We start from the raw sequence: 57159 nt of genomic DNA on the forward strand, positions 1-57159 counted from the left end.
TCCAGAAGAAAAAAACCCCAACAAAACAACAAAGCACGCCTGAAGTGGTGAGGCATTCCAGAAAAGCAAAAAATCAAGTGTCTGGGAATTGGGGAATGGGGTTAATTCAGCATTCCTTACAAGGGAGCCCTCCCAGGCAATCATCCTGCCCTGCCCTAAGCCTGGCAGGTGTGACGAGGACTCCAGACAACCCCTGGCTGCCCACACTGCTCAGAGGGATGATGGTGACAGGAACACCACACACAACACCACTGTAAGTTGTGGCCCTCATCTGTATTTTGTCCTTTTTTTTTTTTTCCAGTAACACTTGTCAACCTGGGTATTTTCTGCTGACGAACCTCAGGGGGGATTTGGAGGGAACTAAAAGCAAGTTTGTCCTGTCCACAGCTGGCACGGGTGGGGTGAACCTGTGGTGGAGTGTTTGTTAGTCAGTTGTAAACTGGCAGGAGTGTGCCTGTCCCACACAGCGAGAACCCAGGAGCCCGGGCTGCTCATTCCAGCTCCGATAACGTGCACGGCCGGCGGAACTCCTGCCCCCGCTCGTGGAGCCACTTATTGGAGACTGCAAAGACACAAAGGGCTGCGGTCACTGCACGTGCTCAGCTCCTCCTCTGTGAAGCTAAACAGGCTCTAGGCCAGCTTTTGGTTAAGCATGGGATTATCTTAATTCTCTAAAGGGTTTTAATCACACAAGGGTTTGAGCTGGAAGGGGCCTTAGAAGACTCATTCCAACCCCAAATGTGTGAGGTGGGGTAATAAAAAAAACAACCAAACAACAAACCAGCTAAACAAAAAGCCTTCCAGTTTGGAAAGGTTTGGAAAACCTTCCATGGTTGCAAAGTTACAGAAATTCCTAAAGTTGATATAGCACTGATTTCCTTTATACACGTAATGAAATGTGCTACTATATAGACTATATTTAACATATAGAGAGAGATGAGGTAGGTAAAGTAAATTAAATAGATTTCTTTACAAAAAACGTTATTTCTGAAATCCAAAGTAAAAATAAAGCCAAGCCACCTCCCCAGCAGAGCCCAGACTCGGGTCAGAGGCAGGTACTCGGGTCAGAGGCAGGTACTCACCCCATTTATTTCCCACTAGCACTGGGCAGGCCGCGTGCCGCGTGCTGTAATCGCCTTCTCCGCTCGGGAAGAGATTGTACCAGAACACAGCTGTGCCCTGCGGAGGGAGAACACTCAACCTGAGCTCTGTATTACACACACTGCCACACCAGAGACTGTACAGAACACAGCTGTGCCCTGGGGAGGGAGAACACTCAGCCTGTGCCCTGTACAACACCAGAGATTGTACCAGAACACAGCTGTGCCCTGCGGAGGGAGGAACACTCAGCCTGAGCTCTGTACAACACCAGAGATTGTACCAGAACACAGCTGTGCCCTGCGGAGGGAGAACACTCAGCCTGTGCCCTGTACAACACCAGAGACTGTACCAGAACACAGCTGTGCCCCGGGGAGGGAGAACACTCAGCCTGTGCCCTGTACAACACCAGAGATTGTACAGAGCACAGCTGTGCCCTGGGGAGGGAGAACACTCAGCCTGTGCCCTGTACAACACCAGAGATTGTACCAGAACACAGCTGTGCCCTGGGATGGAGGAACACTCAGCCTGTGCTCTGTACTGCACTCACTGCCACACGCACTTAGCAAAGGATAAGGCAAAGGTAGGTGCATTTGTGTTTCAGATTCTCCTTTTAAACTGAAGGCTCTTTTCCATAATCTATCATTTGTTTCCTTAGGAATAAGTCTCCTTTGATTTATTGTATGTCTATATACTTGGCTCTTACGGTTTTTTTAAATCCTAAGCCAATTTCATTGAACTCCTGGCCTGTTTAAGAAAGCCAAAATTATTTACTAAAGCTGAGCAGCAGGCCAACAAAGGCAAACTTTCCTTGAAGGAAAAAACTGACAGGACAATTTCCTACAGATGCCTCAAGCCTAAATCAACTCACAGATTTAAGTCTTTTCAAGATGTGTTTTGGAGTATTTAAATGTTTTGCCTTTGCATCCACACATGGAATATCAGGGGCCTTGGAATTACCAGCACAGCTCCAGTTGCTGCACTTAAGGAAAATCATAGCAGTGTTATGACAGCACAGAGGTGCTTACAATGATTTTAAAGGTTCATTTTAAAGCTCTGTTTGGGTAGGTGGGGAGGAGTGGTTTTATCTGCTGGATCAGTCCTGCTCACCTTTCTTGGCCAAACGCTGGCTCCCACTTCAGGGAAGACCGTGGCTCCCCCTGCTGACACATCACTCATCTGAACAGGTGGGGAAGGACAGGTGAGTCCAGGCTGACAAAATCTCACTTTTTAGTAAAAGTGAAGCTTAATTTTGATGTAAATCTCTTAAGGAGGCAAAACCCCCTCTGTTCCCAGTGCAGTCCCAGCCCTGTCCCTCCCACTCGAGTGTTAAGGCAGTGAACATGCTGTAAATACTGATGTAGGTACAAAAATAAAGAAGCATGCAAATAATTTAGGCTAATGCTCAAATTTGGGGGAAAAATCCTCCTTAAGACCCATGGAAGAACTGCAAAGTCTGGGTAAGAAAACCCACCCCATATTACTCCAAAGTTAGTGGTTGCTTAACTTGCAAGTCCCTTCAGTAAAAAAAGAATGAAAGAAAAGCAGAATTAAATGATTCCATGGCATAGAATATGCAGTGACAAATGGCAGAAATGTATCACTTACATAAAACAACCAAGTAGCAATTCTGTTGCCTGTTCCCAATTCCTTAAAAGCATCTGGCTCATCTTTCTGTGAACAAAAGCAGGCAGATTCCATCAGCATTTCTTTTTGGTTGCTCAGAGCAGCCGGTGACACACAGCTGCTGAGCCAGCAGCACACAACAGACTCATGCAGAAGAATTAATCCAACCCCTCGATTTGGAAGGAGGGGAGGAATGCAGTAGGAGTGGATCTGTTAATTTAAATACACCAGGCACTTTGAAATTCTGCAGGAGAGGGAGGGAAGGGCATTAAGCCCAGACGTCTAATGGGTAAGAACAACTGTGCTGTCTGAGGCTGAGTCTATAAATCCTCCCCAGTGCAAACTGAATTATTTAATTACACTCATCCCCCTTGTCCTTGGCAGCAGGCAGGGCAGCTCTGGGTCCCAGGGTCAGCTGGAACACCTCCCTGTGACATTCCACTTTGGATTCCAGCTGGGAAGCAGGGAGGAAGGCTCAGTGACAAACCAGGCAACTCAGAGGTGCTCAGCACTCGACTTCCAAGCATGAACCCCATTTTGATGAGTTTTGATACCAACTTCTGTCATACATCTCTTTTTAAACCCACCCCCTGTGACCAGAGTTTGTGTGCACTGAAATTCCAGCAATTGTTACTCCAGGAAACAACCCCAGTGTTTCCAAAGAAATCCTTCTAATCAGCTGCAATGCCTTGGAGCAGGTGCTCACAAAGCAGAGATCCTGATTCAGACTTGGTGGCTGGGGCTGCCAGGGTTAAGGTTAATCTGAAGGGGTTAAACCACACAGAATTATGCCCAGTAAATAACCAACTGAATTTCAGCAGTCTGCAATTTAAGCTGGACTAAAACAGGTGGGGAATTTAAATCCAATTTAAAAATTAAGGCCAGCAAGATAAGAGTTTTTCCAGTTGTCAGCAGTCTGCTGGCACTCAGCTCACAGGTAGTAACCTCCACAGGTTCAGCTGGTGGTTTAGAGGGCTTTCTCCACGGACATGGATTAGGAAAGTGGAAGAGCTACAAAATTTAATACACATTGAAGAACAGAGAGTGTGCCCCAGCCCAGAGGCCCAGGCTTCACCAGGTCTAGCTCTCCTCCAGCTCTTTACTTGCCCGTGCAAAGTCAAAGTGGGGCTCATACTGTCCTCCCACTCCATAATTTGCCACCTGAAAAAGAGAAACACAGCGCTTGTGAAGAAGAAAGAGGTGAAGACAAAACAGGACTTACCCTTCCAAAATCAAAATGAGGCTCATACTGGCCTCCTACGCCGTAGTTGGCTACCTACAGTGGAAGGAGAAGCACAGGATCTAGTAAATCAGTCTTTATCCAGGCAAGAGTTTGACTGTCAGCTACAGCCTTTGCAGAGATGAAATTTAAATAACAAGCCCCAGGAAATGTCAAGCCTCTGTCAGCAACAGGAGCACATCCAAGGCTGGCACTGCAGGATGCAGCATGCTCCAGGTAAGGAATGTGGTGCTTCCCGGGGCAGAAAAGCACTTTTCTTCTACAGAAAACTTTTCAAAACAGTGCCATAGTGCTTTTACACCAGCAACTTTAAACCACTTTTTGACCTGAATTTGACTGTGTCAGTAGAGGGTTCCCTGTCCTTCTTGCCAATTGGTTATAAAAAAATAACCTCGATTTTCCACCAGATCCTTGGCCATTTTGTCACCAGGACCCGTGACAGAGTGGCAAGGAGCACAATGGGTGTCAGAAGAACTTTGTGGGAGTCCTGCTTTCTAGGTATTCATGCTCTGCTCACAGTCAGGGAAGCAGCTGCTCATTTAAAGGCCTCAAGCAAATAAACAAAAGCACTTCTAAATTACAATTTCCTCAAGTTACACATCCAGCCAGCATTTCCCACATCCCAGGGACACCAGACACGCTGGTGGCCTTCCCTGAGTACCAGCCAGGCTAAACTTTTAACTGCCTCCAACAGCAGCAAAGTTTGACCCTGCGGCCACAAAACTCAGTTTGTTTGTCTAAATAAAAAGGAATTACACATCCAGAGTTTCAGTTATCACTGTTTCCTTTCAGCCCCAAAAAGCCATTTCCAATTGAACAGCTGCTCTGCAAAGACAACTTTTTCTTCCCCTCTGTAAATAACTGAGTTTCTGTGGCCACCGCACCGGAGCCAAGCACAAGCGTGACGTGGTGACCAGGGTGGCACTCACCTGCAGCTCCTCTGCTGTGGACACGTCCAGCCCCGTGAGGTCCTGGATCCTGGTGTTGATGCGCGACACCACCGGGCTCTCGTAGCCCGAGAGCCACGCGCTGCAGGGGGACAGTTAGTGACAGGGACAGCACCAGGCAGCACTGCAGCAACACCCGGGGGGACTGCCCAGGGGACACTCGCTCCCAGCACTTCTCAAGGATTTGGCAGCCTGACCAGGAGTGTTTTCAGGGTGTTACAAAACCCTGAATTTAATGACCAATTGCAGCAGTGGTTTAAGGGAGCTCTATAACCAAGGGCCTGAATTCCCACCCTGGGCTGAAGGAAGTGTTCCAAACAGGGCTTCAAGCTGTGTTCCAAACCAGGCACACACAGTTTTGCTCTTACCCCTCTCCCAACAGCTCATTCAGCCCCCAAGGTGAATAGCAGAGTAGTTCTCTGGAGCTACTGAACACACAAGAGTGTATCCCCCAAAATCTCAGCTGCACTGGTCAGCTTAGGAGAAGACATTACATCACAACTCTACTTCTGTAAGGCACTGGCCACAAAATACTGAAATTTGTGTTTAAAATGTGGGTGATGCATTTTGAAGCAAGATTTGGGACAGGAACAGGTGAGTTGCTGTATTTGTCTGTGTAGCTGGAGCTCAGCTCTCTAAGTGTCACACATTTCCAGGCCAGCAGTCTGGGAGCTGCCCTTCCTCATCACTTACCCCTGCAGCTGCTAAAAATCATTCTGAATACAATCAAATAACGCCTTGAACAACTGCTACCAGAACAGCCTATTACAAATCTGGTATTTAGCACATGCTTCAGGTACACAGTGATTTTAAAGGAGGGGAAAACCCAAACTAAACCTCCTCCCCTTTTTTTTTGTTAATGTGGGAGGTCAGCCTCAGCTCCAAAGGCATTTTTCTAAATGTTTGCCTCCTACTGTGCATCAGAGTTCTCCCACATCTGCTCACCTGATGCCTCTTTCTGTTGCTGCTTTACTCATCCCTTACCAGCCACTGTACCTTCATTTTACCCTGGCAACCCACTGCACTAATATGGGTGTTAATATTGATGATTTGGGGCTCATTTCCCCCCCCCATTTTTTTTTTTGGCAGGAAAACGGAGACAGCTATTTCTACCTTTTTTTTTCTAGCAGCTGACTCAGCTTTTGGGCTCAGCAGTGCTTCCTGCTGGACAGAAATCCCTGTGCCCAGAGCCCAGCTGGAAACTACAATCAGCAGCATCCACGTATTTTTACTCAATTCAACCTTCACATCTATACCAAATTTATTTGATTTGTGTTTTAAGAAAACCATAAATCCCCAAATACTTTGCCTGGGAGGAACAGTAGCATGACACATGACACAAGGCACTGACACAGGTTACAGAATCTCTACGAGCGGTTTTTTTTTAAATAACAAATGAACTATGAGATAAAAGAAACCAGATTTCTCAAGGCAGACATGCACAAACACATCCCCAGACCCATCCACTGCTGAACATTTGTTAGTACAAGGAGGTGTTACAACACAACCTGCTTTGGTTTCAGGTGGCAGAAGGATGCTAAGATGTGGAAATGAAGCATTTACCAACTGAAAATCCCCCAAGCAGCCATGCTACGCAGCCATGGTGACCAGGTAATGCTCACAAGCAGCCCTAACCTCACGTTTAAGGCACAAGAAGAGCCCCAACACAGCCAGCAGCTTCAGTGTAGGCTCTCTCTGCCTCTGGCCAGTCTGCTGATAAAGGAAAAAACCAAAGAAAACAACCCAAAGAAAGAAAAACCCAAGCATTCTTGCTCTGTTGGTTATTTAGAGAGGCAATGAATGCTTCACCAGGGAGAATACTGCAGCCTTTCAGGAAGGGGAGTACTGTATGTATTTAAAAACAGAAATTAATTGCCTCAACATACAAAGAAAGTCTATGAAAGGTGGAGGACCAGGGAATTGAAACCATATTCCAAGTGCCAGCCTGTCTGCTGGGTGCTGAGCAAAACCACAGGGAGGCCTGGAGTGCTGCAGAATTACAGGGGATTTAACCCTGGAGGTGTCATGAGAGCTGCATCCATGGCTCTGCCTGGCCACAGGATATTGCAACTGTCCCACCTTCCCTGCTCTGGTGCTGTCCCAGCTTGGTCCCTTGCTGATAAAAGTCTCTGCCTCATTCAAAACAACTTCTTAATGCAAAGTTGGCTTTTTTCCTGCACTTGCCTATCAAAAAGAGAGACTCCCCTGACCAGTGGTGCTGGAGATGCAGCAGGAACAGCCTTAAACATGCTCAGCAGTTTGTTTTCTTTTAATATTTACATACTTCCAGGTTCATTGCATCCTGTCCTATTTCTGACCTCAGAGTCCATGGTGGGCCCTAACAAAAAAGGGACAACTCCTGGGAGGCCACAGGCAGGGCCGTTCAAGGTACCACTGACTTAGTTACAGAGGGATTTGGTAGTTCCTTAATAACCACCACACAACACCCCAGTTCCCCGACCACCTAAGTTTGGTGTTTTGCTGACCCGCTTGGCTTTGTAAAAAGCCATCCCTCAAGCGTTATAAAAAATTTAATGCTTCCATTAGCGTGCTGAAGTCACACTGGGGGAGCTTTTAACAACTTTTATATGCATTACAAAGGGTCAGGAATCATCATATTGACTTATGGAATCAAGAAATGGCTGGGTTGGGAGAGACCCTAAAGCTCAACCCATTCCACCCCCTGCCATGGGCAGGGACACCTTCCACTACCCCAGGCTGCTCCAAGCCCTGTCCAGCCTGGCCCTGGACACTGCCAGGGGTGGGGCAGCCACAAAATGTCCCATATTCCTCCCTCTTATAATTGTGCATGAGGCACCTTAGAGATTTTTAATGGCACGATGCTTCTACACAGAAATAATTTAAAGACTAAACAGTACATTAAGGAAAAACCAGAGGACTGTCTGGAGCTACTGAACACACAAGAGTGTATCCCCCCAAAATCTCACCTCCTCAGCTGCACTGGTCAGTCTAGGAGAAGACATTACATCCCAACACTACTTCTGTAAGTCACTGGTCACTAAATACTGGCATTTGTGTTTAAAAGCCTTCTAAGCCACACTTGCTGTGCAGAAAAGTACCAGCAGAGACACAACAGGGAGTGAGTAAAAGCCCAGCCTGGTATTTATGAAGTGGAAACTTTTAGCATTACATGCTGCAAGCTCTGGCTGCCTGCTGGGAGGAGAGGGAAGGGGGAAAAGGCAGTTTTGATCTGTAAAAGCAGTGTGAGAGTGGGTGGGTTTATCCTGGTGCTGCACACACAGCTCGCTGGTGCTGGCAAGGTGCCCCCTTCACAGAGCTGCCACGTCCCACCCAGGGAACAGTAGCTCTCTCAGAGACAGGAATGCTGTAATTTAGGAGGGCATGTGCTGGGAAGGAATGTTTGGAGGGGGAAAGGAGTCATCTATTAAAGAAATAAAGTGAGCATATTTTGGTTTTCAGGAGCAATGATTCATCTGGAATCTGAACCAGCTCAAGCAGCTCCAAGGGAAAGATGTTTCTGGCAGTGCAGGAGAGCAGCAGGAACAGCACAGGCCCTCTAAATCAGGCTGCTGGGGGTGGCTGCTGCCTCCTACTCCAGGCTTAGGTGTCAGGTTCTCTTGGAAAGTCCATACCCATCCTGCAAATCTGCACACGGAGGAGAGCAAAGGCAAGGGGAAGCAGGAGAGGGGCAATCCCGCTTCACCCCTCCCTCAAGGCTATTCCTACCCTCAAAAAATGGCCTTCCCCAACTTCTTGGATGTGTCTCTACAATTTTAATTCCAGTTTCCAGTGAGGTACTGAATGAAAAACTTAGCTCAGTAAAATGTGATTTAATTCCGAGAGTTCCTTGGGTACATTGGAAGGAAGTCCTACAGTGACACAGTTTTGAGCACCAAACCTCATTACAAATGTAAGGGTCCCATTCCCTAGGCTCTATCCCTTTTTTTTTTTTAATTGGCCTTTAATGTTGGGTAGTGCCTTGTACTATTTTTTCTGACTGTGGCATCTGCACTACCTCAGGGAATAACACTTCCTACTAATGAAAAACCACAACTTGAAATAAAAAGTCCTTTCACTAAGCCTCATCTATTTAAATAGGGAACAATTATGCATCCCAATTTCCATCAGTAACATGGTCACCTTCTCCAATTCCCATCATTAGCACATCAAGTTTGACACGAGGGGATGTTCAAATGGATGAAGGAGTTTTCTCAGTAAATACTCCAGAGCTGTCTGGCACAGAGGACAAACCCCCCAAGGGAATAAATTAAGCCTTCCAAATAAGCAGTGACAAATAACTGAGATGGGTAAGACATGGACAGACTCGAACATCAAAAACAGGAAATAAAAATTAAATGCAACACATGTCCGACAGGAAGATGAATGTTCCTAGAAGAACTGCCTCTGTGGGGACAGTTCTAAGGAGCAAATGTGTAAGAGCTTCCCAGACAATTTCCAGAGGATCCCCACTGCCTGTGTGTGCCAATGAGCACACAGACCCACATGCTGCAGAGGTGTGAGGCATAAAAAAAGTTTTCAACTTGCCACTAGAGTGGCCTTAAGGACCTCAGCTCCAGGAGTTTCCCAGTTTTCCTGAGACCTATCATCATTCCTGAATCAATCACCTTCCTGTGATCCCATATTTGGAAGCACTTTCACCTTTCTGAAGAAATTCACAGCTAAATAAAAGCTGCAGGCCATTCCAAGTTCAGGGGTTTGTTCAAAGCAGCTGGAAGAACCCTGGGTTTCAATTCGAGCAGCGACTACATTCCATCATTCCAGCATGGAAATCCCTTAAAACCATCACCTGGTTTCAATGGGCAACGCTCCCAGGAATCACAGCAGCTCCTGGCCCTAAGCAAGTGTGGCCGCTGGAGGGGAGGAGCAGAGGTGAGGGAGGTGCCCCACGCCCACGTTTAGTATGTTAGTCACAGTGCACAAGCCATGCTCAGCCAGAGAGGGCACTTCCACCTCGGAATGCCTCCACTGACACCCAATCTGCTTCAGCAGACCCCGTGCTTTGTTAGATGACAGCTCAGCTTGCTTTGCCCACTGTCTTTGAAAGGAAGGCTGGAGAATAAGGACAGTTACACAAAGCCCTGGCCCACGCTGAGCGCTGAAGCAGCACAGCCCCAGGACACACTGCTCGGACAAGGACTCCCTTCCCCTTACCTCTTAGAGACTCTGTAATGTGCTGTGGTCAGTTTCCCAGTCTCAGGGTCATGAACAGTAGCACGGCTGAGCTACAAAAAGAGAAAGGACAAGGCTTACCCACCTCGCAGGCTGCTTTTGGCCAAGCCCCAGGTGTTTGAAAGGGTTCCGATTGGTCCGGATGCGATGCTCGCATATTAGCAATGGTTGGAAGGGCAACACAAGCTGCAGCTGCCATGTCCAAATCACAACAAATTGGTTGGAATAATTTGGTTAGATTGTCCTTTCACTTTTTTCCTCCCTTTGTTATTTCTCCTTTTTTTTTTTTTGGTTCAAAATCAAGACTTTCTACAAGTAATTTATGATGCTGAGTTTCCCAGACAATTCCTCCTCACCCAGAAGTTTTAACTCCTCCCAGAATTTTGGCTCAGTGCTGATGGCCCGTGCAGCCAATCTTTAATTACCACGGCTAAAACCAGGGGAGGGCAGGCAGGGGCAGGTGGTTTACTTTCAGATCCAGCCAATTTTGGAAAGCACTGGCTAAATTCACCACGTGTAGTACTTAATGGACAAGCTGAAAAGAACCAGGAGCCCAGTGGAAGCGAGCCTGTGTTCTGCCAGGTTTGTGTCAGGCAGGAGGTAAAGGAGCCCTGCTGGGAGTGTGGGATTATGCTGGACAAGGAGATGTGTGCCTGTCTGTGTGCACAGCAAGGACCTGAAGCATTTCTTACACCACTTTGAGGTCTGCTACATTTTCCAAAGAAAGGGAGGTCAATTCTTGGTTGTGGAAAGAGCAAGGGGATAGATGAAAAACAAACCCCCAGATTTTACTGAAGGTTTTGTGGCATCTTGTATTTCTCACACTGACTGCAGAGACTTGCTTGAAAAAACAGACTTGAGAAGGCGACCAAAAAGGAAAGAACAAATCAAAACACGCCCCCAGAACTTCCAGCTGAAGGAAAAGACTGAGAAACTCAGCAGTAACAGCCTGTCACAGAATCACAAGGTAGACTACAAGGTCTCAGCCCACCTCTCGTTTCCTCGGGATGAGCAGGACGTACACACTCATTACAGGCCCAAAACCTCTGGCATAGAGCTCTCTTACCTTTTGCTAATTCTGTAATGTGCCGTCTCCAAGGCTCCCGTTATGGGGTTTGAAATGGTGGCTCGCCTCAGCTGTGAAGCGAACCATCAGAAGTTGCATTACAAGCACAATCTGCATGCCAGCAATCCGACCATTCAGAAGCCTGGGGATGGGGACAACGCCTCCGAGCTGCCACCACCCTGCCCTGCCCTGCCGGGCCACGGGGAACCAGGGCAGGCTCCAGCTTCACTCAGAGACAGCTCTCTTGTTTGGGCTTTTTTAAAAGGTTTTCCACAAGTTTCCATGTCTGTAGCAAGAGCAGTTGTCTGAATAAAGCAGCTTGAATTTCTCTTGTAATGAGATGCCCTGGGAGCAGCACAGTGGTGTGGCACGTGGACAGGTGATGCTTTGTTACACTGCCCTGCCCCTGGATCAGGAGTTTGACGGGCAGATTGAATCCAGGCAGCACCATAAGCCAAAGGTGAATAAACCATTCCTTTTGGGTCCTTCCTGTACCAAAAGCAGCACTGAGCTCCTTTGAGCTCTCATAAACTTCTGCTTCACCCATGATCACTTTTACACAGAGTGGGAACTCCTGGCTCAAGGCTTTCCTTTCCCTCTGCTGTGCTCCATTTACTTGATGCCTTCCCATCCGTGTTAATATTCCAACTCAGACTCTCACGTGTGCCCTTTAACTTGGTTCATGTACTACCAGGCACTCTCCATCACTCACAACTGGAAAGGCTGAGATGCCGAGCCCAAATTTTGCAACAGGCACAATGTCATGCCAACTCCCAAACAATCAGAAGCGTTTCTCCACTGTTAAAATAAACTGAACAGGCCAAGGCCTCTCTCTCCATACCTACTGACAAGAAAAGATGCTGGGAGCTCCCAGTCTGCTGCCTCTCCTCTCCTCCCATGCAGACACATTAAAAAACAAGGCACAAACTACAATTCCAGTGAGACTCCAAAGCTGAATAATGAGGCTTCATCCTGCCAGCACGGCAGAAGGCTGGGCACAGAGCAGCCAGCACTGCCTCCTCCCAGAGGATGGCAGCATCCCGAGCAGCAGGAAGGAGGAGATGACCTTTAGGTCTCCAAGAACACAATCCTTTTGCTGCTGAGCCATGCAAGGGAATATGGGAACAGGAACTGCATACAGATGCTCCTGTGTTAAAGGTCTCCAAGTCTTTGCCGTGAGCTGAGTGTTTGACAGGAAAACAGCGACCTCAGCAAGTTCAGAGCCTACAGTCACACATTTACAGGTTTCTGCTCTGTAAAGTAGCGGTCTGGCCACATTCCACAGGGGTGGAATGCACCACACCAGAGCAAAGGAGCTCCAGCACCTCCAGACCAGCCATGGGGGCTCAGATTTTCAGCCCTGCAGCAAAGCTGCCTGGCAGGGCAGCAGGAGGAGATGCCTCAGGTACGTGGAGGGAAGAGCTTACACTTCCTGCTTACAGTTCAGGGTGTAACCTCAGAAACCTCAGAACAGAATCACTGAGGTTGCAGAAGACCTCCAAGAGGATCAAGTCCAACCTCTGATCAATCCCCACCTGGCCACCCAGCCCAGAGCACTGAGTGCCACATCCTTGGACACCTCCAGGGATGGTGACCCTGCCACATCCCTGGGCAGGCCCTGCAAATGCCTGACAAACTCTTCTTCAGTGAAGAAATTCTTCCCAATGTCCAACACCTCATGCTTCAGGGAGCTTTAAGATCCCCTCCAGGTATGCCAAGGACAGCCTCACTGCCCTGGTGCCCATGTACAACCACAACTGCTCTACCCTGCAGCAGGCAAGGCCAACAGCTTCTCCTGCACTGAATGCTCTTATTCCCCTGATATCCATCTGCTCAGCTCATTCTGGACAAAACAGCCATGTAGGCCAAAAGCAAAGGAAAAAAAACCAGGAAAAATATATTTCTATGAGTTTAAGTCTTATTTTAGTATTGATGGAAAAATAAATTAACTAACTACATCTTCAACGTGCATCTGTAGATGTGGAGTTGCACAACTGGATACAGAAGGCAGCTCCATCAGTTTGCTGTTTGCCGTGGACACTCCTGTTTTCTCAGACAGTGGAGCTGCCCTGGATTATTCCTCACTGAGAAACAAGAACCTTTGCATCCAGTGTCTGAAACAGGGTTGATGAGCCACCACTGTCAATAAGGCAAAACCCAGCAACTATGTCCTGCCCTCTCTTAAAGCTCTTTCATCTGCAGGCAGCTTCCAAGCCTGGGAGACAGAAGCCAGACTTATACCAAAATGGTGAATACAACCATTCCTTTCTTGTCTATACAATAAGGTGGCGTTCCAGAGGAATGGCTGCCTTCCCCTTCCAGACTTAAAAAGGAAAAGAAAGCAGAAAACCAAACACAAGTCAGGAATACTCCAGTACACCCTCGCTGCTTTATGTTTGTTTTCTGTTGGAGAACCTTCTCCTCCTCATCTGAACCAGCTGAAATTGTGTCTGCTGGAAGAGCCTGACCATCCTGCCCTGCTGTGACCTGGCTCCAGTCATCTCAGAGAGTTCTTTTCCCAGTCTCCTTCTAGGGATGCCACCAAGAGCTGCAAGGCGAGGCAAGCAAGGTGTGAGCGCACTGCACACAGCCCTGCGCTCCAGAGGAGGGCAGCCACGCACACCCAGGCCCAGGACACGTGGAATTTGGGATTCCAAAGGCAAGGAAGCGTGAGGCATTTACCCTGGGCTTGGCCAGCTCCTTCACGGTCTCGATCTCCTCGTCAGAGATGATGTCCAGGAAGCGAACGATCCGAGGCTTGTCCCACTCGTCCTCCTGCTTGACAGGGCCCAGGATGTACCTGGGGTTCCTGTTCCCGTCGTAGTAGCGGCAGAAGAGCCTCTTCTGTCTCCGGGGAGTCTGGAGGGGAGGCACAGCAAGGAGGGGTCAGAGAACTCCCACAAGACACTGATATCTCCAAGGTCAGAACACGTCCTGACACACACACAGCTCACTCTCCCCACCTCGAGATGGGACAGGTTAAAGAGGTGATTCCAGTTTGAAAAGCCAGTGCTGTGTGCACATTAATGTTGCTGTGCCATACTTCAACAAGCATAACTTTACACAACCCTACTAAGATAATTTTATGGCTAAAAAAACCCACCCCCATTTAAAAAAATCTGTCTGTAACTCGGGACTTCCAGCATCCTTATTCCATTCATTACACTGATGGAGCACATCCAAGACAGCCAGCACTGCCTGGGGCAGCGTTACTTTCTGTCTACTGAACAGGCTGCAATGGGAAGAAATCCAACACATGAGCCTCAGCTCTGCACACTCATCCAGATGCTCTAACAACTTCCTTGCTTGCACACCACAGACAAATTCCTGACATTGTTTGGTTTCAAACATTTGAGAACAGTCTACTCCACTTTACCATTTTGAGCCCCTCCCCACGGCACAGCATTTCGTACTTCCTTCTCTCAGGCAGGTAATCCTTTTTCTTAACCTCAGTTTCCTTCTCCTGCTGCTCTTCTGAATCCGTGCTGGATTTGTTTGCTTCTTTTTCTTTAGCCATGATGTATTCAAAGTATTTCATGTTCCCGTTTGCCCTTTGATGTTCAGGATCTACGGACACAGAAACAGACGGGGATCACTGGCAGGTTTTCAGCCCCTGAGGAATCATCCAGAAGTGGTGATTTACAGAAGGCAAAACGAAACAGATGCACGCGACTGCTTCTCCAACCCTCCCTGCACACGGGGGTCCCAGCACTGAGGGAAAGGGTTTGGCCATTCCAGCCCATCTCACCAGACAGGGAGGGACAGGGGAATGGGACAGGGAGAGAGCTGGGACAGCATGACTGCCTGCAAGCCTGGAAACTCCCTGGTGGGATCTGAGATTCCTGGTGACACAGCTTTTTAACTTACAGAATTAGCTTCACTTCTTTAATAGTGGCTCTCTGTAGCTCTTGCTATGTTAGGGTTAGACCTGAGCTTCCTGGAGCTTCAGGACACAGTCAGTTAGTGGAGTATTTACAGAAGAATAAGTGCTTTCAGTTTTCCTGAACAGACTCTTATCTCACTGTCCTGTATTCTGTATTTCTTGTTTTTACAAGTCTTTCATCTTCAGCAGGTTGAATTTGTATTTAAATCATCTGCAGAGATTTCAGTACCACCAATTTAGTTTCAATTTCATTAATTTTGGTTTTGCCTCTATCTAAGGGGAAGCAATCTCAGCCCCGGAAAGCAAAATGCAGGGAGAGAACCAAATTTCAAACAGGTAAAGGGATAGAAGCCAACAGTGTCAGGAGGCAGAAAACCCTTCAGTGCAAAGGAGCAAATCCCCACCTAAAATGTAAAAACGCACTTTACAAACACAGATACAAGTCAGACTCCAGGCCAGCCTGCACTGCCCAGGACAAAGGCAGGCAGAGCTGTGTCCCTGTGGCCCATACCCAGCTCCAGGAGGCGCCTGGTGAGCGCCATGGCCTTGCCCAGGTCCCCCTGCTGGTACACGGCGTAGCTCAGGTAGTCCAGGATGTAGACTTTGTCTGCAGAGGACACTTCTCCCTCATCCAGCTGCTTCAGGGCTTGCTCCATCCACAGCTCCGTGTGGTAGTAGTCAGCCTCTGTGTAGGCAATCTTCCCCAGCTCAAAGCAATCCTCAGCTGTTAGAAAGGATTTGTGCTTCACACCTGGGTATTTAGAACAAAACAGGTTTTTTTACACAGGTCCTCTGAGAAACATGCGAGTTATTTCTCATTCCTCACAGCAGGGTTTGATTTCTGCCCTCCCACAGCTCCCTTCTGCAGTAGCTGTTTGCTGAAGTCTCTAAAGCCTGTAAATCCTTGGCACACAAGCACTCAGATGCAGCTTTCCACTGCCAGAATACCAGCAAACAGCTAAATGTCTCTACCACGATAGAAAAATCAAATTAAACAAACCTTCCTTCCTCAAAACCCCAACCACTTCCAGCAAGAGCAAAAATAAGCCACATTTGAAGTTTCAGAACTCTGTTTTCAAGGACATCACATTATCACTTTCAAAATGTTACTGAACCACGACTTGTTAGTGACGACTTGGTGGGGGAGGAAAAGGAAAACATCAGGGAGTAAATTCCCAGCTGCTTGGGATTTTTTCAAGTCAGTCATTTTTAGAAACATTTTAAGTGACCTCTGAAAGATTAAAGCACTAGTAGGCAAATTACAGATTCCTATTTTTGCCTGTGGAAATACAGGCCCCATGAAAAACCAAATTTAATCTTCTGAAAGGGAAACAGGACCTGCCAATGTTACAGCTAAAATCACATCCCTGATTACATCTTAATCCATTTTGAGTTTCTAGCAGTGCTCAAAGAGAGCAGCTGTTCTGCTGTTCATTCCTGTTCCCTCCCTAAACACCTTGTGCCCATCCTGTGATGGGCAGCAGCTGCAGCTTCCTGAGCCTGGATCTGCAAACTCTCAAAGGACAGGTTGGCAGATTGCAGGCTACTGCAAAGATTTGGCAGCAGCTGAGATTCTGGACCGAAAGAAATTCTCTGGGAATGGAGAAAAGGAGCACAAACAAGTGACCACGTGGGAAGTTCCCCTCTGGAGCTCTCCAGAGTCCAAGCTACTCCTTTTTATCCCCCAGAACTCCCAGGTTCTGCCATTACACTTCACTGCACACAGTTCTGGACAGATCATTGCTTCAAAAAGCAGCAAAACTTCACTTTGTATTTCTGTGCTGTTTGAAGAAAACAGCAACAAGCTGCTCATCACATTAGAAGGAATCTATAGGTCCTTGAGCGGGTCTTGAACCAAACCCAAAAGCAAGGTTATACATCATAACACATAAAGCCAATTACCCTTAATTTTATTAGGCATCTGACCACAATGAGCACTTGCAAAAACACAGATGGATTGTACAGAGCTGATCTTTTGCCAGCTGGCACAGGACTAGTTTTGAACAGAGGAAAGAAGGAAGACTCAGCAGAGAAAGTTTTCTGACCAAAAAAAAGAAGGTGTCTTCTCCTGCACAGAGCAACCTATTAAAGATCAGCTCAGGCAATGTCACAGGCTCAAGTGTGTGTGTGCACCATCTTTTGCTCTTCAGTTTACACAACCCCTGAAGTTTAAGCTCAAAGGAACTTGTTAAAATGCATTAAGTTGTGCAATGAAACCAGGGATCTGCCAGTGCAACACAAGGAAAAAACCCCACCCAGGCAAGATTTTATTGCTATTGATTTTTATTAAAAACTCTTAACACCAGATTATCTTACCATAACTAGAAGAAAGATGCAGATGTCAACCAAAACCCCACTTTTTTCCAAGCTCAAACTCCTTCCTAATGTTACCTTCAGGCTGAGCAGTTAAACGAGGCGGAACAGAGCAAATGGTTCATAACCAGGACATTTAGGAAATGCAAATAAGAGCAGTGGGAGGCTCTCACCTGGCAGGTTCCCTCTTGAGAGGGTGTCTGTGTCCAGGTTGTAGGTGTCCTGGAGCCGCAGGAGAGCCTTGGCTGCACCAGTCTGATCCTCATCATTTGGGAAGAACTGCCTCTGGATTGTCATGTTGGAGATAAAGCCTGGGAAAGGCAGGGAAACACTTGGTCACCTCTGTCCTGGGAACTGTGTGAGCTCCCTGCTCCAGGGAAAGCCAAAACCCACCTTGACACAAGCCTGAACTGAACTCACAGCACAGGCTGCACAGTTCGCAGTTGGTTTGGGTTTTTTTTAAAGAAAGCAAAGGAAAAATCAAAAATAAACATTTTGGTTTTTACCCCACTCATTCAGAAGGGCTTAAGACACACTGGTGCGGAGCCTTTTCCACTGCCATATACTGAATATTCCTCTCACAGCAACAGGGAAGCTGAGTGTGCTGAATTCTTATCAGAGACTAATCCTGGGTCTTTTTGAAAGCTCTTTCTTGTAATTCCTTACTACAAACCTCCACCTGGTATCAATTAGCTGTTGAGACAGTCTCACAGGTCAAATACAACCATCCTGACTTCCTTTTGCTAAGTGTTTTTCACAGTCAACTATTTCATGTCCTGTTCCTTGCTGAAGAGCCTCCACTCTTGCTGAAGAAAAGAGGCAGCAGTTAAGTGTTTGCTACACTAATTCAGATTAGTTCCACAAATGCTCAGTCTCAAAAGCAAATTTGCAAATCTAATTCAAGCCCTGACATGTGAAAGGCAACAGCCAAGTACCTGCAGTGAGCCTGTGATGCTGATTTTGCTGCAGGCACGCACACTCACCATCTGACATGTCCTTGAGGACCAGGCTCTCCAGCTCACCCCACTCGGTGTTGAGCCGTTTCATCAACTTGAACGCGTTCACAGGATGGCCCAGAAACCCCTCTGGGTCTTTCGTGGCAGTAGCTGTCAGCTGATCCAACTTCTCTGCCCATCTAGAATGCAAATATTCATTAGAGTCTTGCAGAAGTCTGCTGGTGTGCTAGAGAACTGATTGGAAGCCACTCAAATGTCTTCACTAATAAAAAAGCCAAACGAAATTGCAAGCTCTTGCATGATCTATATTTAGAGCTCTTCTAAAGGGAACAAAAAGGGCTACTTCCTTTTCTTTTATTTTATTAAATCTTCTTCCTCAGCTGCAGCCCAAGTCTTGTGCTGCTCTTGCAGTCCTTGTTGGAACCCTGCTGAAGGAACTCCTTCCTACAAGCCCCAAAAGCACAGTGCCAGCACCTCCATTATGAGCTCTCATGCAGGACTAATCAAAAACAAAGCTTTACCCACATTTTCAATCTTTCAAATGCTCCTTTTTTCCCCCTAAGGCTTACAAAAAGGCAGTTTGATGCTTGTCTCGAATTATTTTAGGTTTAGACACACACATATCCATGAGACAGGCCTTGCTTCTCACCACAAAGCTCCTTTCCATGCTGAAAGCTTGGATGAAGAAATGTCACACTCCCAAAGGAGGAGCCCAGACCCAGTTTCTGGTGCTGCAGCTCCAACTCCAACTTCTCTAAGTACCACAGGTCATTCACAACCCCAACGTGCCCCAAAACAAGCACAACTTAAAAAAGCAGATCCACAACATGAAGACCTGCAGCAACACCCTACAATCAGGGTAAATTGATGCTGAGGAGCCACACCCCACAGAGGATCCCAAACTCCAACAACAAAGCAAACCCAGAATCTGTAGCCTAGAGGGAGCTCTGCCCATGAGCTGGAGTTCCTCCTGTTCCAAGATCTGGTTTGCCTGAATGAAATCTGCAGGCTTTGCCTGAGGCAGGGAGGTGTTCCCAGCTGTCAGAGGTGCCTCTGGCTGCTTTTGCTCTTCCCACACTGTCCCTGATTGTTTTCCTGCACTCTGACCGTCCCTGGTGAGCTCTTCCAGCAGCCACACGAGCGAGGGGCTCCCTGTGCTGCTGGGGACCAACTCCAGCTCTGAGCAAGCCAAAGACTGAAGAAACCAACTTCAAACTGTGCCCTCAAACCCTCCCTGCACTTCCCGCTGCAGGACCAGCTCCCAGTGCCCTCCAGGTGCCAACAAACAACACTGGCATTTTTTTTCCAGGTTCTTTAACAGCTCTGTGACAGTTATTTAAACTCTCCTGACCTCACAGGTTGAGGTTTTATTATTGATATAATAAAAGCAGAGCTGCGACGCTTCTACAATAAGCTGTGTTTACACACTTTTGAATGCCCAGCTGGCATGCTCCCGTGTTAATTTGTAGCTGTAAAGAATAAACTTGTAACATTGCAAACCTGGCAGCAAGTCCAAGTCTGTATTTTAAGTGACAAAGAAGGATCTTTCTTCCTGGATGGTGGAACACATTACAGAAAGTAATACACAAAGGCTAAAATAAAAACCACTCCTCCATCTCGAACTGTTTCAACACCCTCAAGGCAGATTTATACATACTTCTGAAAGCAAGGAAAGCATCCTGTTCAGTGATAAAATATGTTTATTTCTAGCTGTGATAAAATCTGACATATTGGACTCTGCTCCTCACATGGTCAGGTCCCTTCTTATTTATACACCAAGCTGTGCTCAAAGAGAACAATTTACAACAAACACCCAGCAATCTTTAAGCTACCACCCTGCTACTTTAAGCTTTGCCCCAGAGCAAAAATTCCACGGATTTAATCAGCCTTAAGGAAGCACTTTTTGCATAAGGGTGGACTCAAATGATGGACCATTAGCATTATGACACCAACTGCTTACTTTTTGATCTGTTCCAGCTTGCTTTCCTCTGCCTTGATGTAATCTTTGAGTGACACGACCAGATCTTTTTCTGTATTAATTAAGTCTGTCATATGACCTGGAAAAAAGAAGAGCTTGGTGAGTCAAGAAGAAACACAGAACCCTGAGAATTAAAGGTGATCTTCCTATTTTCTACTTTCTTCCTTTCCCTGAGTCCTTCTGCATTTACTTAAACAACCCTGAAGGAACATCTAAGTAAGGTTTTTTTTTTTTAAGGAGAAAATCTCCTGCTGGACCAAGCTTGTTGCCATGGAAATTAATGTAATACTGCATATTTATTATTAGAACTAATTTAGGATTCATTTGGTAAAGGAAATAGTTTGCCACAGAGTAATCTTTCATCCAAGCATACATAATGTAGAGCAAATAAAGAGAAAGCTCCAGATACACACAAAGCCTTCATGTTTGATACACAACGCTAATCCAGGGCTTTATTTTTAAGATGATATCCATGACTTCAAGGAGTCCCTGGTATAAATTAATAATTGCTTCACCTCCTGCAGGCAGGCAGCTGAAGTGGTTCAGCACAGAGGGGTGCAGTGTCCACCCTGAGGCCACCAGAACCCAAGGGTGAGCTCAGACATCCTGCACCATTATGTACCCTTGGCAGCTGTACCACCTCCTTCTACATGAGCACAGCACCAAAATTCTGTGTAAATTCCAAAACCCGTAAGAATAGTGACTACAAAGCCTAGCCTGGGTCATTAGACTACCCCTGGACTGACTTAAAGCCCATTTCTCCCCAAAGAAAAGCCAATAAGGTGGTAAGAAAGAGGAAGTGGGTTTAGTTCTGTACCAATTAGGGACTTGGATGATTAATGCATTGTTGCAGAATGAGCTTTGAGGGCTGTCAAGAAACTTTTTTGGCTACACCAAAGCAGGCCTCACCAATGGAAGTGAAGAAGTCCGTGTGGGCACAAGAGAAATGCAGCAGAAATCCCAGGGCTAGGGCACACCAAACCTTCTTAAACGCCATTGCTCAACAGCTCTCACCTCAGCACACACCTGGGAGAGAAACACACAACAGGTGAAAAACCCCTGCTCACCAGAGTTCAATCCACCTTCAGAAGAGGCAGCTCAGCCTCTTGGGGCTGCCAATGCTGCTTGAGTCCCCCCTGCTGACTTTTATACCTGCCTCGTGTGGCAAGAGAAAAAAGAATAGCTCAGTGACAAGGTATCCACCAGCACTCCTCTCTGGCATCTAAGTCATGCTGCAGGAAGAGCTGCTTTGCAAACAACACTGAAAAAAACCCTGATACATCAAACACTGAAAAAAGCCTGCAACACCAATTTAAAATAGTCATTATTAAGTTCATCCTCTCAATGGGGAAAAAAAAAAGTTTCCCTTTTTCAGTCAGAAAGATGCCAATGGAACAGGAACAGGTCTGAACGAAAACCTTACAGAGAGGAAGTTCTGTGCACGCTGCTGCTGCCACCGTGGAGCCAAGCTCCACACCTGACACAAAAGGCTGCTCTGTCCCTGGATCCTGGGTAGGTCCATGGCAGGCTCACAGGCAGTGCTTTCTGCAGGGCCAGCTGCCAAGCTCTCAGCCTTTCAGGATCCTGATCCCTTTAGCAGCCCAGCATTGCCTGGCTCCTGCATACTTTAGCAGTAATTATGCTGTCGTGGAATTCACAACGTTTGCTTTTTTTCCCCCCAAACAAAAGCTTAAACTCTCACATACTGCACAGAAAAAATGAACTCCAGTGCATGGACTAACAGAAATTGTTTTACAACTCTTCCAAGAGCCCAACTAACGAAGAAAAAAGGCAAGAAAAAAAGCAACAAGCTCAGCTACAAGGTAGTTAAGCCTATTTAGGGGAGAAAGCAGTATAACTTCAATCCAGCAAACAGCATAGACACCCAGGTGTGGTATTCACACAGCAAATGTGCAAACACAATCAGGGAAGTTCCAAAGTTACACCCAAATAAAAACCACTCCAAGCACAGCTGGTGGAATTAACAGGGAACATACCCCTGACTCTGGAGTGCAGGATCTCTCCTCGTACTGCACTGAGGGTCAGGAGGCAGCTCCCTCCTCTCCTTTCCACCTCCAGCACTGCAGGAGGAGAGGTTTGGATTTCCCCTGGGGACAGCACAAGCACAGTCCCACTGGCACCAACAGCAACAACAGGGAACTCACACGTGCCCAGAAAAGCAGCACAGCCCCCAGCTCTTGCAGACCACCCAAAATGTGCATGGCCACCACTGAAGGGCTGATGCATTCTGGTACGTCACAATTTGCTTTCTGCTTCTGAAAGTGAGAATTTGGAGAGGGAAGCCTGGAGACCCTCCTTTCTCCCTCACCAATGCTGTAAAGCAGCCCCTGCTGTCCACTGCAGCCTTCCTCACCTCTTCCTCCCCACAGGCAGCCAACAAGCTGCATCAGACTGTTTCAAACACACCTAACAAAACCCCACTGATGTCCACCTCCATTCTTATTGAAAACACCACTCAATTCCTATTTCACCCTGCAGAAAGCCAAGCGCCTCCTGCTCATCCAGCACTCGAGCCAATACATCTGCAAATCAGTGACGAAGCACAAACAGCTTTACTACACCATAAATATTTGCCAATTTTATCAGTACTGGGAATGCACGGAGCTCTTTGTTTACTGCACTCAGTGAAACACACGAGAAGCTTCAGAAAGTTTCTTTTCTTGCTCTTAATCAAGACGAAACTTTCTAAAAGCACAAAGAAATACCGATAAACAAAATCACCAACAAGGTGAAGAAAACAATGTTTCCTCTCCACCTACTGCTCTCAGTGACAGCGTTCCATCTTGTTTTTCCTGTTCTCCAGCTGCCTTTGCAGCCTGCTCCAGCACCAGGCTTCTCCAAACACTATTGCAACCCCTATTCCCACCTCCTTATCTCCACAGGCACACAGCAGGAGCGACTGGCAACAGCCACAAAGTGCAGCAAGGGCAGTTCCGAGGAGATAAAAACAAAGTTTCTCACACTTAGGCACTAGAAGAGGCTGCCCAGAGAAACCGGACCTCCCATTCTTGGCAGAATTCCAGAAGCAGAGCTTTCCAACCACTGCAGCAGGTTCCCGAATCAAAGAAAACACAGCTCAGTTCATATAGGACGCTGGCAATCTCCCGGACTCACAGGCTGCCAAATAAGTAGGCTTTAATTTCTTCCCGTTGGTGACATGAAGTAAAACAAGATGAAAATCCTCTCTGTTACTGCTGTCAGTCTCGCCCCCTCCTCAGCCGTGTCCCGCAAAGACGGCGATTGAGCATCTCGGGGAGGAGGGGATGGCTGCCCACAGAGACGTGGGAGTCCAGCCGACAGCTCCAGCACAGGAGCGTCCTGCTCCCGGGAACGGCACCGACTGAGCTCGGAAACAGCCAGGCACAGCACAAAAACGCGAGGGGAACAGCAAAGAGCAAACAAACCCACGGACAGAAGGGAAACAGCAGCAGCAGGGCAATGGCACTGCCAAGCGCAGCACAGGATTCTCAGAGCACACAGCAAACACCGTTTCAACTGATGTAACTCAGAGGGGTTTTGGGGGGACTTCCAAAGACTTCAGCTCTGCTTTACAAAGAGAAAGATGCAAGCAGACAAATGCAGAGTGGCACAACCTCATCACAATCAAGGTCCCACAACTCAGTGACCAAAGACTGAAGATGCTCATTAGCCAAGTCTCCCCACTGCCAACTCCAAGCTCACAGGTGCTTAACCAGGATAAAAAATGGAAACTCAGGGGGTACTTCAGCAGGGAACAGCTCTAACTCGATTCCAAACCAGCTTCTTTATTTAGGTAAAAAAATAATCTGCTCAAGATGTAAGTCCATGGCAGGGCCAGAAGACAAAACTCTATCACCAAGATATTCAACTTTAGATTGAAAAGGTGGGTCCATTCTCAGAAGCCTTACTGGACCCCACTGTAAAAATAATAATAAAACCCCTTGACCAGTTAAGCTGAGCTTAAGGGAAATGGAGAAGATGGAACCAGAAGTGATAGCTGCTCGCTGCCCTAAACCTCTCCTGTCTCAAGGACAACCCAAGTTACAGTCTCCTGACACAATGTGACCAAAAATACTACTGAAAATGAAAGAACTTTCCCAAAATAAGTACTAAGAACATTTAGCTGCCATTAGTGCTTAAAGGTCTCACAGGACAGAAGCACCAGAATCCAGCTCCCAAGTCCTCTAGCACATTCAAAAGCTGTTATAAAATTAGGATCCAAGCAGTGAGAGTAGAAAGATCTACAATTTCTGCCATCAATAAACAAGATGTGCTTAAGCATCTTTTAATGACAAAGTTATAATCTTTTATATATATGAAAAACATAATAAGAATCAATTTCAAAGTCAAGTAGGGTGTTCTATCTATCATTTACTTCCAAGCTGAAGACCACATTCATGGCTGAATGCAGAGCAGTTGTGTTTGCACAGAGATTTGTAGGCAGGGAACTGAAGTGAGTTTTCCCTTGATTTCCTCCAGACTAAGACTGAATGGACACAGCCTTCTAAGCCCTTGTTTTAACTTCCCAGGCCAAAAACACAGGGGATGGAATAGAGCAATTATCTTATTAGACACAACAGGCAGGAGGCTATCCTTGTGCTCAAGGATTAGCTGAGCATCTACAGAGATCTGCAGAACATTTCAGATATTAAGAGTAATTACGAAGAAAACAGGACAATGTCAATGATCAGTTGGGTTTCCCCAAGGTGTATATTCCTTTAAAGAAAAAAAGATTTCCTTATCTATATCAATTGCAGCATGAAGCCATGGTTTTCCTGCTCTAAACCTCTATTTATCCTCACTCCTTCCAAACTGTAACTCACTGCCTGTCATTGCAGTTTGTCAAACTGCACTGGGCACTTTGCAATCTACGTGCACACCCCAAAAATCAGAGCTTTAAACACTAGATTTTAAAGCCCTTCATTCTGGAACAACATTTAAGCCTACACAGGTCAGAGAGCTGGCATGGGGAAGAAAACAAAGAGAAAAAGTTAATCGGTACTGTTGTGTCAGCACATACTTCAGAAGCAGTGCAGAGTACTCCGGGTCAAATCGGTTTGGACCAAGGTATTAAAACGTATCCAGCAAAGTAGCAGCGGGTGCAGAGCAGTAGGACAGAGAACATCACTGTCCCCAGAGGCAGGCCTCTGCTTCCCAGACAAGCCGGGAACTCATTACCTTTGCTTTCCGCCCCTGGCAGAGAGAGCACCGTCTGCATCCCAAGCCAGCAGCCCCCGGCGCTGCGGAGCTGCATTTATTCACTTGTAGTAACCAAGTAAATAAATGGCTCCTTTCATTCACTGAAACCTCGAGCGCTGAACCTTTACTTGTAAGTAGGTGAACACTTCAACACTCTGCGTTCTCCTCTTACTGAAACCAGCAGGGGAAAAAAAAGAGAAACCAAACGCTGGGCAATCGCGAAGGATCTTCCCTCAGGAAGCAGCCAGTTTTCAGGTAAAGTGGAAGATTTCTTCTAAGTACATGTGACCTTTTTATTATATTCACCAGCATGCTCAAGGCTCCAGGTCGGAGTTTCTCCTGCTAGTCAGACTGGATCCCATCAAAATATCTACTGAACGGTATTGCTTACTACAAAGGCAGATGCAAAATTCCGCGAAAAGCAGCTGGCTGAGTCCAGCCCAGTACAGCAGAGAGGGACACCGAGACGAGCCCCGTTGCTCACGGAGCAATCCCCGCACACGGAGTAACTTTCCATCCCTTCCAGCACGGAGCCGTGCGCTTGCACAGGCAGGGCGCTCCAGCCGCGGGGCCACGGAGCGGAGCCCACCTGCGCCAGCCGAGGGCAGGGGACCCGAGCCCGCCCGGGGGACAACTCCCAGCTGCGGGGAACGGGAGGAGGCAGAGCAGGAGGAGGAGAGGGAGGCGGCGGCTGTGTTTAGTCTGCCAGCCGCGGGGAAGCCGGCGCGGCGGCGCCCTCCCGCCCCCCTCCGGAGGCTGCCGGCTCCCGTTACGTAAGGGCCGGGAGCCCCGGCCCGGAGCGCCGGGACACGGGTCCCTCATCGTGGGGAAGGTGGGGGGCGGCGGAGCGCTGCCACGTATCGCCCCCACCCACCGCCGCCCTCGCAGCAGCCGCCCAGCCCCGCGGCTCCCTTCACCTCGACCCACCCGCCCGGCCACCCTCACGGCCGGCGGGAGGGGGCGGCCAGGCCTCACCTGAGCACGGGGGGCTGCTGGGCGCGGTCAGTACCGGAGCTCCGCGCTCTACCCGGGGGCTTCACCAATTGAGCGCGGCCAGCCCCGCCGCGCCTCTTATAGGCGGGCCTGGCCACGCCCCCTCAAGCCGCGCCCCCCCGGGCGGCGCGGCCCGCGCGCTACGTGAGGCCGGTCACAGCGGCGGGCGCCGCAACGCGCATGCGCCACCGCCGCCGCGCCTCCACGTGGGTCCGGCCGGGCCGGGGGCAGCACCCACGTGGGACCGGGACCGGGACCGACAGCGGCCCGGGGACACCGCCGGCACCGGCACCAGGGCCGACAGCGGCCCGGGGACACCGCCGGCACCGGCACCGGGACCGCCAGCGGCCCGGGGACACCGCCGGCACCGGCACCGGGACCGCCAGCGGCCCGGGGACTGTGCTGCGAGTGGGAACAGCCCCCGGGGCAGCAGGGACTGTGGGGAGCCCAAGCGGTGTTTTTGGAGTAAAAGTTGCCAGAAAAGGCCTCAAAGGCCGGGACACCGCGCCTCAGCCCTGCCCGGCCCCGCGCCGTGCTGCCCGGGCAGCCGGGCTCAGCATCACAGCACCCATCAGGCTGGAAAAAAACCTCCGAGATCATCGAGGCCAGCCTGGGAGGGCCGGGGCACACTGCTCTCAGGCACATTGAAAAGCTGCTCGGGTGAGTCTTGCTCTGAGAGACGAATGCTGCCTGCCTCATTGCTTTGTAGGATCTCATAAATAAACTGGTCATTTGTTCACTCCAGCGATGAGGTTGGAATCAGGGACATGCCTAAGCCTTTTTCTCTTCAGATGAGGGTTTCAAGTTAAGGATTGCCTCCTCACTAGCATAGCCAGCCTCCGATCTGCACCCTTTAAAGGCAGGCCTGTGTGGTCACTCCCAGCTGGAAATCTTTCACAACAACAACAGAGAGCTGGAAAAGACATAACAGGGGCCAATCCCCCTCTAACACACATCCTTTAGCAGGGTGACTGAGCTGCCTTAAAACCACCTCGTTCAGAAGAGTGAGCTGGAGGCTGCAGCGTGATCCTCAACTGAGATTTCTCCCCGTGCCCAGCCTGTCTCCTCAGCTCCCTCTCACTCAGCAGTGCCTTAAAAAGATAAAATCTCGGGTGTTTTGTCCCATTTCAGGGGAGTGCTGAGATGCAGCGTGCCTCATGGGAGAGACAGACAAGGGCATGAGGTGAATTGAGTCGTTTGTTGTCCAGCTGTGGACACAGATGTGTCCACACGGCTGACGGCATGGCCAGCACTGCGAGTGCTGCTGCGCCAGAGCAGGAAGAAGGCCAGTTTTTAGTGGAACTATCTGTCAAAAAATAAGCCTTCCTTTCCTCTCATTTTGGTTGCCTTCCAAGAGAAATACAACTCCTACAACTAGCAGGAAACGCTGGAATGATATCCAAGCTCCTAGCTGAGGCATCCAGTTAAAGCCCCATTATCCAAAGAGTCCCTAACATCTAGCCAGAGATTTAACAGCAGCTTCTAGAGATTTGGCAAAACCTCACACGCTGCAGAGGCACAGTCAGAATTTTTCAAGTGAGATCTGCTGTTTTCTCATCCTCTTTTGCACCCTCCAGATGTTTTTAGGAAGTGAGGTGGGCAGTGGGGTACACCAAGGAGTCAAGCAGCATGGGGCTGAAGGCTCCAGCTCGTTAGATTTGATTAATGAGGTTCCTGCATGGGATGAGACACCCTGTACCCATCCCTCACACAGGCTGAAGGCAGAGCCTGCCCAGTTCCTTGCAGTGGCCAAGTCCTTGGTCATGCTCCTTGTCCTCTTGGAACCTTTTCCAGACCTTCAGCATCTTTCTGGAGGCCTGTGTGCAGTGTTTTAAGGCACAGGTGGGTCATATTTGTATCAATCCACGTTAACTCAAAAGGCCCGGCTGTTTAAAGCTGTTTCATATGTCATATAAAGCTGTTTATATGTGATATACATAATAGACATGATTCTAACTTCAGAGAAAAGCTACATTTGGGTAGTTTGCATCTGAAATTTAATGACAGGGAGGAAGGCTACTCATTAGCTTTCTCTTTAAAGAAGCGGTTTGTCTTTCCCTAAGCTTGTCTTAAAAAAAGAACTTTTTTCTTCTTTCCAAGGAGTTTCTTGTGGCTTGACCACAAGTTTTCAACGTGAATTTGCTGGTTTCATGTATTTAAGGCAATTAACAGTTGTTTTACAAGGGCCAGCTGTTAGCAATTCTAATGCTCATTTCTGCTTATTGGGGGCAACTGGAGACAAAACAGAAAGAAAAAGCAAGATTAGTTGTATAACCATTATTAGCCTGGAATTACATTTTCCAGCTGCTTTTATGGCTTGGAAACATCTTTTACCAACTCTTAAACCCCAATACAGGCATTTTACAAACCCAGATTAAAAACAAAAATAGCAACACAGGACCAGATTTACCTTAATCTTGTCCGTGTAAGACATGATACTCCTACTGCCTGTGTCCTCTCTGCCTGCTCCTTTGGTTTGCTGTTCCTGCATCAGGAGAGTTTCTGGGATTCACTTCCTCTGGGGCCCTGCCAAAGCTCAGGTTGGTAAGCCACAGAAAGCTGTCAGAGATGCATTTTTGTGTTCCAAGCCCTCAGTTCCCTCCCGGGATTGCTCCCAGGACAGGGTACAATGTCTGCAAAGGACTCATGTGAGCAGTTTACAGGTGCAACTCGCTCAACTCGGAGCCCCAAAAACACTTACAAGGAAACAACTCAAGTGCCAAGCCAACAGCTGGTGTTTGTGCTCCTTGAATTAAATGATTAAGTGAATAAGTGACAAGCAAGCCTTTGTTTCAAAATCATTCCCCTTGCTTACCCACTGCAGAAATACCTAACAGGGCAATTGATGTGTGAGCCCTTGGAGAAGGCACAGGGAATCTCTCACAGGTTGCTTGGCATCCCCTGCTCAGACCAGCAGCAGCAGTGCAGACAAATCTCATTTTCTCTGCCCGTCCTCCCGTGGCACAGGGGCCAGGTGGACACAACTGGGCTGATCTAAGCCATGGGAGTTTCAGCTGCACCGCACAAGGAGAGGCCAGAGCCCTGCCCTGCCTCCTGAGGAGTCTGTGCTCTGCAGCTCTGGCTTTTCATCCTTCCTGTGGCAGGTGCACTCACAGAACACCTGGCTGCTTTGGCTGAGCCAGCTGGAGAGGCTCTCCCAAGAGCTGCTGTCCAAGCATCTCCTCCGCTGCTTCCCTCTGCAGCCAGCTCTGCTTGCAAGATCCATATCTGGGGGCAGTTAGGGTCAATAAATCTGTTTAGTTTGTTTTAACAGCAGGGTGGATACTTCCCTTAGAGATTATATTTCAATCCTTTATCTTATTAAGGGAAGATGTGTTTTGTCCATTAATCCAATTAGCTTGGTGGATTAATAAGCCTGGGCTTGCTCTGTCTCAGGAAGCACAAAAATAGCAGTCAAGCATAATTAAACCTAGATTTGTAAGTAACTCTGGTAACAGCAGTACTATTTCCCTGGATATTCTGTTTATTATTTTTACAAACTATGCTCTCAAATTCAATGACGTGAATTCTGGATTAGAACAGCTCGATTCATGACCAAAAAGCATCAAGGCTGCCCTGAAAACATTTACTTTTTGTATGTTTACAGAATTCTCTTTGTGCTAAATATAGCCAGGTAGGCTCCAACCCAGAATAATGTTTTCAATACTGGGGAGGAATCTGCTCGCTTGCAAAGGAATGAAAGTAATTTGTCATTATTGTGCCGTGCCCTGGCACAGGGTGCTCTCCGCTCAGAGCTGTTCACTGACAAATGCAGCTGTGGCTGTTCGTGCTGGAGCACAGCCTTTGGATTGATCCCGCTTTTGGCAGCTTTTCCTGTTCGAGGATGTGTTACGCTTTACTTTAAACAATGCTCCTGTGCTGTGGATAGAGAACGCGGAGATGTTTGAGGGGAAAGGGAGGAGGAGAAAGAGAAACAAGGAACAGGAACAGGCTCCGGGCCGAGCGCAGCCCCGGGGCGGCCGGTGCGGAACTACAGCTCCCGGCGCTCCTGAGGGAGGGAGGGAGGGCGGCCCCGGCGGCGGGGCCGGCGCTGCCCGAGGTCACCGGGATCCACAGCCCCGCCGGGCACACGGTGAGTGCGGAAACCCCCGGGGAACGGCCCGGGAACAGCGCAGGGCTTGGGCACGGCCCCTCAGGGGAGCAGGCTCGGCTGTCTCCAGCGCCCAGGGTCAAGCGGTGCCGACCGCAGCCTGGCCCGGCCGTGCTGGGGACGAAGGGGTTAAAGGCCCGCTGGGGGTGTGGGCACGAGCGGTCCCTTTGTCCCCGCTGGGGACATCGCTGCTGCTCGAACCAGGGCACAGGGAACGCCACACGGCAGGGGGCAGGAGGGACAGACACGGGACAGACACACAGTGTCACACCGCAGAGCCCCGTGTGACACACTCTGTGTGGCAGTGCAGTGACAGACACACAGTGTCACACCACAGAGCCCTGTGTGACACACTCTGTGTGGCACTGAGTGACAGACACACAGTGTCACACCACAGAGCCCTGTGTGACACACTCTGTGTGGCACTGAGTGACAGACACACAGTGTCACACCACAGAGCCCTGTGTGACACACTCTGTGTGGCACTGACAGACACACAGTGTCACACCGCAGAGCCCTGTGTGACACACTCTGTGTGGCACTGACAGACACAGTGTCACACCGCAGAGCCCTGTGTGACACACTCTGTGTGGCACTGAGTGACAGACACACAGTGTCACACCGCAGAGCCCTGTGTGACACACTCTGTGTGGCACTGACAGACAGACAGTGTCACACCACAGAGCCCTGTGTGACACACTCTGTGTGGCACTGAGTGACAGACACACAGTGTCACACCGCAGAGCCCTGTGTGACACACACTGTGTGGCAGTCACCACCCTCTCATGGGTCTGCACCTGTGGATTTTATCTTCTTTTCTTCTTTTAGAGCTGGGATTAATGCCCTGGAGATGCAGTTTTGTGTTCGGACTGAGTTCTTTATTAATTCTTACTTACAGTACAGTCTCACAAGCTGTGAGTTCTAGCTAACAAGGTACAAAATGGCTCAGTTTCTAAAACTTTCCAAGGTATTTTAAGCATTAATTGTCCAATAACGAGATGACACCTATTTTATTTTTACTTTTAGCCCCATAACCAGACACCCGTGGTCCACAATGCAGACTTCTTCACCCATTTATAATATACCACCCAAACCCATGGAGAAGAAGGTGAAAGAAGAACTTAGCTTATGCCCTAAAACCTCCGTCTTGCCCCGTATATGTTACTACATACTAAAACCTTAAATCCAAGTTTTGCACCCTGTGAGATCACCCAATACTGTTCTAACTGCACATCCACAACCCCCAGGTGGACTTTTTCACCCAATTACAAGACATCACCCCAACCCATGAACATGAAGGTGAAAGAAGAACTTAGCATATGCCCTAAAACCTCCATCTTGCCCCATATATATTACTATATACTAAAAGCTTAAATCCCAAGCTTTGCGCCCTGTTATATTACACACTTCTATTCAAACTACACACCCACAATCCCAGTGCTATCACTCACTTTTGGCCGCCTGTTCCACAGCCTCAGGTCAAATGTAGTGCTTGATGAAGGGTCAGTGCCTGTGAGCACAGAAAGCCTGACATTCTCATCCTGCAGGCTTCCACCGTGCCGAGCTCCTGCTGCTCCCAGTGGCTTCCCCAAGGGATCATCCCAGTGGGAAAGGGGGATGTGGGACAGAGATGTCCAGAGCCACAAGGCAAAGTCTCCACGTGCAAACAGGAGCCTCTGCTGAGGCACCTCTCAGGCTGCCACCACTGACCTGTGCTGAAGGAAGAGCCCTGAGACTCTTGCTGGCACTGCTCGTGTGTCTGTCACAAAGCAGACGTGACTCCCTCCAAAAAGGCTTCATGTTCATGTGGCTGCAGAGTGGAATGTTCTCAGAGATCATCAAGGATTGTGCACCACAGCTCATTTTTGTCTCGTGTCCCTGGCTGTTCCTGAAGCCGAGGTCAGGCAGCAGCCTGAGACTGCCTGGGCTGAAAATGTGGTGGGATTCTTTGGCACAAAAAGCGTTCATAGCTGGAGATGATCCTGCTCAGCTGCAACTGCTGTCCCCTGCCTAACTCAGGGAATTCTCTTCTGCAGCTGATATTTAGTCTTTCACTCTCTCCTGGCATTGGTGCCTTTCCCACAGATGCACTGTGTGCTGCAGTAGGATGTGTGGTTGGATGGAGGCCATGACAAGGAAAGCAGCAAAAGAGCAGCCAGCCTCTCTGCCCTTTTCCCCAGGGACACAGGGATTTGGGACAGGAAGGTCTAACCTAGTCTTATAAGCAGGTTCTGTAAGACCTGTGCACGCTCAGAGATGGAAACAAACTGAGGTATCTTTAAATAGTCTTAAAACTGGCCTGAAACGGAGTTTGAAGTGTGACCGAAGTGATCATTCCAGAAAGCAGATTCTGCAGACTCTGTGAGAGTCTGGTAATTTACCTGGTTATTGCACCTTTTCAATCAAGCTTAACCTTGCAGGGCTGCTGCATTATGTTTTATGCCTCTTTTTTTAGGCAGAGACACCAGCTGTAGGTGTTGGTTATGGCTGCAGTGTATCAAGCACTGCACAGGAGAGTTTCCTCCCTTGCCTGCAGGTTGCACTCCACCTATGTGAGAAAAATGAGGTAAGTTCTCATCTGCTTCCTGGGGACTGGGAGGCCAGGGCTTGGCACAAGCAGCCCTACCTGACCTGACATGGGGGTTAATCCTTTAACCATCACACAGAAAGGCTTTGTGAGCTCTGTAAATGATAACAGCCAAGGCCTCCCCCACCACGGGTAAGAACTGCTTCTCTCAGGCTGAAGCTCTGTCAATGATTGCCTGTGCTGGCTGGAGGGCTCCTACAATACCTGAAGTGGTGCTGCTTGCCTCATTTTAAATACTGCTTCAAACAGCCTGAAAGGAGTACACCCTGACCTCTTTTTCCAGTGATTTTTTTTCCTAACTCATTCCAGCCAGCTGTGCCCTAAGACTTGGTTTTTACCCCTCACATTGTAAAAAACAGGGGGTTTTACCCCTCACATCAGTGTGACAGGTACAGCATAACACATGTAGCCTGATGGGAACCAGATTCAACATCAGAAGTGCTCAGCAGTTTGGGCAAACAGCGTTTGGAGCCATCCAAATTCACAGAATATCCCGAGCTGGGAGGGACTGGGGGGATTAAAGGGAAGACCAAGGTTTCCTGCAGCCTTTACAGCAGACCTTTTGGGTTGAGAGGCTGGGTTACTGATCTTCTTGCATCTCCAAACTTGAGGGTACTCATGTGGTAGGTAAGAACTGCAGTTTTTTCTGCCACACAAACTTCACTAGAGGCTGCAGCCCACCAAGGGGTGACTCAGATGTCAAAACCCTCCAAGCACATAAGGAATACCTTAAATCTGATCTGCCCATTCAGCCCCCCCTGCTCTGTGCACAATAAATGCCTTCAAATCAGCAATAATCTCAACACGATCTCCAGTTCATCTTCCCAATCGTTTTCTCACTGCAGATACTTAAATCAGCTAAAGGAAGATGACAGCCTTTGTAGACAAGCTCAGACCTCAGGAACTTTCTACCTCTTTCACAATCTCTCCCCCTTCCTGCAGAAAGTTGGGAAGAAATATTTGGTACCACAGCTCAGTGCAGCAGGTAAGAAAGAAATCAATGTATCCAGAAAGAAACACCTGGTGCATCACACAGCTGAAATGAAACAGAGACACCAGCCTGATTTGTTCTGAGGTGATCAGGTTTAAGCATTTGGGACAGTGTGAAGAGAGAGGGCTGGCAGGAAAACAAACCAGGTCTTTCTGACAGACATCTTTAGTGTAACACAGGAAAAGGTTTTTTTGAGAGAAAGGTATTGGCTGGTGCAGGACAAAACCAATGGACAGCTGCTCTCCAAGCATTACAACATTGGCACCTTTAGCCTGATGTGGTCTAAACTTCCTACAGCTTAGGAGGAGAGCCAGATTTTAGGTTTCTGCCTGGGTGGGATCACTTGTCCCCTTTCACACATGGGCATTCTGCCTTGAGCCAAGGTTGCCTTGACGATCCAGAGAGCACCACGGTTGTATGGATTTGCTTTCATCACAGCCTTCTCTTCCCCTTTCCCTGCTGTTTAGAGATGAAAGGGATTCTGGAGAAGTTCCAAGAGGCTGAGCAGTGGATGGAGAAGTCGGTGCTGATCGGGTGTTCGGACGAGCACAGACCGCGCTTCGCGCTGGATTTAGGTTGGGATGACTCCTCTCCCACCCCTGCCAGCACTGGGGTGGAGGTGCTGCCAGGACAGCATCCCTAATCCTTGGGAGAACTGTCCTGCCAAGGAGGGCTGGGTTGAGGCTCTGCAGGAGCTGTTAGGAACGTGGCAGGTGACAGCCATGGGCTGCACTGCTGCTCCTGTGCCTGGGTGTGTCAGGAAAGGTGGGCTGGGAGAGGCCGCTAACATTTGGGAATGCTGCCCCTGATGTGGTTCACTTCCATGGGAACTCCCAGAAACTGTATATTGGAACAGCAAAGGGCACAAAATTGGAATAATAGCAATAATAGCTGAAATGTATGAGATCAAATTTTCTCTTTTTTTATTCCTTTTTTTTTCTTTTTTTCCTTTAACAGGAGCCTTGGATAAATCAGTCATTGAGTCAGAACTGCAGGGATCATTTACTGACCTACGAAAGGCTCTCTTTGTAGTGGATGGGAAGGATTCTTCTTTGCTGGCTTCGGTATTGGACAGGGCATTTTACTTTAGGGGGCTGTGATCGCTGACATCAACCCTTCTCCTTATCCCCCATATTGTTTTATGATCTAATATTGTAGAAGTACCTCCTGTACACTTTCAGGAGCCTAGATACTGACACATTATAAATTACACCAATTTTCCCAAATTTGTGGTCCAAAAGGAAGATGCAAGGGAAAGAGAAACAGACAAGTGACTTAAAAATGACTGCACCAATTTATGCCATTTAGCTGAAATGTGCTAAATCACAGCAATCCCAATTTGTCCTCAGCTCAACAACCATCAGGCAAACTGGGTATCACAAATTTACACATCTTCTCTCAGAGCTGCTCTTTAGAAACCTCTTCCTTAGAAGCTGGTGCTCTGCAGATGCCCTGTGTTTGGAAGGCCTAAGAAAGGCCTGTGTGTGAAAATCAGCTGTCCTGACCCATAAAGAGAAATATCTCATGTTTCCTTTTCTGCTCTATGTTTGTGATGCCTGGGCTATTTTTCAAGAAGATATTCAGGGCTGGAGACTCTTTAGGATAGTCCAGCTCCCAATACAACTCCCATTATGCCACAAGAAGTAACAGCTCTTGCCCACTTCCCTCAAACATACTCAAATTTAGAAGCAGGAAACATGGATTGCAGAATCTGCCACTTTTCCAAGTATTGCCCTTATTTCATTTACCTTCCCGAGGCTTCCAAAGATAATCAGAGTTTTATCCCCAAAGCATTATTCGGGGAGACTGCTGTGAATTATTCCTTCCCCTAGGTATAAATGAGGTTTGTGTTTCTCTGTGCTGGCAGGCCCAGTCCCTTCTGCGGTGGCACGATTCCCACCAGTACTGCAGCAGAACTGGGCAGCCCACCCAGAAGAACCCAGCTGGCAGCAAACGTGTCTGCCACGCCAGTGGAGTCACCTACTACCCTCAGGTGAGCACCTGAGCAAAGGGGGGACACAGGTCACCCCGGGGCCAAGCAGGGGAAGGGCTTTGGCATAGCTGGGTGCTTTGTCTGTAGTGGTCAGCCAGTGACCCTCAGCCAGCCAGGAAAAGCAAAAAATCTGCTCTTACTTGTTTTGTCTGAGCTGCTTCTTCTGCTTTGGTGCCAGATGTCTCCAGTGGTGATCACCCTGGTGTCCAGCGGGAGCCGGTGCCTCCTGGCCCGGCAGCCCTCGTTTCCCCCGGGGATGTTCACAGCTCTCTCAGGCTTCTGTGACCTGGGTAAGTGTTGAGGCTTTATCTTCTTTTTCCTCTCAGAGCCGGGATTAATTGCTGGGTATTTTGTGTTCGGACTCAGATGTTTATTAATTCTTATCCATAGTACAGTCCCACAAGCCGTGAGTGCTACAGCACTTGTAGCTAACAAAGTAAAAATGGAGCCTCTCCATCTCTCTACAAGGCCTTTTAAGGATAAACTGTCCAATTAAGAAATGATACCTAAATTATTTTTAGTTTTAAACCAATAACCAACCACCCGTGGCCCACAATGTGGACTTTTCTATCCAATTACAAAACACCACCCAGACCCATGGAGAAGAAGATGAAAAAGAGGGACTGGCCTCTGCCCTAAATCCTCCATCTTGCTTTGTATATATTACTATATTCTAAAACCTTAAAACTCTAATTTTTCCACCCTGTGATATTACACACTTCTATTCAAACTCCACACCCACAATCCCAGTGCTGTCACTCAATTTTGGAAGCCTCTTCCGTGGCCTCAGGTCAAATGCAGTGTTTGCTTGGGGGTCAATGCCTGGCAGCATAGAAAGCCTGGAATTCTCAGTGCCCAGGGTTCCAGCAGGTTCTGATCCAGCACAGCAGCCCTGGGCATGCAGGGTGTGGGGACATCAGCCAAATAAATCCCTGTGCAGAGAAGGATGGACACACAGGTGATCCGTGTCCCCATCCCCAGAGGTGTGCAAGGCCAAGCTGGGTAAGCCTTTGAGCAGCCTGGTCTAGCAGGAGGTGTCCATGCTGATGGCAAGGGGTTGGAACTAAATGATCCTTTAAGTCCCTTCAAGCCCAAATCAGTCTGTGATCCTGTGGCAGCCAGGAAAACAACATTAGATCTAAATAGATCAGTGTTTGCATGCAGACAGAATTCAAGATAGCTGCTATGTACCTGAAGGGAATAGGAATTATAGGTGTCCAGCAGTTCTTCTAGACCCTGACAGTAAACGTAAGCTTTAAACTTGCTGAGTTATAACCCCTGATCCTTTCAAAATCCATTCTGTGGCTCATGCAGTCTGCCTTGCTACAGCAGGGAAAATGGCCTCAAACGGAATTGTTCTGTCCACCATCTGTATGCAGATGGGGCCAAAAATGTCTCTGGTGCCTGTGTTTATCAGAGGTTGATGAATTTACTGGAGCATCCCGCCAGCGCGCGTTTCCAGGTCAGCGCAGCTGGAGCCGCTGCGTGGGAATGAGCATTGCCTGCTTTCCTGCTTTCCTCGCCGTGGGTCGCTGCCCTGAGGCCGGGCCGTCCTTGCCTGACTCTGCTTGGTTGCAGGTGAAAGCGTGGAGGAGGCGGTGCGGCGAGAAGTGGCCGAAGAGGTGGGGCTGGAGGTGGAGGCGCTGCGCTACTCGGCTTCCCAGCACTGGCCCTTCCCCAGCAGCTCCCTGATGATCGCCTGCCACGCCCTGGTGGGAGCCCAGCGGGCTGAGGTGAGCGGCTCAGGCTCCCCCGAGCTATTCCACTGCCTGCCTCAGGCAGCAAAATCCCCTTCAGTCCACAGAATTTAGTTAGGAGAGCATCAAACCATCCAGAAATGCAATTTTCTGTTGCTTTTTCTGCAAGTGCAGAACAAACTTCGAAACAATCCCATCATCTTCTGTTGCAAGGTGCTAGATTTGGCTCAGGTCACTGTATCTACAAGCCCAGAGCCCAACACCCCTGGTTTTGTTTTTATTTTTTTCCCTCTGAACTTTGCAGAGGAGGTTCCCTCACACATTTGCCATAGAGCACACAGATTCTGCCACGTTAATTCCACTTGGCTTTGCCACGGTGGAGCAGGGTTGGTTTGAGCACAACAAAGTACTGGTGGGTGGTGATCTCCTTCCCTGGACTGGCATCACTGCCTAATTCAGGCATGGGTGTAGGGCATTCCAGCATGGGATCTCTGTGGAAACAAGAAGGGGCAAGGTACCACTGCCTATTGTAATAAATTAGCTGAGATTCCATTATCTTCATGGAGGAAAATTCTTTATTTTCACAACTGATTTTATGCAGTTTTTACAGACCTCATGTGCGGCTTCAGTTGGTTAATAGCTTTCTTGCCAATTACTCTATTGGTTAGCAAAAGGTATTCTACTTGTCCATTATTCTTGGACTGCTTACATATTTTCTTTACTGATTTTCCTGGGACAAACCCCTTGTTATTGCAGTTGCATTTGTTTTTCAACCCAGGAATAGGTTGTTGTGCTAATGAGTTTTCATACCAAGATTGTTTTCACATGGGAACTTGCAAATTACTGAAAAAGAAGTGACAGGCTAACTTTGGCAATTTAGCAGAGCAGGCCTGATTTTATGAGGCCTTTCTTTTATAATTCTTTTAGCTGTCACGACACCACTGCCCACATTCAAAGCTGATTTAAGGAAGTGATGCCCTCTGAATTCTTTCCAGATCAGTATGGACACCCTGGAACTGGAGGAAGCCCGTTGGTTTGGCCTGGAGGAAATTGTGGAGGGTCTCAAGAGGGAGCCCAGCACCTCAAAGCAAGAGGATGGTAGTATTTTACCCTGGTTCCCTCCCAAACAGGCCATTGCTCACCAGCTGATCCGTGAGTGGGTTCAGCAGCAGACTGCCCACACAGCTTAGGCAGGGCTTCATCGCCTCTGGGATTCCACCAGAACTGTGAAAGCTCAAGAGAAAAGCTTCCAAAAAAAAAGCTTCCAAAGTCCCTGGGCAAGGGCTCTGTCACAATGAGGACAGCACCACTCTGATGGCACTCTGACCTGCAGAGGTCTCTAAACTGATCTGACAGTCCCATGTCCAGTGGATCACCTCTGAAATCCCGTGATTTGAGGTAAATGTACAATAAAATCCGTAGTTCCAAAGCATCAAAATTATTGTGACCAGCTGTCACTGACCCCATGGCACCAATGTCCCATTTTCCTCCATTTCTTCTGTCTTGGATGGACATTGAGGGCTCCCTTTTTCCCAGAACAAAAATAAAGGGACAGTGGCACTTTCCAGTGCCTGTGTTTATATGGGTCTGGGAGAGCTATCAAAAACCCGAAGAAAAGCCCCTGCCTGTTTGCTCTCCTCTTCTTCTGTCTCTTCCCTTTCAGTCTTCCATTTTCATATGAAATATCCAATTTTTTTGTTGTTTTGTAAACGTTCAATGGGCCTCTGCATTTTCCCCACCAGTAAGACAGCTACTCCTGTCCCAAGAAAGAGAGAACAGAGCTATCTGGTGGTAGAAAGGGGAAGAGCAAGACCTACACATAGGCATTTTAGAGGAGCACAGATAATGCAGAGGTGACAGGAACTTCTACAAGAACTGCACTTAGAACAGAGAAAAATCTCGAAAGGATCAGTGCCTCTTACCCTGAGGCCAAAGTCTGTGCCTTGCCTGGAGAGCTGGTCTGATTTTACTGATGAAATGGTACCACCTCTCTGGAGGTACAGCCTGTTCTAGTCTTTTCAACCTACTCAAACAGGGGTTTTGGGGTTTTTTTTGGTAGAGCTAGAACAACTACAAGATAATAATCACATCACGTCTTTGGAAAAGCATTACATTTTAAACTGTTTTATAAAATCCTTAATCCAGACCTGTAAGAGATGCTCAAAAGAGATGCAGGGACGATAGGCAGCTCTTTTCCAAAATGCTGTTTATTGCAGCAGTCCTGTGTTGTGGGTGGCAGAGCTAAGCCTAAAAGCTGCCAGCTACAGCTTATAGGCAAGCCTGAAGACCCCTGGTTACAATGCATTATATAGTTTCCTTTGCTGAGCATCTTAATACAATAAAACCAATCAGCATCATATATAGTACCTTTACATTTACTTATAGCCTATCATAACTTACTAATATTACCATATTATGTTACACTTTAAGCTCAAAATTGTTTTTCTGTTTTCTTGCAGTTGAAAATTCTTAGGCTTTTTTTCTACTTGGTAAAAACATGGGTTTTGTTTGCCTATGGTATCTTTTGCTTTTTAAGATCTATTTCTGCTTGGTAAAAGCATCTTCTTTGTTTGTGGTCAACATATCCTTTGCACTAGCCATAAAACCTCTTTCCAACTTGACTTAACCTTTGCTTTCTTAGTTCTCCAGTAACAACTGGCTCAGCAAATCTAACTTTAGACGTCCTTTATTCTTCTATATCAAAACTTGCTTCCATCTCTATTTTGTTCTCAGGTTCTACATTCAGAGAGCCTTCTGCTAAACCTACATATCTGTGAAACTTTCTTGTCAAACTTTTCATCTTCCCCAACACAGACCCTTTTGACTTAGTTATGAAACAACATTGGTGGCCTCCATTCCTGATGTTAAGCAAGCAGGAGTGATGATAGGCAGTACCCAGCTGTGAGCAGGACAGAAAAACAAGGTGAGGGACATTGTCCTCACTTGCATTTGCCTCAGAAATCTGTCAAAGCCTGAAGAACACACACTGCAGTCAAGACAGGACATGCTCCATAAAGGCAAGTGACCTAGAAAAAGGAACAGGCAATTCCTGACAGAGGCTTCCTCACCAAAACACAGCAGGGCTTCCCATGGAAAAGGTACCAGGCAGGCAAAAGGGACAGAGCAACAGATTTCTCTCAAGAACGCATCCCTTAACCGAATCCTCTTTGGGAACATTTGGCTTGTATAAATCACTGAGATCCCTCTGCCTTCAGGGAGTTTCAGCAAGCCCCAGCACTGAAAAGCTGCCAGCTGGGGCATTACAGCCCAGTTGCTCATAGGTATTACCAGTCAGCAGGATACAGAATGATGGCATTCATCCGATTAATCAGATGTAACATCTTGGTTAGCAGGTTGAGAGCAGCATCCCACCTACCTCCCAAAAGCAGCAGGGCATGAGACTCATGTTGATCTCGAACAGGTGCCAGCACAGGACTGAAATAACTAAACCTCATGACACAACTTGTTTGATCTCTGACTGCTCAGAAAAACCTTATCTGCAAAGAGTGTGGGTAGAAAACTGACTGACCACGTGCTCTCCCATCGGCTGGGCTGCTCTGCTGCTGTGTGGAAAGGCCACACTCTCCCATCCTGAGAGGTATTTATTGTGGATGGCAGAAAGTCTGACTTCAGTATTACAGCTCTTACGTGAAGAAATTGTTTCACCCTAAAACAAAATACTGTGGACACACTCTGAGCCTGATGTTTGTCCAGAGAGGACATAAGCACCCAGTGGAATGCCCTGACAACCTGACCTTGTAAAAGTCATTTGTCAGCAAACCTTTCTGAAGGAGCCACAAGTAGCTCACCTCTGGCAGCTGCAGCAGACAGGTTGTCAGAACAACCTGTAATTACACAGGTACAATTCCTGTGTTCAGTCTGAGGCACTGCTTGAACAGACTGAGCTGCCCCAGCCTTCAGCTCCCATCTAAATCTTGCTCACCTTTCAACCTAGCAGCAGATGGAAAGCTGATGTAACATCCACTGGTCCCTGTTTTTAGCAGTAGGTAACATACTTTATGTAGAATTCCACTGTTTCTATGCATGGAAATACTGTAAAAGGACACAGAAGTTCTACTAGCATATTAAAAGAAGCAGAAAACCCAGGAAGGATGAGGCTTGGTATAGGTACAGAAGCTAATTCAAACATCATATGATAGTTAAATATGGCTGCTTTGAGTATGCAGCATGGAGGACAGCTAGATTAAACGAGAATATATTCCAAAACTGTAACTATTTGTCCTTATAACTGCAAGCTAATAACCCTCACCAATTAAAAAAAGGAAATCTGATCTGAACTAATTTAGATCACCATCCCTGCAGCTACTGGGTATCATTACTCCTTTTCCCCACCAAGCTACAAAGGCTTTACTGGAAATCTCTCACTTTCTGTGTTCTACCTGTCACAGTGGTCAAGAGACCTGCGTGATTTCTCTGAATGACCTGAGCTTTACCTTTACCTTTTACCTGCACAGACCTGCTGTCAGCCACCACAGTACCCTTGTGTCTGTTTGGAAAGACAGGTGTCTGCCAGGGAAAGCCAGAGCTTTCCTTGGAATGGAGAATGTAAACCCCCTCCCTCCGAATTATTATAATTTTGCAATTAAGGAGCTTTCAGGCAAAGATATGGGAATGGGAATAACAGTTCTTTACTAGGACTATTAAAAAATACAATGTAGTAGTACAAGAAACCGAAGCAAACAAACAAACAAAAAATCCTAGAAATACTGGCAGGGTCAGAATATGACCTGACACCCTGTTGGTCAGGGTGTTGGGAGCAGTCCAAAATGAGTCCTTCTGGAGTGACAGATGTGGTTCTGTTGGAGCAGAGATGATCCTGTAGAAGGGTCCAGTGGTGGCGAGATCTTCCTCTGGGAATGCAGAGCACACAGGCTGTGCTGGGCTCTGAATGCCAGGGTTTATCCAGGTGGGAATGCAGTGCACACAGGCTGTGCTGGGCTCTGAATGCCAGGGTTTATCCAGGTGGGAATGCAGAGCACACAGGCTGTGCTGGGCTCTGAATGCCAGGGTTTATCCAGGTGGGAATGCAGTGCACACAGGCTGTGCTGGGCTCTGAATGCCAGGGTTTATCCAGGTGGGAATGCAGAGCACACAGGCTGTGCTGGGCTCTGAATGCCAGGGTTTATCCAGGTGGGAATGCAGTGCACACAGGCTGTGCTGGGCTCTGAATGCCAGGGTTTATCCAGGTGGGAATGCAGTGCACACAGGCTGTGCTGGGCTCTGAATGCCAGGGTTTATCCAGGTGGGAATGCTGGGCTCCTCCCCCTGCGTGGAGCAGCTCACAGTGGAATTATTTAATTTTATCAGCCATGCAGCAAGCCTCGATGGCCCATGGACAGCAGATATCCCCTGGAGGGAGGATGGGTGGTGGAAGAGAGAAGAACACTGCCCCAGCTGGTTTTAACAGCTGGCCCATTGAAAGAAGGCACATGAAAACACCTCTTCAACTGGTTTCAACAGGTTGGGAATAGAATACACCTTGCATTGCAAACAAAGACTCCTTGGGAATTTCTATCTGGGAGCTGAAGAAGAGGCTCTGTTCCAAACACCCATCTACACTTCTCAGGAGTAACTCACGATGGGATGTTCTCCTGCCTGCATCAATTCCTTTGCTTCTTAGCTTCAGCTCAAGCCCAGAGACCTGGGAGTTGTTAGGGACACACTGTCCCCTGGCATGGCCACACAGCTGATTCCAGCCTGGCAGCACGGCGGGCACACATCCCACACCTGTGGGTTGTTTCTATCCCCTCTCAGGAAGCTGTTACCTGTGTTACTGTAAGAACCCAAAGCAAGGTGTCTGTGGGGTTTGGAGGGACTCTCTCGGGGGGTACTTGTGGGTGGGTCTGTGGGGTTTGGGTGGGGGTGTCTCTGGGATTCCCATTCTTTCTCCCTCGTATTTCCCATCCATTTTCCACTCACATTGCACACTCTTTTCTCCTCACATTTCTAGTGCTTTCCTACTTCTTAAATTCCACCTTTTCACCATTATGCCTTCTTCATTTTTTCACTCTTCCCCATCTTTTTCCACTGCCTTTTTTCTCCCCACCTTTTTCCCCACCCTTTTGGAAGCCTTTTTCTTTTTCTGTCTTTTTTTTCCCCACACTTTTTTGCAGCCTTTTTTTCCTGCCTTTTATTCCCTACCCTTTTTTCCCCCAGCCCCTCAACATAAATCCCTCAAATGATGGAATCATTGGGGGTTCCTACCAATTTCAGCCCTAAAAAGTGAGGCTCAACAGAGATTCCCTGTCAATTTAAACTTAAAGATTATGAAAATGGAGGGTTTTCTCTCATTTCAAACCAATAAAATTGCATCATAAAGGGTGTTCCCTGTTCTGTTTAAGCAAGAAAATGGGGATTCCCCATCAACTGATATCCCAAAAATAATGGAAAAGGCAGAGTTTCTTTTGATTGATACCCTTAATATTGCAGGGCAATGGGGATTCTCCCTAGTTAAATACAGACAATAAGGGAAAAGGAGAATTTTCCCTCAGTTCAAAACCCTTTCTCCTTCAGGGAGGTTTCCCTTTAGGAGGTGAAAAAATGGATGACAGGTCATAGGTTTTCACCCTTTTTTAAGTTTGGTCCATTTGCATATTGGCAGTTAATCTTCCAATTACAGCTTCAAGTAATGAAGTCATTTACCCCAAGTTTGCTCCCCCCACAACTCACTTCTGTTTACATTTTTCCAGAAACTGGTTTGTCTGACTAAAATGGAAAGCAGCAGCTAACACTCTATATGGAGTTTAGAGTTATACACTAAAGAATTGCAGGATTACAAATACATTGAAAAATAGAAAAGCTAACATCCTAAGGCATCCCTCTCACTATTGTGCCAGGAGAGAGCCCTGAGATCACCTGCAATAGGTGTGCCCTGGTAGCCTCCAAAGCAGCCCTGAAGAGAGCCTGCCCCACATCCCATCACTGCCACACCTGGGGCTGTCCCACCCCTCAGCCCCCAGACACCTCACATCCCTCCCCGGCGAGGGATTTTCCATGGGGAATAAAGAAAGCTGGCAGAAGAGATTTCCACCTCAGATGTGCCAGAACAGACGCTCTTGTGTTCCAGTCCAAGGACATGAATGGCCACAGGGAGGGCAGCTGCTGCTGCAGCCTTTGCAGCATCCCAGGGGACCCTGAGGTGGTACAAGGGGCCTGCTCTGAGTCTCCCTGCTGTGGAAAACAAAGGGCAGTTTCTCATCTGAGAGAGTGAGAGAAGCAGCTGCAGCAGGAGTTAGATAAACGTTCCTTAAAAATACTTTTCCACCACTGCAGCTACCACGTGCCTGGAGGTTCTTATTCCTGAGCTGGAGCCTTGGAAAGGAGGGTCAGGGGGCGAGTGTCCTGCAGGGAGGTGATCTTTCATGGCAGCAGGGAGGCTGACATCCACTCACACCAAAAGGACCCCAAATCCAGTTTATTTGCAGCAGGAGTTGAGGGCTGCTGACTCCTGAGGCTACGCCATAAAACTCACCAGTGGGAAGAGTGGCAGCAGCCAAAGTGCCCAGGTGCTCGGGAGAGTTTTAAGGGGTTAAAGGTCTCTGTGTCCCCTGAGGTTAATTTTGATCTCACAGATGGAAGATGAGTGATCCATTGTTTGTTTTCCTGCTTGAAATGTACCCATCAGCAACTCCACTGATCAGAACTGGGGCTGCAGGGGTCAAGAAAACCACAGGCTTGGGAAAGGTCAGAAGTTCTGGGAAGAACAAGAGGCAGATGCTCAGGTGAGCAAAGTGAATAAATTGTGTTGGAATGGGATTCCAGTTGAACAGCTACAGAATATACTTCCACAGAAACCTGTTGAAAGGGAACCACACTGCACTTGTCTTCCCTAATTAATTCCATCAGGCTTCCTTCACTAAAAATACTCTCAAAATTAAAAGCAGGGATGCCTCGTGTGTTACTTCAAAGCAGTGGAGGAGGCAGCATGGAAATGCTTCCATGGCAAACTCTCCTGTGAGCACTTCCAGACCTTTGAAGGTCTCTGCTGTGAAGCTGCTGAACAAATGTCAATAGTTGGGATGAGCAGAGCCCCTGAGAAATCACGGTCCCACTGATGGAAAAGCGAGATTATCCAAGCAGCAAGATCAGCTGGAGAGTTTCCAAAAGAGCAGCTCTGCTCTGAACCTCAGCTTAGGAGTTTTCCTCACGCACTACAAGAGTCCTTCCATCCATTTTGCCCTTTTGTATAGCACAGGCTACACAACAGATAAATGTGATCGTGTTTTAAACAGTTCTCTTTTAAAGTATCTAAACTTGATCGAACTACTCATCAGTGGAGGATTTTATGTAGTTTCAGTGTTAATTACCTTCTCTGGTCAAACATAAACCCTTCCTGAGGTTCAAGTACCTCTGTTTCCCACCACTAACATCTCATTATCCTTGTCTATATTCAAAAAGTCCTGTTAATCCCATTTTTCCAGCACAGATTTGTCTGAGATTAGTCACTTCTCAGTAGTCTAAATTCCTTGAACTTTAGCAGAACCTTTACACTTCCCAGCTCTTTTTGTCCATCTCTAATCCCTATCCAACCTGCCAGTACTCTCCCTGTACTGTTGACAGAGTAAATTATACAACATCAATTGAGGTCAACTGATTAATTGATGAATGAAAAAAAATAGAGACAAATTAAGAAGCTGATTTGGACCCGGCAGGACTGCCTTCTTGGTGTCTGTAAATCAAGAATTTCTACCTATTTTATTTCAAATCTATCTTTTTGAAACTGAAGTTGCTATATCTAGAATAAATTTTTCATTCCATGTGAAAGCAACATTGCTGCATGCCACCTAGCCACATTTTCACTGAAAAAACCCCAAACTGTTCAGCCTGGGCTCACATACAGCTACTGCTGGCATGATACCAACATTCAGCAATAATGGAATTCAGAAAATGACCAATTATGAAAATGCATTCACTCCAAGAACTGATACCTCACTGAGGAAGTTACACATATCTTCAAAAAAAATTTTAAAATCTCCTAATCACATTGCATTTCTGCTTTTATTGAAATTAATGTTAAAAATACTTCTGGCCAATATTTATGTATTTGATCCAACTATTCTTCAAATCCTTGTGCTTAATAAGGAACAGGCTCTTACAATAATTATCAGAAGTTCTTACAATGCAGCATCATGCTTTTGGGAAGGATTAAATGTCTGCCCAACATTTAACCAGTGTTCCCAAATCCATGAGACTCTTCCTGTAATGTGATATTTCCCCACCTCCCCCTGAAGGCAGCAGCATTTTCAGAACAAGAACTGCTTCCCAGATTTCACAATGGGTAAAAGAACGTTTTAGAAATGTGGCAAATTGAATCACTGATTGGAAAAATGGAAGAGAGGTTTTGTAATAAAGGTTTCATTCGAGTCACAACATCATTTTTCAGTTTTCTGAAAATGTGTTAGCACTGGGAAAATCTCATTTCCATCCAAGACAGTGTCCAAACAGAAGGCTTTGGCAGGTAATTCACTTTGTTGAAATGACACATAATGACCAGAATGCTCCAAATTGAAACCTTTGGCCTCCTCTTCCACATCCTGCTCGTCTGTCTGTGCTTCATTTCCCCACCAGCCATGTCTTGTCCCAAGTCTCTCACTGTGGTGCTCGGCTGCCCGAGCCAGTGGGATCTGTGTTCTCAGGTAAATTCACCCCCATGCTCTGTAAAATGTTCGAGGTGGGCCCTGCCAGGCCAGCCTGGGCACTGTAGGACTCCAGCAGGTTTGCCACCAGGTTCATGTCCACATCCACGGGGGCCAGCTCAGCATCCTCAGCTCCAGGATCAGGGCCAGCACTCTCACATGTGGCTGCTTCATCAGAACTTGCCTGCAGCAAGTAAAAGGAGAAACGTTTATCAAAATGCACGAGCAGATTTAACGGGAAAAAAAAGGCAAGCCACAAGAGAAAAGAAACAACAATTCTGCAGCCAACAAAGTCCAGTACATTCCAGAATCCTGACAAAAAGGAATTCAGGCACCAAATGCCCACGCCAGCTGAAAATCACCAGTGTCCATTACCTGGATTAGGTTCCAGGAGAATGACAGAAAGTGGTGCTGAGTCCTGGTTCAGCTTCCCATGGGAGCAAACTGCTACAGAACTGCTGCAGCTGCCTGCCCTACTACTAAAAACAGGGAAATGAAACTGAGTCTTGGAAAAGATGTGCCAATTCAAAGCTTAGGTAGGCTTTAGTTTGAAATAAAAGTATTATGGTGCAACTAAAGCACACTTTGCTTGCACGTGGGAAGGTTCTGATCACATTCCTCAGAATGGGCACTTCCAGCACATTTCCTGTTTGGAAATTACTGCTACAAATCAGAGCTCGAGCCATGCTCACCCCTCTCTTCTGGGTGGTGAAGCTTTTCCCAACGTTGGTCTGTGCCAGCTCGCGGTCCATCTCATTCATGTACGCCTTGAGACTGCCCACGAGCTCCCCGGGAGACACCTCCTGCTCCTGCCCCTGGTTCCCAGCATCCAGGTCTCCATCATCCCCATCTGAGAAATCAAACTCCTCCTCTTCATCCAGATCATCAGAATCCAGCTCCTCCGAGTCTGCCCCTGCGTGTTATTTTGTGTCAGTACAACAGCAAAGAAATCAGTGCAGGGATTTGTTTCAAATCAAGAAGCAATCTCACCTAAAATTCTGTCCAGTGCTTTCGTAAAAGAATCCACGTCAAAGGTAACATGGGATTCATCAGATGACCTGACATACAGAAATATTGTTAAATAAATAAAGCTTTTATGCATGCATAAGTCTGACACAGGCACAAGCCATATTGATTTCTCTCTAGCCAGGACTGAAGCTGGGACACTGAATTTATAGAAGTTCTGAGAAGTTTGAAGTCTGTATAGACTAGACCTGAAACAGTGAGTGGAAGAATTCTTGGCATAAAAGAGAAAAATTTTCAAGACCACAAAATCAAACTGAGGGTCAGAGAGCAGCTCAGCTTGCAGCACCTGAAGCTGCACCAGTGTCAGAGTGGTACCAAGCTGATTTAAAGCAAGTACAAATTCACTGCCATGGGTTTGCTTCAGGCAAACCTTCAACCTTGAGCACCTTCAGCCTCTGATTCTGTGCATCACAGACTCAAGCACAGGGCTGCAGCAGAGTGCAACATTCTACAGCTTCAAACTAAGACATACCATTCTAGTCACTGAGAATCCTTTGGCCACTAAGTGGAAAAAGAAAGGCTTACTCTAAACTGGGAGAACCAGTCCAGTACTTAGTCCTAATGAAGGTTGGACTGGCCCTCCCTTCACAGCTGTCAACATTCCCCCTGTCCCCCCACAAATAATCATTTGTAATAGGAATAATTCCCCCCATCCAGCTCACCATCCTCTGGAGGAAGACAAGCTGCTTCTCTCTCAAATTCCTTCAAATCAATGGATGTTGTCTGTAGTAGAGTCAGGATTTCATCACCTGGGCTCACTTCAACAGAGCTAGAAGAAGAAAAAAAAAGAGAACAGTTTACTGAAATGGATTCAGTGGGATCACAGGCTCTGTGTTCAGGTTTTCAGTCAAATTCTTCATTTTTGCTTCTGTGCAAACACATCAAAAAGGGAAATGAACCTGGGGGAAGTACCAGAGTACTACACAGAGCATTGGCCAAAACAAGACACGGTCAGTCCCTGCAATTCCCAGCTGGTGGCTCCAAAGCCCATTTGTCATGGCTCTTTTTCTTTACATTTATCTTCCCTCGGTAAATACTCAGATTGCCAGATCCCAAACAGCACAGACTGGAAACTCAAAAAACTAACAGTCGAGATATTATGAGCTGGCAAACCTGAGATATTTTTGTAGTGATTTAGTTTTTGGATTTGATCTTTCAGAGATCTGCAGCCTTGAGAATAGAAGACAGATTACTCGCCACTTATTATTCACTGGGACTGCTTTTAAATGAAACTTTTATACCCATTCTACAGTCAACCAAGCAAATCATGCTTTTCAGTCACTTCTTAACCCACTAGGAAGAGCTCAGCATTTCACAAAATGGAGATAAAGAGTTACTCAAGCAAGAACTCCTCCTGGTGGAGTATTCTAGAGGAATTTGTTCTCGTATGTCCTGGCCACAGCACCCATATTAAATGTAGGATGGAGAAAAGGGTTCAGATTTCTGTAACAAGAATTTTAAAGGCAAGTTAAAGGATTTATACTATTATATACTCATGAATTTCAAGTAGCTCTGACCTTTCTGGCACAGCAACAGGTTGCTGGAAGTGATCTTCTGCCATGTGCAACAGTTCCAGGTACTTGGCAGATCCTTCCATTTCTCCCTATTTAATGCAAGTCACAGGCATGAATCCAAACAATTCTCCCTTCCTTTTCACATTTAGTCAGACCACACACAACAAATGCTGTGATTGGGTTTATCTCCACACCACCAAGCACTGCTGGAAAATCCAAGGCAGGAAGTGAGTGAGGCATCACCTCAGCAGACCCTCCCCTGCTCAGCGATTCTGAGACAACTTCTTAGCGTGGGAAGAGAGGGGGAAACTCTGAATAGGCTGGACATGAGCAAGACATGGAAAAAGAAAGAGTTTAATCTGTCTAGGTAAAAAAAAAAAAAAAATCCAGTGCTTTGCACTGCCTTTTGCTAAGGTCACAGGAAGGATGGCAGAGTGAAACCACAGTTTAGCAAAAAACAGATCCAGCCCTCCAATCTGCTCACCCAACAGCCAGGGAGCACAGGAGGGAGCCCTCAGCCAGTGTGCAACACACTCAGCTGGCAGCCAGGGAGCCAAGAGCCTGGACACAGGGGCAGGGACACAGGGGTGGGGACAGCCAGGGACACAGGGGTGGGGACAGCCAGGGACACAGGGGTGGGGACAGGCTGCAGCAGGAGAACTGCACAGGCTTGGGGGCAGCTGGTGCTGTTGGTTCCAGCCACTGATGGGCAGGAGCACAGCACGAGGGCTCTTGCAGATATTGAGAAACAACCACACACGTGCCAACCCCGTCCTTGGGAAGTGACACTGTCCCCTTCCTAGGGGATTCCCTCCCTGCACTCACCCGGGATTCTCCGGTGGATCCTTTTGTGTATATTCCCTGTTGCTGATCTGTCATCCAGGGGCTCCTTCACAAGCTCATGGACAGAGCACAATTCACTCTCCTCCAGCTCACAGTCGGCATCTCTCTGCTGGGAACAAACAGCCCCTTGCTCCGGAGACATCAGGAGTGCTGAAAAAGCCTTTCGGAGATCGGCCTCGGGAACAGCTTCACTCCCGCGCTGGTGGCACACTGCAAGGGACATGAGGAGAGGTCACTGCTGGTGCCGGCCCTGCGGGACACCGAGGCTCAGGAAGGCGCTGCCAGCTCAGCGCCGCCCTGGCACCGCTCCGCGGACGCTGCGGCAGCACCTGCGGAGACAAGCGCGGCCTCCGGGAGCTCTCCGGTGCCCGCAGCCGCGGCCCCTGGGGCTGCCCGCTCCGCCCTCGGAACGCAGACGGGTAAACGGAGCCCAAACCGGCAGCGCCAGCTCATGATCCCCGTCCTCTTGCTGTTTTTTAGTGGATTAAACCAAGGATAAACTCGGTTTTGTCACCTTTACAAGCCTCGAATCAAGGGAGGAAGTGCGAGAGGGAGAGGCTCCGTCTCGATTTAGACCCCTAAATTATGAATAAGAATGGTCTCCCCCAATTTAATACCGACTAAAAAGTGAATCAAGGGGGATTTCCCCTCAATTTAGCCTCCTAAAACAAGGGGAAATGCAGTTTCCTCCTCAATTTCCCTCAAGAAAGATCGTTCTGGGGGCTTTTGGACATCTTTTTCGTCTCTGAAGCCCCCTTCAAATGCAGGGTCCCCCTCGATGGAACTCTTCTAATGGCACATGAAGAGGTTCCTCTCAAGGGAAGCCCTTTCAAACCAGGGACAGTGGTGTTTTCCTTCAATTTGAACCTTAAAATGATGAAAATGGGGCTCTTTCCCTCAATTCAAACCCTCCAAACGGCACTATAAAGGTTTTCTCCTTCCATTTAAACCTGAAAATCACGGAAAACGGTGATTCCCAGTCAACAGAAATAAACTGGTATAAAATGTTATAAAGGTGCTGCACCAGCCCCGTGTCACTAAAAGAGCTGCGCCTGTTGGATCCGTCGGGGCGCGACACAGACAGTGCTGGGCGTCCGTCGGCGCTCGCTGTCTGTCTGTCCGTCTGCTTTTGCAACCCCGACGGATAAACCGAGTCCAAACCGGCAGCGACTTCCGCAGTGGCCCGGGGGGACGGGGGCTGCAGTCCGATCTCTCAGAGATCAGGACCAACGTCTCGGTCTTTTATTCTCTCATTTTCCCGGGGATAAGGAGGGGTTTTCCTCTGGCAGTAGCTCGTGCCGCGGCTCCTTGTCCTTTTCCCCGTGGGGAGCACCCCTGTGCCGGTTTTCCTTCGTCTGGAGTCAAGCCCCCACCGCCCCCAGCCCCTCCCCGGGGTGTCAGGGCAGGTCCCCCGGAGCTGTCGGGCTGCGGCCAGCGCAGGAAGCTCGGGACCCGCCGCCAGCTCGCACCACAGCGGGCCAGCGCCAGCGGGCAGAGGTGCTTTGGCTTCCTGTCCCCTCCCCTGTGTCGCCAGCCCAGTGTCAGCACAGCCGTGCACCCCCGCCAGCCTGTGCACACCCCGTCCCATGGAGGACGAGGACGGCTACGTGGTCTTGGACCGGCGGGGCAAGCGGGGCTCTGCGGGGAGCTCCGCAGCCCGGCAGGGTGCAGGTACCGGGGCCGTGGGGAACCCCCAATTGTTGGGAGAGAGGAACTGGAGGGGGGCGGGTGGGGGCTGAAGCCACCCAAGAGTCGCCAAGATCTGCCCAGGGTGGGGAAACTGAGGCAGGGTTCGAGGGAGGTGGGTCTGGGGGGCTTTAGTTATTTGCTGTAGTTATTTGCTAACCCATCCTGTGACCCCAAGAGATGGAACAGAGGGGGTTTTGGGGTCACACACCTCCTCATGCTCCTGTGCAGGGGGGGTCTCACTGCGTTGCTTTGCCCCAGGACTTCCTGCCTTGGGCTCTGGGGGTTCGGGGAGGTGACGGGTGCACCTGAGCCAGCTCTTTTTTTCCATATCCCTTCCCCAGCAGCGGAATCTAGCTTTCAAGGATTCCAGAGGGTCCCCGCAGCATCCCCTCGCTGTCCCCGCCGCCTCCTCGAGGCCCTGACGGCCGCCCTGGCGCTGTCCCTCGTGCTCTGCCGTGAGTTTGCGGGGTGGCAGAGGGCTCCGGGCACACCTTCCCACCCCACCCCCGAATCCCCTGACCGGGCTCGGCATCCCCCTCTCCCAGTGTCCTGGTGGATGGCACAGCGGTGGCTGCCCAAGGGGACCGCAGATTATAGGAACACCTCGCTGGGATTCGCCTGTTCGGGCTGGGATGGCATCCTCAGGGAGATGCGGAGGATCCTGTGCCCGCCCCGAGGTAACGCACCCCCGGGGGGCTCCTTAAAGCCTGTCCCCAATAAAGGGAGGCCGGAGATTCCCTCTGGTCCCGCCGCGGTGCCTGAGCCCGCCGCGCTCCGTCCGTGTGCCCGCAGAGAGCGAGGGCTGCCGGCTCTGCGCCGTGGGCTGGATGCTGATCGGGACCAAGTGCTACTGGGTTTCCGACGGGATGAACCCTTGGAACAGGAGCCGGGAGGACTGCGGGAAGCGGGGCTCCGCGCTGCTGGTGCCCTGGGATCAGGACGAGCTGGTGAAGGAAATGATAGCGCTGGGGATGTGGGATGGACCTGAGGCTGCACAGGGGAGCCGGCAGTGCCGGAGGGGCTGGAGGCACCCCTGGAAGGGTGAGGGGGTTCTCAGCATCCTGTTTCCAAGCTGTTTCTCTCCACGCTGTTTCCAAGACCCCCGGGTGCCTGTGGCAGAGTGCAGGGGACACGGGTGGGGCTCAGTTCCGGGATGAGGACAGAGCCGGTTTTGGGGTGACCAAAACAGCGTCATCACTTCTCCTTTCCCGGGCCAGGAATTCCTAAATGAAAGCCTGCAGAAACCCACACGGCACTTTTGGATGGGCCTCTCTGTGCCTTTGGCCGGGACGGGCTGGATGTGGGAGAACGGCTCCGACCTCGACCAGGGCCGGTGAGCGCGGGGGGGAGCGCTCGGAGGGCGCCCCATTGTCCCCGAGGGACCCGGGGGTGACACGGGCTCCTTCCTGCCCCCGCAGGTTACAGCTGGACCTGGGGAAGCGACCTGGAGCCTGTGGAACGCTCAAGGGGAACGGGATCGTCCCTCAGAACTGCAACACGAGGCTGCAGTGGATCTGCCAGAAAGAATCTGCCGAGATCTGAGCTTCCATTGCACCCCAAAAGCAGCCCTAAAACAGGGAAAATCCCAATTCCCACGGACCCGGCAGCTCCCGCGGGGACGGGCAGAGCCGCAGCCGGTGAATGTCTCCCTGAGACGGGCGATGTAGGTGGGAAGTCGACCTAAAAACCCGAATAAAACATTAAAATAACGTGTAGAATCGCACTTTTGGAGCCAAGATTGGGAAGAGGGAGGGAGAAATGGGGCATTTTAAGGGGTGTTTTGGTGCCGGGATGATCCGAGATTCAACCGGAGGGGGGAACTTGAGCGTGATGGTGCAGTGTCCCTGCCCATGTCCCCTGTGCTCCCTGCCGTGTCCTCCCCACGTCTCCTCGTGTCCCTGTCTCGGGGGCAGTCTAGACACGGCCCCGGGAGTCCAAGGCCAGCCACAGCCGCCGGTCCTGGCAGCTTTAGTCTGGAGCAATCCTCGGATATTTGCAGTTTTGGGAGGCGGAATCCCACCTTCGGCACCCGCAGCCTCTGAGCCCGTGCTGGCCTGTGCAGAGAGGACCGGGGCAGCTCAAGGACAATGAAACAGCCATTAATTAACTTAACAAACGGCTCCTAATTAGCTGGTAGAGAAGTGAGGCCCCAGGGCTTCCCGCTGAGGTGGTGCCACTCCACGCACAGGGCTGGGAAAGCCGGGCCGGGAGCTCTGCAAAACCATGCGTCCATTTCCAGATACATCTGACATTTCATGGATCAATTCCCGACGTTTTACGCCTCTTTCAGCCGCGGTTTATTGATTCTCATCTCTCAGAGATCCGGACGAACACTCTGATCTTTTATTTTTACTATTTTAGGGGTCGGAGGAGGGGTTTTCCTCTGGCAGTAGCTCGTGCCGCGGCTCCTTGTCCTTTTCCCCGTGGGGAGCACCCCTGTGCCGGGTTTCCTTCGTCTGGAGTCAAGCCCCCACCGCCCCCAGCCCCTCCCCGGGGTGTCAGGGCAGGTCCCCCGGAGCTGTCGGGCTGCGGCCAGCGCAGGAAGCTCGGGACCCGCCGCCAGCTCGCACCACAGCGGGCCAGCGCCAGCGGGCAGAGGTGCTTTGGCTTCCTGTCCCCTCCCCGTGTGGCCAGCCTGTGCACCCCCAGCTCTGCCGTCCCACGGAGGACGAGGACGGCTGCGTGGTCTTGGACCGGCGGGGCAAGCGGGGCTCTGCGGGGAGCTCCGCAGCCCGGCAAGGTGCGGGTACCGGGGCCGTGTCCGCGGGGCACCCCCGGTCGTTGGGTACGGGCATGGCCTGAGACTGGGTGGGGGTCACAAAGGGTCCTGGAAGGGTCCAGGAGTGTCACTGTGGGGGTCACAAAGGGTCCTGGAAGGGTCCAGGGGTCTCACTGTGGGGGTCAGGGGACCCAGAAGGATTCGGAGGGGAGGTCCCACAGGTCACTGGGTGAATGGGGACATGGCTGGGGACCCTGCGGACAGGGAACGGGGAGTACAATCTGAGGGGACCCGGGGGTTGTGTCGGCGCCTCCACAGGAGCTACAGCAGGTCGGGAAGGTCACAAGAGTGCACACAGCAGCCGCTGCTCCCCGCATGGAATGCGGGCCCTTGGCAGTCTCGGAACCCATCCCGGGGTCATTCTCACCCACGCACCCGCCCAGGGGGAAGGAGCACAGGGTGGGCCGGGAACGCGGGAACCCAGGCACGGAGGGGACAAGCCGCTGGCGCTTCTGCCCTGATAAACCAGGGCAGAGATGGGGAGGTGTCCTGCAGCCGACCCAGCAGCTGGGGCAGAATCCCTCTCCTCGGATTGACTAGCTTCATTCAACAATATTATTTTTATTTTTATTTTTATTTTTATTTTTATTTTTATTTTTATTTTTATTTTTATTTTTATTTTTATTTTTATTTTTATTTTTATTTTTATTTTTATTTTTATTTTTATTTTTATTTTTATTTTTATTTTTATTTTTATTTATCATCACCCCCTCTCCATCTTAAAGGCATCTCTCTCCATCACCCCCTCCAGGGCACGGCTCCCCTCCCTGGGCACTCCTAGATGGTCCCAGGGGGTCCTTGGGTGGGTTCCATGGGGGGTCCTGGGCATGGGTCCTGGAAGGTCCCCATGGAACCCTCTTTAGGAGCCCCCAGGAAATTCCAGGACCACCCAGGACCTTCCCTTGGACCTCTCAGGACCTCTGACATCCTTTGGACCCCCATGGTACTCTCCCCAGACCCCTCCAGGACATCCTGGAGCTTTCCAGGACCCTCCCAGGAAGGCTGGGAGCGTTTGAGGATTGCTCCCAGACAAAAAATAGCAGCAGCTCTGGCTGGCCTTGGCCTCCCAGGGGTCACTGCAAGGTTGCCCCCAAGGCATTTTGAGTGACACCCTTCCCACGGTCTGGAAAAGAGCCATCCCTCACAGACAGACACCCCTGGCTCAAAGTGGGATTTGGTCAAAGCAAGGCTGAGGAGGAAACAGGGGCTTGATCCATTCAGAAAGTAGTTACAATTCCCTGTTGCCCTGGCTTTTCTGAGATTTTTTAAAGCCTTCTACTTGCTTATAAGATGGAGTCAGTTCTTTAGTTACTGTACAATATTAAGGGTCAGTTTTTCAACTTTCTCACACTTTGGAACATAAACAACCTTTCTTGTTTTTGTTCACTGTCCTTTGCTTACATATTTCTGGCCTGAAAATAATGTTGGTTGACAGCTGGTCTGGCCAGTGGGGTGAAGGAGTAGTAACCCCAGAAACCAATCCACAACCAGACCCACAAAATTATAAAATGAAAAGAAATAAACAGGCTGGGTCCATTTTCTGGGGAGCAGCTTTTTACTGCAGACCTCTGCCTCCGTGTTGTTGATTTTGCGTGCCGGGCAACAATTCCTCCTTCCCTTTCTTTGTGGAAAGAGGAAAAAGCCCTCCTTTTTTTTTCAAACTCGACTGCTTTTGGACTCGACTTCTGCATCAGAACATGAACCCATTGGTCCTGCTTGATTGCTCTCTCTGGCAGTTTTTCTCTCATAAACATGTAACCTGTAATACCAATGCACAGGGTAGTGCCGACCCCCCACAGGAT

The 57159-nt window shown here is 48.7% G+C and overlaps 4 protein-coding genes across 10 annotated transcripts; 2 read left to right on the forward strand and 2 right to left on the reverse strand.

Moving 5' to 3' along the window:
- Window positions 1-254: 254 nt before the first annotated feature.
- P4HA1 (prolyl 4-hydroxylase subunit alpha 1) lies at window positions 255-26567 on the reverse strand. 6 transcript variants are annotated; one of them, XM_063406286.1, is made up of 15 exons: window positions 26454-26567; window positions 21189-21305; window positions 20262-20358; window positions 18329-18480; window positions 17519-17656; window positions 15544-15783; window positions 14526-14716; window positions 13832-14008; window positions 10066-10136; window positions 4894-4993; window positions 3832-3885; window positions 2707-2772; window positions 2209-2277; window positions 1083-1179; window positions 255-562 (listed from the first exon to the last, which is right to left on the reverse strand). In XM_063406286.1, the coding sequence occupies exons 2-15, from the start codon at window positions 21274-21276 to the stop codon at window positions 492-494; spliced, it is 1611 nt and encodes a 536-aa protein (XP_063262356.1). In that variant the 5' UTR covers window positions 21277-21305; window positions 26454-26567; the 3' UTR covers window positions 255-491. The 6 variants fall into 6 exon arrangements, with proteins under 6 accessions (XP_063262356.1, XP_063262354.1, XP_063262358.1 ...); XM_063406284.1 differs by lacking the exon at window positions 3832-3885 and adding an exon at window positions 3947-4000; XM_063406288.1 differs by lacking the exon at window positions 10066-10136 and adding an exon at window positions 11150-11220.
- Window positions 26568-26706: 139 nt separating this feature from the next.
- NUDT13 (nudix hydrolase 13) lies at window positions 26707-40314 on the forward strand. 2 transcript variants are annotated; one of them, XM_063406292.1, is made up of 9 exons: window positions 26707-27131; window positions 33038-33148; window positions 34015-34154; window positions 34628-34735; window positions 35118-35224; window positions 36028-36153; window positions 36332-36443; window positions 37732-37886; window positions 38846-40314. In XM_063406292.1, exons 2-9 carry the CDS (start codon window positions 33066-33068, stop codon window positions 39038-39040), a joined length of 1026 nt encoding a protein of 341 aa, XP_063262362.1. In that variant the 5' UTR covers window positions 26707-27131; window positions 33038-33065; the 3' UTR covers window positions 39041-40314. The 2 variants fall into 2 exon arrangements, with proteins under 2 accessions (XP_063262362.1, XP_063262361.1); XM_063406291.1 differs by lacking the exon at window positions 26707-27131 and adding an exon at window positions 30218-30564 and having other exon boundaries at window positions 38846-40311.
- Window positions 40315-47337: 7023 nt separating this feature from the next.
- LOC134555155 (protein ecdysoneless homolog) lies at window positions 47338-51342 on the reverse strand. Its single transcript, XM_063406511.1, has 6 exons — window positions 51219-51342; window positions 50872-51099; window positions 49292-49301; window positions 48497-48564; window positions 48199-48419; window positions 47338-47690 (listed from the first exon to the last, which is right to left on the reverse strand). The coding sequence occupies exons 1-6, from the start codon at window positions 51340-51342 to the stop codon at window positions 47460-47462; spliced, it is 882 nt and encodes a 293-aa protein (XP_063262581.1). The 3' UTR covers window positions 47338-47459.
- A 534-nt stretch (window positions 51343-51876) lies between these two features.
- Window positions 51877-54288, forward strand: LOC134555143 (killer cell lectin-like receptor subfamily G member 1). The gene is made up of 6 exons (XM_063406500.1): window positions 51877-52560; window positions 52920-53033; window positions 53124-53255; window positions 53371-53525; window positions 53796-53911; window positions 53997-54288. The coding sequence occupies exons 1-6, from the start codon at window positions 52476-52478 to the stop codon at window positions 54118-54120; spliced, it is 726 nt and encodes a 241-aa protein (XP_063262570.1). The 5' UTR covers window positions 51877-52475; the 3' UTR covers window positions 54121-54288.
- Window positions 54289-57159: the final 2871 nt, after the last annotated feature.

This window comes from Prinia subflava, chromosome 9 (genome assembly GCF_021018805.1).
Source record: "Prinia subflava isolate CZ2003 ecotype Zambia chromosome 9, Cam_Psub_1.2, whole genome shotgun sequence".
In the NCBI taxonomy this organism is placed as follows: Eukaryota; Metazoa; Chordata; class Aves; order Passeriformes; family Cisticolidae; genus Prinia; species Prinia subflava.

What these genes read in the sequence shown, in the direction of transcription:
- LOC134555143 (XM_063406500.1), top strand. Translation starts at nt 52,476, where the DNA reads ATGGAGGACGAGGACGGCTACGTGGTCTTGGACCGGCGGGGCAAGCGG. An exon ending in GATCCTGTGCCCGCCCCGAG is followed by an intron (nt 53,256 to 53,370) that starts GTAACGCACCCC and finishes GTGTGCCCGCAG; the next exon opens with AGAGCGAGGGCTGCCGGCTC. An exon ending in TCCGACCTCGACCAGGGCCG is followed by an intron (nt 53,912 to 53,996) that starts GTGAGCGCGGGG and finishes CTGCCCCCGCAG; the next exon opens with GTTACAGCTGGACCTGGGGA.
- LOC134555155 (XM_063406511.1), bottom strand. Translation starts at nt 51,342, where the DNA reads ATGAGCTGGCGCTGCCGGTTTGGGCTCCGTTTACCCGTCTGCGTTCCG. An exon ending in AGCACTGGACAGAATTTTAG is followed by an intron (nt 48,420 to 48,496) that starts GTGAGATTGCTT and finishes AATAACACGCAG; the next exon opens with GGGCAGACTCGGAGGAGCTG. An exon ending in TCACCACCCAGAAGAGAGGG is followed by an intron (nt 47,691 to 48,198) that starts GTGAGCATGGCT and finishes TACTTGCTGCAG; the next exon opens with GCAAGTTCTGATGAAGCAGC.
- NUDT13 (XM_063406292.1), top strand. Translation starts at nt 33,066, where the DNA reads ATGGCTGCAGTGTATCAAGCACTGCACAGGAGAGTTTCCTCCCTTGCC. An exon ending in ACCTATGTGAGAAAAATGAG is followed by an intron (nt 33,149 to 34,014) that starts GTAAGTTCTCAT and finishes TTCTCACTGCAG; the next exon opens with ATACTTAAATCAGCTAAAGG. An exon ending in GAGTCACCTACTACCCTCAG is followed by an intron (nt 36,154 to 36,331) that starts GTGAGCACCTGA and finishes CTTTGGTGCCAG; the next exon opens with ATGTCTCCAGTGGTGATCAC.
- P4HA1 (XM_063406286.1), bottom strand. Translation starts at nt 21,276, where the DNA reads ATGGCGTTTAAGAAGGTTTGGTGTGCCCTAGCCCTGGGATTTCTGCTG. An exon ending in GGACTTCTTCACTTCCATTG is followed by an intron (nt 20,359 to 21,188) that starts GTGAGGCCTGCT and finishes TCTTTTTTCCAG; the next exon opens with GTCATATGACAGACTTAATT. An exon ending in CCAGCGTTTGGCCAAGAAAG is followed by an intron (nt 1,180 to 2,208) that starts GTGAGCAGGACT and finishes CTCCCTCCGCAG; the next exon opens with GGCACAGCTGTGTTCTGGTA.